General features: G+C 35.8%; 1 protein-coding gene across 2 annotated transcripts; it reads left to right on the top strand.

Annotated features, from left to right (window-relative positions):
• The first annotated feature begins 13882 nt into the window (after nucleotides 1-13882).
• Stx7 (syntaxin 7) lies at nucleotides 13883-56052 on the top strand. 2 transcript variants are annotated; one of them, XM_046449672.2, is made up of 10 exons: nucleotides 13883-14028; nucleotides 20589-20739; nucleotides 45023-45092; nucleotides 46978-47071; nucleotides 47871-48008; nucleotides 48821-48873; nucleotides 49399-49495; nucleotides 50395-50467; nucleotides 52126-52208; nucleotides 54078-54711. In XM_046449672.2, the coding sequence occupies exons 2-10, from the start codon at nucleotides 20655-20657 to the stop codon at nucleotides 54102-54104; spliced, it is 720 nt and encodes a 239-aa protein (XP_046305628.1). In that variant the 5' UTR covers nucleotides 13883-14028; nucleotides 20589-20654; the 3' UTR covers nucleotides 54105-54711. The 2 variants fall into 2 exon arrangements, with proteins under 2 accessions (XP_046305628.1, XP_046305620.1); XM_046449664.2 differs by lacking the exon at nucleotides 54078-54711 and adding an exon at nucleotides 54726-56052 and having other exon boundaries at nucleotides 13884-14028.
• Nucleotides 56053-72089: the final 16037 nt, after the last annotated feature.

The following is a 72089-nucleotide window of genomic DNA, read 5'->3' as shown; positions in this document are numbered from 1 at the left end:
GCCGCCACCGGTGTGCTTCAATAAAGGCTTGATTCGATTATACGTGAGTGGTCTGGAAGTCAGTTTATGAAACCCTGGGACAGAGCTTTAACTATAACACACCCAACTCCCTGACTCTCCACCTCTCTCTTATTTGCTTTCAATTAGGAGATTAACATCAAAAGGAAAATAACATGCCTTATATATTTTCCCCATGTATTTTTTTGAAAGAAAAAATTGAATGTTCTGGTCTCTGTCTCTCTCTGTCTCTGCCTCTCTCTCTCTCTCTCTCTCTCTCTCTCTATATATATATATATATATATATATACACACACACACACACACACATACACACACGTGTGTACTTGCGTATTTCAAAAATGGCATCATAATATGTACTTCACATTGTAATTGGATTTTCATGTTTAATATATGGTAGACACATTTGTATATCAATAATATGTTATTTGTTAATATGTAATATTGTATTATAAATTTTTATACAATGTGCCAAATAATACATGATTTCACAGATTCCCTCATTTAAACCTCTATTGAGCCTGTAAGTTTCAATTTCCCAAGTGAGGAAACTGAGGCACAGAGTATTTAAGTTAATTGCCCAAGATCACATTTATGATCACTGGAACTGGGTTTAAACCCAGGCAGTCTGACTTAGAGAACACATTCTTCATTACCATACTGTGTTCTATTAACTTTGTTAAATGACCACATGATATTCCATTGTTATATGTGTGTAAATGTCCTTAATAGGTCTCCTTGGCAGATGTTTATGTTGTTCCCAAATATTGGTTATTTCAAACCATAGTGTGATATGTCATCTCAACACCCTTGTCCAAGCATTTTGTCCCTACAATTTTCTAAAGGTGGAGTTAATGGGCTAAGAGTTAGTTTATAGCATTTATGAGTTTGCATAAAGGCTATATCAACTTACAGAGCTGCCACAATATAAGAGTATGTTCATTCCCCAACTACCCCTTGTCAACACTAAATATTATCATTCTTTCTCATATTGCCATCTTCTAAACTGACAATGCTAAATTTCACCTGAGCCTCCTTAGAAAATAGTGATGGTTAAAGAAATTCTTCCATGTTTTGTGTCCTCAGAAATGATAATAGCAAAAAACAACCCTTCCTCTAATGACTCAGATAAGACTCACAGACCCCCTTGTTTCCCTATGACAAGACCAAATACAGACCTTCCAAATTCCCTTTCTTTGCTGTATAAATGATTAACTGATTCTGATCTCTTAGTCAATATGAACAAAATGCTTACTAACAAAACTTCAGTAGAGATTGTCATTGAATTCTGGTTAACTTCAGCCCAAACCAGCAAACAGCCAGCCCCCTCTTAGCCCTTTTTGAGAATAGGGGCTTAGGGGTACAATGTTCTCTGATTTACTGGATGGTCTTGTCACGGGTGTGACATCCCACTTCTTGTTTACCCTTCTCAGTAAAAGGAAAATCTTTTGCCTAATCCATAGGACTCTTGCAGATTTTATGGTCAAAGTGTTCTCCATATTGCAATAGTCTCTTTCCCCACTGCAAGAACTTTTCAATTAAGAGCCTCTTTACTAAGTCCAGATTTTTTTTATTTGATAAATCAAATAACAGCAATGAAACAGCTTGTTTTATTTGTATTTAGCTTTTTCTTATTTTCTCCTGTTTGCTATTCAAATTAGATCATTGGTTATGTAAGTTCCTTCTTTGTAAAACTTCTCAGATGTGCTCAGTCCCAGGTGCCTCCAAGACTTCAGCCTTTTCTTCCCAGGAGATTCCAGTTACCAAGGATATTGCCTTATGAAACTTGTGGACCTTTGGCCTCCCTGATACTGAGTCTAGTTTCCACAAAACCTCCATCATGTGCTCTTAGTGAGTCAGAGCAGCGCCAGCACATAGTTCCAAACCAATCAGACCCATAAATGCCATGGTTTCTCTCCCACTATGCACAGTTCTCTCTTTTGGATCTGACTTTCCAGAAACCTGGGAAACACAATCCATCTAAGTCTAGAGCTTTAGATTTGAAAAGGTGTTGTTCTCTTATAGTAAACTCAATGCTTAAAATAGAGATTCACAAGATAAGAAAAATAAGGGAGTATTTAAATGTTTAAAATGCTTTATTTTTCAACATTTTCTAGAAGTGTAGGGAACTTAATGCCCATTGGAATGCACTTAGATTCCTGAGAATCAAGTAAAGAAAGGAGGCAATGGGTAAATACCTCTCCCTATTCCCCCTTCCCTCACACTCCTCTAAATTTTATCCCAAGGCAAAGAACTTCAGTAAGGCTTGTGTGGAAGATGCCCCAAGTCACTGGTACCAAGTGACTAAACCATAGTTTCTTAAACATATGCCACTGTGTATTTGCTCTTTCTACTGGTTTCACCTGCCTTTAACTTTGATCTTGCTGTCTTAGGATTCCTGCAAAATGTTAGTATGTAAAGTGTGTCTTAGGCTTTTATACAAATTGTTTAGTATATAAATTGTTAGTATGTAAAGTGTGCCCTGGCCTACAATTTATGCAAATTGTTTAGTCTGAGATTTTATTAAATTTTCTAGTGTGGTGTTAGTTTTTTCTAGAAATAGGGACTAAGGTAAGGAATAAGTGAATTTAGTTAGAGTGCGCTCAGGATAAGGGAAGTAAGGAAAGTTCTATCTTGTGGGTGGGGATGAGAAGAGCTAAGGATGTGACCTAGAGTGGAGACCAGCTTCAGTGAGACCCATGGGAATGTTCTGGAGCACATTTGTCACCTCAGAATTAGTTCCACTATAAGTCCAGGGGCTGATGTCAATTTATCCTAATTAAGGGATAGATTTACCAAGAAGTCGTTACCATCTTAAATGTGTGTACACTTTATAAATGAGCTTTAAAACATGTGAAGCAAACTCCTGATAGAACTAGAAAGAAAAAGAAAAATTCAGCGACATTTGGAGACTTCTTAGTACTAAAGACTCTCTTAGAACTAAAGAGATTCAGAAATGGAATATAAGGGTAAAATCAAGTTACTGTCTCTTATTTTAATTTTTTAATTACTCTAAAAAGTGAAGGCCTTCAACAAAATAACAAAAATAGAAAAATATAGTGTGTTCTTATAGCATATGAGAACACATAATATATACATAATATGAAGAAAGGTGCAGATCAATTTAAAAAAGTGGTATAAATTGTTTTTAAAAGAAGTACATATAACAGTGAAGATAAAACATGATCATTTAAAAATTCTTAAGTCCAGGAAATGAAGAAAAAGGAAAAACAAAGAAAAAAAATGGAACAAATAGATAATCAGCAGAATGGTATACCTTAATTTACACATATCAATAATTCAAATGTGAGTGATCTATACTAGTTAAAAGATAAAGATTTTAAGATGGAAAAAAAAAATCAAGACCTGTTCTACTCTGTGTATACAGTACCACTGTAAGTTCAAAGATGTAAGATAACCATAAAAAGATGAAGAAAAATATACCTTGAGAACCTTCATCATATGAAAGCTAAAGAGACCAAAATAATACCAGACAAAGTAGGCCTCAGAATGAAGATTACTGTTAGGGATAAAGAGGGACAGATAATGACAAAAGAGTCAATTCTCTGTGAAGATAACAATCCTAAAAATATAGACACATAACAAGAGAATTTCAGAACAAGTAAGGCAGAGAGTAGATAAATTCACAGTTACAGTTGAAGATATCAACACTCTTTTTTGGTAAGTGATGAAATAAGTAGACAGAAAATTAGTAAAATCCCCCAAACACTGTCAACCAACTTGAACTAACTGCTATTTAAAAAATATTCCATCTAACGCAAAACTCATTCTTTTCTAGTGCACATGAATTACAGTAGAAATCAATATAGAATACTTTGAAGGCAGGAAAATAACAGGAAAAAAACGAAACTGAAAGCTTTAAAAAATAACCAGTCATTCTGATAAACCTCTATATAGGCTGACCAAGAAAAGAAGGAAAAGAGAGAGAATATGTAAACTACGATATCTAGAATAAAAGGAGAGATACTGCTATTAATCCCTGAGACTTTAACGGACAAATGAGGGAATACTAGAGATAACATTACACATAAATTCAAAGAGTTAAATGAAAAGGACCAATCTTTAAAAGAAGCAAACTACCAAAACTCACTCAAGAAGAAATAGATGATCTGAATGTTTCCACATCCATTAAAGTGTTTGAATGTGTGGTTAAAAGTTTTCAAAATTTGGGGCTGGGGATGTGGCTCAAGTGGTAACATGCTCTCCTGGCATGCTAGGGCCGCGGGGTTCGATCCTCAGCACCACATAAAAATAAAATAAAAATGTTGTGTCCACTGAAAATTGAAAAATAAATATTAAAAATTCTCTCTCTCTCTCTTTCTCTCTCTCTCTCTCTTAAAAAAAAAAGTCTTCAAAATTGAACAAAACAAAAATCCAGGCCCATCTGGTTTTACTGATGAATCCTACCAAACATTTTAGGGAGAAATAATGTCAATTCTACAAAATCTTTTCTAGAAAAGTCCTCAAAAATACAAACATAAAAATTCTTAACAAAGCACTAAATCAAATCCAAAAACATGTAAGAACCAAGTAATATTCATCCTAGGAATGTAAGCCTGGGTCAATATTGGAAAGTTAATATAAATTCACCATATTAGTAGATTAAAAAACTATACAATCATCTTAATAGATAAAGAAAAAGAATTTTACAAAACTCAGCATTGATAAAAATTCTCAGCCAAGTTAGGAGAAGGAAACTCCCTTAATAGAGGGAATGTTTAAAATACTATAGTAGACATTCGCCTTAGTGGTGAGAAAGGGAATGCTTTCTTCCTAACACTAAAAACACAGCACAGATGTCCTCTCTCACTATTACTATTAAGCATCATACTGAAAGTTCTAACTAGATGAACAGTGCAAGAAAAAAAAAAACATGTAAGTAGGAAAAGAAAAAAACTGTCTTGATTTACAGATTAGTTTTAGATTTTGAGATAGAAGAAAAAAGTCAAGAAACAATTGTAAAAAAAAAACCTCAAGAGATTTGTGAGAAAGCTATTAGTGCTAATAGATTAGTTTACTAAGATCATGGGACAGGTGGTCAATATACAAAAGCCAATCATATTCCTGGATATCAGGAATGACCAAGGGGAAGTTTAAGCAAAAACAAGCTACATTTGGGTAACACCAAAACAAATGAGTAAATTACATATGCCTTTCAAAATATGTGTAGGATCTGTATATTGAGATTTACAAAACACTGAAGAATAATAAAAGGAAATCTAAATAGATGTAAAGATATACTGTTCATAAATTAAGATTAAATATTGTTATGGATCAATTCTACCCAGTGGGTTCTATAGAGTCAATGCTATCTCAATCAAAATTGCATCAAAATTTTGTAGATAGTGACTACCTTTTTCTAAAATTAATGTAGAAAAGACAAGAAACTGAAATAGCAATTCTGGGGTGTGTATGGCAGAATGGTCTGAAAACATATTACCTAATTTCAAAATTTACACTAAGGCTTCAGAAATCAAAACAGCATATGTTATAGAAAATACAGACACATGGATGAATGGAACAGAATATAAGGAGTAGAAATAGACACACTATAGAGAAATATAGTCAACAGAATTTGACAAGAAGTACAAATTTAATGAAGAAAAAATAGTATTTTCAGGAAAGTTGTTGGAATAATTAGATATCCACATGCAGAAAATGATCTTGACACATAGTTAACATATTATACAAAAATTAACTCAAAATGATTGTAGACCTAAGTTTAAAATGCAATACTATAAAACTTTCAGAATAAAATTTAAGAGAAAATCTGAGTTAACTTTGGGTTTGATGATATACAAAATATCATCAAAGGCATAATCCATAGAAGAATAATTTGTTAAACTGAAGTTTATTAAACTAAAAAAAATATAAGAATGTAAAACAGATCTTGGTTTAAATATCATTTCCTAACAAAAGGAAAAGGGGATCTGAGAAAAATGACTTGACTATAAAAATGAAAAGACAAACAACTGGGGAAAATATTTTCAGGTGATACTATTTGATAACAACCCAGAATTATTAAAATTCAACAAAAGGAAGACAATCTAATATTTAAAACAATAGTGAAAAGATCATAATAAACACTTCAGTAAAGGAGACATACAGATTTCAAATACGCATACAGCATACATAGAGATGTACAGGATATACAGTGTCACTATAGAAATAAAATTAAAATCACAATGAGATATCACTACACTATATAACAATGAGAATTAATATTTTAAAAATGACTATTTCAAACTGACAAAGATGTAGAATAACAGAGATCCTCATTCATTGCTGGTAGAAGTACAAAATGATACAGCCACTTTGGAAAACAATTCAGTGGCTTCTTGTAAAATTAAATGCACATTTATGCAAACTAACAACCTCATTTCTAGATATTTATGGAGATGCATTAACAACATATTTTTACCAAAACCTACATGAAGTAATTTGTAGAAGTTTTATTCATAATTGCAAAAATTATAAACAACCAATAAGTGAACAGAAAAATATTATATTTAAACAATGGAATACTAGTCAGACATAAAAATAACAAACTATTGATTCATACAAAAATGTAGATATATTTTAAATGCATTCTGCTAAGTAAAAGAAGACAGACTCAAAAGGCTATATATTTTAAGGACAGGGGAAAGGTTAGAATGTACCCTGTGGTACTGGATCAGAGTTGGAAACATCTATATGAAATCATGTTTATTCTCTGTACACAGAATCAAATAAAATTATGGATGTGTGTACACATGAATTTATAAATATACATTTATTTCCTAGCTTTGTCCACTAAGAGATCATAGAAGCAATGATATCCCAGTAATAATAGGAAGGCTAACAACCAGATCTTGGTATAAATATCATTTCTTAACCAAAGCAACAAGGAATCAGTAGTAAAATGACTTGATTCTAGAGCAGAAGCAGGAAAAATAAGGGTCGAAGATAAGCATAGATCATCTTGCTACAATAAGTAAGGAATGAAAAAATGGGGTCTGTCTAAGGACACAGGAATGAACCTGAAAAGAAATCCCAATAACAGAATAATTGGGAGAGAAATTAATTGTAATCTAAAGAATAAAATATCTGTAAATCTATTCTGATATAAATAAATTATAGAAAAATAAATTTGGGAGAAGTGACAAATTCTTATAGAATAAAATAGAAAAGCAGCCTTAGAACACAAATGTTAAAATGTGCTGAAGAATGTGAAAATTGATAGGCAGAACTTTAATGAAAAAAAGAATATGTTTATAGTCTCAAAATCTCTCTTCCCAAAGTATTCATTTTACTACACTGGTTTCAACATGTGCCCATAAATTTTTAATATTCTTTTCCACCTTTGTAGGGCTTTCTTCTCCTCCTTTTGATTGTAGATGGAACTTGGTGATCTTGTTTGTTTGTTTGTTATGTACTGAGGCTTGAACCCATGGGTTCTTTACCACTAGGCATATCCCCAGTACTTCTTCTTAACTTTTATTTTGAGATAGGGTCTCACTGTTACTAAGGGTCTTGCTAAGTTGCTGAGCCTGGCCTGGAATTTCTGATCCTCCTGTCTTAGCTTCACAAGTTGCTGGTATCATTTTTTTTGAATACAGTATGGAAATGGGGGAAAAAAAACTGTTAGGCTCTATAAACAAGTCAGGATGGCGCCTGGCATTTTGCCAGAGGGAGTGGTTTGTGAAGTAACGCCAGCGAGCCATTAAGTGTGGAGATTCCTTATTGGTTGACAGCTGTATCTAGTTTATGTTAATTAGGATAAGCTGTTTGTAATGTATATATACCCCTCTTGTCCTACAATAAATGGCTCCCACTCCTGCTGTATCAATGTACACAAGTTGTTCGCTACCCCCCGGTTATTTTGCTGCAGCCGGACTGAGGCAAAAAACCCAGTAAATTTGTTTTGAAGAAAACTCCATAGACACCATCTTGACTCTATTGATGATAGAACCTAACATTACCAATAATAGATCATGCTGATACCACGTCCAGGATATAGTGATAAGGGTGCGAACACTTCATCTCTGTGATAGTTTTTTTCCAAAAATCTACAACCCAGTCTAAACATGTGAACACAGACAAATAATTTTTCAGGGACACCCTGACAAATAAGGAAAGATTAGAAAACCAATATGGTTTGGGAGAAGACAAAGGAAACTACTCTATAAAATGCAGTATGTTATGCTGGATTGAAACCCAGAACAGAAAATGGATATTAGTGGAAAATGAAGGAAGTTCAAGTAAAGTCAGTAGTTTAGTTGATATTACTGTACCAATGTTAATTGCTTTGTTTCGTCAAATGTACCGTGGTTATGTAAGATGTTTACCTTCAGGGTATATGAATGAGATGCAGGAGAAAGAACATGCTCATATACAGGATGCTGGAACAACAAACATAAACTGGGACTGTCTTAGGCAAACTGGACACTCAAAATGGTCATTCTATTTCACCAGTATAAAGAACTTGGAAACTTGGACTTGATTTTGAGAGCATGTTTCCCATAATGCACATTCCAAAGTCTTCACAGATATGAAATGTAGAAAAGTTCCACTGTCAAATAAATTCAGAAGTACTGGGTAAAAGAAAGATACAATTGTTTCTTTACTGAACCACTTCTGAAAGCCTTTAATTTATAAACATGATTCCATGAATCGTCACAAATGTCATATGTTTCTCAAACATTTCTTTGTTTAAAAAAAAAAAAACCTTGATTCCTTATCCCAGCCCACACAATTTTCCTCTCACCAAGATTTTTTTATTTTTAATTTTTTCTGGGTATTTATTTTTTTTTTAATTTTTTAATTTGTTTTGATTAGTTATACATGACAGTAGAATACATTTATGCACTTTGATATATCATACATAGGTGGGATATAATTTCTCATTTTTCTAAGCAAACATATTGTAGAATCATAATGATCATGCAGTCACATATATACATAAAGTAATAATGTCTGTTCCATTCAACTATCCTTCTTATCCCCATGTCACCTCCCCTTCCCTCCCTTCCCTTTCCTCGACATGATCTAAGGTAACCCTATTCTTCTGTAGTGCCCTCTGCCTTATAGTAAGTTAGCACCCGCATATTAGAGAAAACGTTTGGCCTTTGGTTTTCTGGGATTGGCTTATTTCACTTAGCATGATATTCTCCAACTCCATCCATTTACTGGCAAATGCCGTAATTTTCATTCTTATGAGTAATATCCCATTGAATATATACACCATATTTTATTTATCCATTTGTCTAAGCTCTTTTATTTTTAAGCAATATATTTTAGGTCATGGTGTAATTGTGGGGATGGTATAAAGCCTGGAGTGCTGGCTTCACATTCATGCTTCAAGCAGTTCAGTAACAACTTTGAGGATGATGAAGTAGAGTATAATTAGATGTACCAGTCACAATGGCTATGGCAGTGGGTCAGGACACAGACAATGTGGGACAAAGACAGCTCATATAAACAGCATTTAGGAGGCAAAATTTGAAACAAACTGCTGTGGTTTGAATGTGTCCCCCTAATTTATGAGTTAGAAACCTAATCCTCCAATTTATATGCTAATATATTTGGAGGTGAGGCCTTCAGGATGAATAGATGAGGCCATGAGGGTGGTGCCCCATGATGGCATTAGTGGCTTTATAGGAAGAGCAGGCGTGTTTGCCATGTGTGGTAGAATGAGGCCCTGACCAGAAGCCAAGAAGAGGCTGGTGCCACACTCTTGGTCTTCCCAACCTCCAGAATCATAAGCCATAATAAACTTCTCTTCTTTATAAATTACTCAGTCTCATACATCATTATGGCTACAGAAAATGGACTAAGACACAAAAATACTGCTCTGCTATCAACATAGGATTTCTACGGAATGTCTATGTCTTACCCTATGGTTAAAGGTTAGAACAAAATCTATCCTAAGGCTTAGTGGTTTTTTTGTTTGTTTGTTTGTTTGTTTGTTTTGGCATTGTGTGGTCTCGGAAAACAAGAGACTGCAGAGACATGCAAGGTGCTTAAAATTAAGTTGTAATAAAATTAGTTCTTGTCTAGAATTTATGAGCAAATTCCCTGCTTCATTTACTTCTTTTGTGTCACTTATTTCTCTAGTTTCCCACAAAATCACACAGTCATCACTGAAAAAAAGCTGCTTCTGCTGTTTGCTCCTCCTCCTCCCCTTCCCCCCTTCTCCTTTGACTTCTTCTAATTCAATGACTATTAAATGAATAGGGAATTATTCCCTTCTGCTCGCTAGAATTGGTATTCCAGACACAGGTGATACTGCAGCAGGCAGTTCGCCATCATACAGGGCAGAAGTTATATACGAAAATTTTATCTTAGCAGGGTGTGGTGATGCATGCCTGTAATCCCAGCAGCTGGGGAGGCTGAGACAGGAGGATCCAGAGTTCAAAGCCAGTCTCAGCAACAGCGAGGCACTAAGCAACTCAGTGAGACTCTGTCTCTAAATAAAATATAAAATAGGGCTGGGGATGTGGCTCAGTGGTTGAGTCTCCTTGAGTTCAAGCCCCAGTACCTCCTCCCCTACCCCCCAAAACAAAAGTTTTTTTTTTTTAATAAGAAAACAAATATTCTAGTAACAATTCACACTCAATGATTTACTTTTGATTGCTCCTCAAAATCTTCCCAAGAAGGCCTATAACCCCAAAATGACTAAATCTGAAGTGCTTTAACCATAGATAATTCACTTTTGCAATTGTAAAAGGATTTGCTTTGCAATAGGTGAATTTATCACTTGTTGATTTAACAACTAATAGACTTAATCACTTGCTGGTAATTATTGAACTCCACTTGGCTCAAGAAATCTTTCTTTATTCCACTGACAGGAATATACTAAAATGGAATACTATAAATGTTTGACATGCTTTTGAAATTCACTGATCCTCTGTGTTTCTAAATTTTGCAGGGTTATCTATACTTATTTTATTCCATGTGGATACAAAAGGGAGAAATCGTATTCCTAAGTTTTAAAAAGACCAGGAAAGAATTCATTCATGACATATTGTAAAATATAATAAATTGGGACAAGCCCAGGAGTGGGATTAGGACTGCTAGCTTTGGTCCTAGTATAGTCAGTAACTAGCTGGACAACCTGAATTAGACACCTAGTCTCAGGGTCTTCCATAAGGCATTGTACCTTCCCCTCCTGTAGTCCAGCATTCCAGCAAAGGTAACATGAATGGATGTTTAGAAGTGGGCTAGAGCTCACATAGATGTAAGTTCCTTTTGTGATAGTTAGTTGAATGCCTGAGACAGTCTTCCTGAGTTCACCAATATATTCTAATTCTCACATCCAATGCACAACTTTGTTCTTAAATTATTTTATTTTTTGGTTAACTGACATTATAGACCATTAATTCTCTTCAAAAGTTTTTCTTCATTCTCTAATTCACCTTTTCCTGGTTTGTTTTGTATTTGTCTGATTCTTCCTATTCATGGTTTTCCTTTCACTGCCCATTTCTTAAACACAGATAGTCTACGACATTCCATACTGAGTTAGTGAGCTCATTTCTTCCCAGAGCTCTAGGCAGGACTCTATCCTGAACTCCAGCTCACATTTTCAAGTGCCAGGAAGACAATTACATGGATATTTAACATGGATATTTAACATATCTGGTTTCTTAACAATATGTCAAAAGCTAAGTTTATTTTCACTGTTCTCTCACCTTATCACTACTATACTCATACACAATTGCTGTATTAGCAACTTTACATCTCAGAGAGCCAGCTACATCATGTTCAGCTCAGTTCCACAAGTCATAAGATTAGGAAATATCTCTTTCATTCTCATATCTAGTAGATTTCCAAGTCTTCTTAACGATTTCTCAAGTCAATCTCCACCTTTTCTTCTACAGTGTTTACCTTAGTTCAGTCCATCAAAATCTCTGATGTCTTTTTTTTTTTTAATTGAGAAATGCTATCATTTCAGTGACTTCCTAGGTGGTCTTTCTGCCTTTATCCTCAAGTGTTTTTTCCCTTTAATTTTCCCAACCTCCCACAGTTTTCTTCATGGCATAGAATTATGAGTACCTCGTACCTTTGCTTAAAATTCTTTAATAGTTCGACTTCTGTAAGGTAGTCATTGAACATGAATACAGGTTTTTCATTTTAAGAACCCATTTGCCTTTTCAGTCTCCATGTCTCTAATCCATACACTATGCTTTATTTAAATAATTTACATAGGAATCCCTAAAAGTTTACATTTGCCTATTGCATTACAACATTTTACATATTGTTTTTTGCCTGAAATATCCTTTTCCATCTTGTATTCAAGTGAAATCTTATACATGTTTAAAAATCCTATCATTCTTCCTCTTTGAAATTGGCCCTGCCCCCAAAGTAAGGCATACTCATCTCTAGGTTTCTACTGTGCTTTATCCAAATCTCTATTAGCACATATTACAGTGCCCTGGGAAAGCATCCTTGAGATCCTTGATGGAAAATACTATAGCCTATTTGTCTTGAAATCTCTGTGCAATGGCAAAGAACCTAGAACATGGAAGGATCCTATTGAGAATTTCCTGAATGAATAATATGGAAGGAAATACTCTAGATTCTGAATTAGCATATTTGTACCTGTGCTGTGTGACCTTGATGTGCTTTGAGGTTTCAGTTTCTTTAATATGTGAAATGAAGAAGTAAACCTAGATTTTCTATTAGGGACTCTCCACCTTTAATTCCTATTATAGAGGTTCAAATATATATAGTGTCTAATTACAGAATTTTTTTAAAATACAAGAATGTAAAAAAAGAAACTTCACACAAAAATCTGACTTCCTGTATGTCTTGAAAAAGCAGTAAATTTAACTGTATTGGGCCAATATTTCTATAAGTCCCCAACAGGGACTGGGATATAGCTCAACTATACAGCACTTACCGAACAGGCCCTAGGTTTGGTCCCCAGCACTGGAAACAAAGAAAACCAAACAAACTAAAACAAAAACAAAAATCCTCAATGTTTTTAGTTGAATCACACTGCCTTTAAGGGTGTATGAGATCTGAATAACCAACATGCCTACTTCTCTCTAGAAGAGGAGCATTTACTAGAGCCAGAGAGTAATTTAGAAGAGCCAGAGAGTAACCCTGACCTTATTAATTTAATTATATGTGTATGCATAAAAGCAAACAATCTATAATTTGCTCATGTAATACTAAAACATTCTGGTTTTGTTTTTTGTTTAAGTGCATCCGGACTTTTGATATCACATATCATGGTGTTCTTTCAGAAAATATTACCTTAATATAGGCAAAGGCTAAGCCAATACATCTTCTAAATGATTTGTTGGAGTATTTTGTTTCCTTGAAGCAACTGATGCTTTTCAATTAACAATTACATTATGTTTGAATAATTATCAGTGGAACATTTCTGATCGTTTTCAAACTCCGTGAAAACTATACCCTGCGTTTCAAAGATGACTTGAAATGTACTAGGATGACTTGCATGCACTATGAAAATCTGTCTACCAAGTGAGCACTCGGAGGGGACTCCTCATTTATTCCTTCGTAGTTCTTGCTAGGATTCCATATTTGTGTTCGCATTTTTAAATGGAGCTGTGAATACAGCCTACTGAGAGTTAAAGGTTAGCAAACAGGATAGGAATGAACTGATGGGGCGGGGTGAAGACACGAATCCAGGGGTTAGCTTCACCGAAAAAAGAACGCCACCGCCCTCCATTTCCTCCGCTTCGGTTCTGCACGCAGGCCTTCATCATCTGCACTTCAGACTTCAAAGAACAGCTCTCTCGGAATTTTGCTGGTACCTCCATTCCTTAGCTTGAAAAGAAGGGGGTGGGAAGGGCCGCTGTCACTCAGCCCCACAGGCCAATGGGAGAGAAGTGAGCCCCGCCTCCTTTCCTGGGCTGGACTCTGAGCCTGCGCGCCGGGCGCCGTCTCGCCACCGCCCATCAGCTGAGAATTGCTGCTGGAGGCTCTGGGGCCGGCGGATGACAGTCGCCGCAGGTGGAGGAGGAAGCGGAGGAGGTCGGGGTAAGCCTGGAGAGCGGGCCGAGGTTATTCAGGGCTAGGTGTCCCGGGCTCGCAGTGTTCCTGCAGCTGTCGCGCGTTTGTGAGCGTTGCCTGGTGGCCACCGCCCTGCGGCAGGCTCCCGAGAGGCGAAGGGCCGCGCTGCGGGGGCCCTGGGAGCGCCCGCAGCTGTCCACGCCCCCCACTCGGCGCGGCTGCGCGGAGCGTTGCGTTTTCCCCACACGCTCCGTGGGGCTCAGCAGGGCCGGGCTGGGCGGGTCAGCACGACTGACCGGGTCAGCTCCTCCAGCCCCACAGGCTTCCCCAGTCTGGTCCGCCCCGCCTTCCTCGTTGGTCCAGCCGTCACTTTCCCGCCGACACCCTGGTCGCACTGCCGAGGCCTTCTAGATCCAACCAGTTGCCTTGTTCCTCATTTTTAACTCACAAATTGAAAAAAAAAAAAAAGCCACTTATGTTATAGAGGAACTGAAACGCTTATGTAGCAAACGAGCTATTTGCATTTTTTCCGAGGCTCATCGTGTTTGGTTTTGTTTGGCTTGATGATTGACAAGCTAACTTTTTTTTTTTAATTATTATTATTACCTTCTCAGTACATGTCTTTAATAGGTATATAGGTAAAGATCTTTAAAACAAATTCTTTCAAGGATTCCCACCTTCCCACCTTGTTTTCAAGATTACTTAAATTCAGACAAAAAGGAAACAAAAAGAATACCCTTCTGGTCAAATGCTGTCATTTTTTATTTCCTCTCAAATTTCTTATATTTGTTTGGAGACATTTTATGTATGTGTGTGTAAATATGTATATATGTAAATATATTCATATATGAAAATATATACATGTATGTAAATATATGTATCATTTTGATCACTTCAGATCCTTGTATTCTGATTATAACTATGATTTACAACTTGGCCAGAATTTGAAGGAAAGGAAGTAATCATGAAATGCTGTGCTGTTTGGTAATGTTGAAGGTGGATGTTTCTTTTGCTCATGTGTGCTCAGTGCCAAATCTGGCAAAGATAGATATGAATGTTAAATTGTGTCTTGTGATGTGAATGAGCCTTTGGTCTGCAGGCACCTTTGAGAAGTTGGCCTCAGACTTGTGACCAGTTAAGAATTAGGCTGTAGTTCAAAATTTCTGTAGAAATTAATGTGACACTATATTAGCTCATTAAAGTCTGCCTCATTTTTCTTTAGATATTTTATTGTGCTGCTCCTGATTAACACAGGCAATCCTAATTTTGTTATGATCCCTTAATCTGAGTGCTGGTGATTGAGAAATGAATTATATAAGGATCTGCAGTAAATGTGGATAAAATTGGCTGTAGTCCCATATGACTTGAAACTTTAATATGTAAAAGAGTGAAAAAAAATTCTTGGTGCAGTGAACTAAAATCAAATACTGTAGTATGATAATTAAAGAACTGAGCTAAAGAATGCACTTCCTATAGTTTGTGTAGAGAATACTCAGTTTGGAGACTGAGCACCCTCATATTCACTGAGCATCTACTATTTACTGGGCTATGGGCCATCTCTCCCCTGTTTGTATTCCAGAGGTAAGAATAGATAATGAACAACGTATTAATTGGATCATTTCAAATAGCAATGAGTGTTTTGAGGCAGTAAGTTAGATTGGTGGAGAGTGTGAGGAGTGGTGACTTCTTATTTCATATCAGGCCTCTCTAGCATGTGATTCCACCTTGCTGGGAAAAGGAGCCAGTCACATGGAGATCATGGGATTCGAGTCTTCTAGAGAGAGAATGGCAGTCAGAAAGGTTCAGGGCTGCAAGAAAGCAGTTGATTTCATTGTTTTAGAAATGATATTATTTACCATCAGACTGGGTGTGTGCTTTGAGGAAGTAAGTACATTTGTTTATTCATTCTACAAACATTTATTCAGCATGTACTATGTAGCTAAATGCTGAGAATAGAGCAAGTCCATAAACAGACAAAAAAAAAAAAAACAACAACAACAAAAATACATCTACTTACAAACACACACACACACACACACAATTGGGGGCACAGGTGGAGGAAAGTACAGTATTTTATGTCAGTGCAGTTATTGACAAAGTGAAACTGACCACTTCTTTGCCTAGGCCAGATTTTAAAAAAAACATGAAGCTTGTGCTTAATAGAAATCTTAAGGATGTTGCAATATGTCCAGTACTAACTGAGGATAGTGTTTGACATTCAAGATTCTGTATTAAAATTCCCTTTGTTCATTATTGTTCCTTAGAAGCAGTCTTGAGAAACCTCTCTTTATGAGTGTTGTACTTTGATCTTCCCTTCCCCTTTTTCTCTTTATAGTGCTTTTATATCTTCATAGAAAGATAATTATTGAGATGATGAGTTGACCACTGTCCAGCAGAATTTTCTGCAGAAATGGAAATGAAGAATAAATGAGCTATCCAAGCTGCTGGTTACTAGCCACATGAAATTTTTGAACATTTGGAAGGTGGCTGATATGACTTGCATTTGTCTCTTAATTTTCATTTTAACAGTCCACTGACACTAGGAATTCTTAATTGGCTTTCAAAGAATGCTGTAGTGCATAGCATCTTGGACTGGGACTAGAGATAGTGATAACATTTGAAAAATAGCATTGATTTAGCCTACATGCAAAGATCGTAAACTTTTATAGTTATTTCTATATCCATTTGTGTGTATTTTTTCACAGTAAAGTTAGTTATTTGGTCTCTTTATTTCTCTTGTCTCATATCTCACATCTCAACAGAGGAGCCTTTTAGGTATCACTTATTAGTAGAAAAGGAATGTGTTTTTCAATTGTTACCTCTATCAACTTATGTTGTCCTAATTTTAGGAGTGAAGATAGCAAAAGTTCATATGGGGCCTACAGAAAGGTGGTAAATTGGCTAATTCGAATTTAATGGGTGCAACTTCCTTAATTTTGTTATACAGAAAGGTTTATTGTTTTAAGAAAATGAGCTCTAAGATTTAGTTCAAATTTTAGCTTTCTTGTTTATCCTCAACAAGTTACTTGCTCTCATTATGCTTCAGTTTCTTCATGTGAAAAACCACAATAATTATATATCCTTCAGAGACTTGCTATAGGAATTAATGGAAAATGTTAAAAGCACAATGGGTAAGAAATAGGCCTCTTGCAAATTGCTTTTTATTCTTCACTCAAGACTTACCTGGGGTGGTCACATCTGTGTTCTTTGTCTAACAAGTTCTGGACAATGGAAGAGTAGCAGCTCTTTGGATAAATGAGCCCAGATTGCTCACTAACAGGAACTTTTAAAAATTTAGTTGCAAATTTATTTAGCATTTCAATTGGGATGATGACAACTGGTTGTCTTGTGTCTAATTGATTCTTTGGAAAGAAGACAGCTATTCTTGAAACACTGAGAAGACTTAGGCTAGATGTGCATGAGTTTTGAGGGTTGAGGAAAATACTACAAATCGGTACATGAATTAACAGGACTCTGATAATACTCTGTCTGTGGAGAGAGGTAGGTCACAGTTGACTGTGTGGTTGAAGAGTTAAGAGGCAGGCCCTGCACATACATAAGCACATCACACCTTTCCTCTGTGTAGGCTTTAAGGGCATTTCATTCCTGGACATGCATTATCTCGTTTTGGTCCTGGCAGAAGACCCAGATGATAAGTATCTTGCTCAAGGTCAAGATTTCCCATTGCCAATTGCATTGGCAGCTGTACAGGCAATAGGTGAGTTCACTTAGTTTCAAAGACATGTAAGCTTTAAACTAAGACAAAGTTAAGAGTATGACTTGGAGACGTGGATGTGATACTCATTCTGTCCATGGTTAAAGTGGGTGGAGGACTCCCCCAAAAGAACACATTAATAACAAATAGAACATTTTCTTATTCACAATGTATTTGTGTTAGCTATAAGCCAGTTTTTCTAGAGATTTAGTTGATAAAAGGCAAGGAATAAAGATGTAATTGAGCCAAGAGAAAATTTTCTTTATCCATATAATAGAATATTATTTGTCAAAAAAAGGAATGAAGTATTGATACATTTCTGCAGCATAAGTAGCCCTTGAAAACATTGAGAGAAACAATCCAGTCACAAGGAACACATATTGTACTATTCTATTTATATGAAATCTCCAGTATAAGCAAAAGACAGGAAATAAATTAGCAATTGCCACTGGTGGGGGAGGTTGGGTAAAATGAGAATAACTACTAGTAGGTGTGAACTTTCTTTTTAGATTAATGGAAATATTTGAAAAGTAATATAGTGATGGTTATACAACTTTATATTTTTAAAAAATTAGGTTGTATACTTTAAATGAGTGAATTGTGTGTGAATTATATCTTAATAAAGCTCTTATTTTTTAAAAATGCAGAATCAAGAGATCCATTTGGTAGGATGCTCAGAGTAATGTTGGTCTGACTGAATTTTCACATCTGGTCTGTTCTGTATTGGCTCCAGCTCCTCAGGAGGCTACAGGCACAAGTCCTGGAAGGAAGTTTAATTCTCACCCTGCTGCAGTGGCTCAGGTGTCTGAGTTGAGATTTGAATTTGCCCTTTAATGAAATTGGTTTCAGTTCTACATGTAGGACTTGGTTCAGAAGAGACAAATTGAACCTGTGAAACAAGGAGAATAAAAAGCATCTAGAAGCCCCCAGAACCTCAGGTGGCCCCGCACATTCCACAGTGCAACAGAAATGCAGGCATGTTCTGCCATGCCATGGACTGGGCAGATCCCTGCTGTTCTACCAGCTCATTCAGTGTTCAGCGCTGTCCCTGAAGACAAAGGGACATGCAGTCGGTCCTCTGTACCCTTGAGCTCCACATTTGTAGATTGAACCAACTGTGTGTAAAAGTTATATTGTTTGAATCACATCTGTATAGAACATTTACAGACCTTTTCCCCACCCCATTATTCCTTACACAGTGCAGTATAGCAACTATCTACAGCACATTTACATTGCATTGGGCATTATAAGTAATCTAGAGATGATTTAAAGTCCAAGAGAAGGTATATGTGAGTAATTGCAAATAAACTTTTTTCATAGGAGGGATTTCAGCATCCTCAAAATTTGGCTATCTTTGTAACCTCTTCTCCCCTATTCAAAATATCCAGTGGTCTTTTTATTGCAATGTATTTTGACCAAGCCTGGCATCCAGGGCCCTTCCTATTCTGTGGCATTTGTTCTGTTTGGTAACTTTTAATATGAATCCTGGATTGAATCCCCCCTTCCACGAGTGGAAGGGTTTTGTTACCTTGAACCAACTGGTGAATCTTCATAAGCCACAGGTTGCTTACCAATCATTAGACAATCTCTGTGAAAGTCTTCTCATTTCAGATATGTGGTAGATGTTAGGTTGTTCTTCTCTTTTCCTGTCATTTCTGCCTCCCTTTTGTCCAGCCATGATTCATCAGATCCAGGACTGGACAAGATCCTCCCCTTCTTTGGCAAATACTTGAGTCCTTTTCACGTGTTGTGGGTCTATCAGGCCTGGTCTTCATGTTCTCACCTTTGTTACCCATACTAGTAATACCCAAGTCTCAGGATCTCATGTTTCTCTTTCATAGATGCTTTCGGAATAAGGGCAATAGTAAGTTTTCCTTTCTGTGGCCTTTGTCACTTTTGCCGAGCACATGACTTTTTATTGAATTGCATTGTTTTTTGTTGGTTTACCTTATTAATTTTATCCTTTCTCCTAATTGACAAGCTGGATTTGAGTTTTGTATCTGCTAAGTGCTTCATTTAGTGGTAGACTTGGAGCGGGCTCTTACTAGTATCTGATGACTTTGCAGTGTTCTGATGCAAACATAGTGGGGAGATAGATGTAGTAGTTGAAATTCTTTGTTTTCACAGTGCTGTGCTATGTGAATACCGCTTTGCAACTTCCTTTCTAAATCCAGAATGGTATGGTGTGGATTGAAGACAAGAAAGAAGTTCATCTTCCTTTCCTTTTGTAGCAACCCCTTGCTTTGCCTCATATTTTGAGATGCTGGCTGCTGGAAGAGAAGAGGAATTTATTCTCCTTGATGTCAAGAACATGATGAGAAAATTATAGGATATCTTTTCTCTTCTCAGTTGTGTCTCTGCCCTTTCAAAATTTAATCTTTCCCATGAAAATTAGAAACCCATTAATTATGTGTCCCTGAGCTTCCCCTGTGTATATTACATTAGATACAATGAAGTTTCTGGGAATAGCCCAAAGTCTTGTTTTCTGTTAATAATTACATGTCTAATCCATGCTGAGAGTTGTTTTGAATGTTGGAGAAAGATTAACAGCATGTGGGTCCTGCTTTAGAGTTGCTTGCAGTTTCTTTAAGGAGGAATTATACACAAAAAATACACCTGATCTTCCTTAGATCAAAGAAATTTTCAAAGAGAATGTGCAGTTAGAACCTATTTTAATTGTTAAGCATGTTGAATACAACTCTGCCCCTAAAAGTCCAGCCTTGTTTTTTGTTTGTTTGTTCGATAGGCTTGAGAGTTTTGCTAATGATGTGTCCTGTTGCCAGATTTCAACCCTGTAATCTCCCAGATTGATGACTTGGAAAATGTAAACAAATCACTTTTAAAATACAATTATGTGACTATGTCTTTCTAGATGACCGCTTAGAAAACTGAACAGCCAACCAACATCTGATGAATTTAGTGAGTCAACAAATCAGCCATGTCTTACACTCCAGGAATTGGTGGAGACCCTGCCCAGCTGGCTCAGCGAATCTCTTCCAACATCCAGAAGATCACACAGTGTTGTGAGTTGAGTTTCAAATTGACTTCACTATTTGTTTTCAATTCTTAACTGAACTTAGTGGAGGTTCTTAAAAGGATAATTTCAGCAGTTGTTGGAAGGTGGAGCATTCTTCTAAGTTTAAAGTAATAGAACTCTTTAGAATGAATATAAGAGTTAAGTATAATAGAAGAGATGATACTGCATTTTTCTGAAGAATGCCAGAGCCAGTCACATAATACATTATTTCATTAATGAAATAAAGACTTAAAAGGATGAGAGATACTTGTATTTGTTCTAAAACCATTGGTTCTGTATTAGATTTGAGATTTGCTGACTCAGTTCCATAGGAAGAACTAAGCAGAGTAATCCTTTTTGTGTTGCTATAACAAAATACTGGGAGTGGTAGGTTATTAAGCAAAAATTATTTTTTTTTTGGTACTGGGTATTGGATCTAGGAATGCTTGACCACTAAACCACATCCCTAGCCCTTTTTTTAAAAATCTTTTTTGTATCTTGAACAGTGTCTCACTATCTCACTATGTTACTTAGGGCGTCACTAAATGGCTGAGGCTGGCCTTGAACTTGCAGTCCTCTTGTTCTCAACCCCTTGGAGCTGCTGTGCCTACCACACATTAATTATTTAACTCACAGTTTTGTGCTTCTAAGAGCATAACATCTTCATCTGCTCAGCTTCTGGTGAGATCCATATGGCAGTAGGGATCACATGGCAAGAGAGCAAGTCGAGGAAGCCAGTCTTGCTTTAGTTCCAAGAGTGAAAATAATTAATTCCTCCTAGCAACATAATCATTTCTCAGAGGCACCTCCCAACAATTTGGGGACCAAGCCTCAGCATGCATTTTGGTAGGGACAGACCCTGTTCAATCCATAGTACAATGGAAGTTTTAATCTGTTGAGACAGATATTATAGAAGATTCCCCCCAAATTGTCCCTTGCTATACTTCTCAGAGACTGATTGTGATGTTTTATTAGAAATTATTACTCCTCAGAGTATATGTACAAATTAAAGGAAATATTCAAGTTTGAGCCTTCAATATTTTATTTATTAATTTTTTTTCCTAAATCACAGTTAAATTATACATTGTGAATTATTCTAGTCATCTTGCTATCATTGATGTTCCATCAGGGCATTGCCAGAATTCTTTGAGAGTATGTTATTCTTCAGCCTACATTATTAAGACTACTTCTTATTATCAGAATTTTAACACACTGCTGAAATATAAATGTTTGTAAATGACTGCATTGTACTTTATCTAATCATTAACCTCCTAACAGTTAACACTTTACCTGAATGATTTAAATGAGATGCCAGTGGTTTGGAGGCAAAAGGTGTAATTAGATTATGGATGGTTCTACAAAAGTGCCACTGTGTACAGCCATGTAAAATAACCCTTATTCTGATTGGGATTTTTCTTTGCTATTCTTAGAGGAACAAGGAAGTGAATATCCCTGAGTATAATGCTGTCCAGAACAGGCAGTGTAGAAAGGGTCCATTGTGGACTGTTCCAGTTTTTCTCAGGACACCATCACTGATTCTGCCTTCCTCTTCCAGCCTCAGATCTGTTCTGATGGTGGCTACGGAGCCACTCCTTTTTGTGACTCCTCCTGCTGGTTAGAAATGTTGCTGATCTGCATCAAGTGAATCTAGGTACCTGTGTGAAAATTAAGAAAGTTCATAATTTTAATTTATACATGTGGAAAATCAAGACATTTGTGAAGAAAGGAGACCAGAGGCCCCCTTCCAAAAAAACAGGGTATGTCTCCTCTGCTAGCAACACTAAATGTTGTCAGGAATTTGAGGAAGATACTGAGGAGTGACTACAAGTGTTCTCAGATTGTAGAAGTAATAAGCACTAGGTGGTGTGAAAGTACAGGGATTGGAGACTGTGTGTGAACTGGAACTGGAAGGAGATAAGGGAATCATGCCACAGTTACTAAGAGCTCAGTTAATCTAGCCAGAAGTGATAACTTCAGCCAGAGTTGAACATTCATGGCCGGGTTGCTAGCTCTGTGTATGGTTTTACTGTGACCCTCTACCCCCCTTCCAACTATCCCACGTTTAGAACTATTAAGAAGACTGGGACCATTAAGTCAAGAGAAAGTACAGTCAGCATCCTTGATAAGCAAAGCAATGTCCTGTGTGTGTTCTGCATGAACATGGGCCTCCACACCTGTTCAGAAGCCGCAGGTAGCTAGGACTCAACTGAGAATGGCTTTCATATAATACACGTTGTTAAGGGATGGGATCACCTCCCTCAGGAAGAGTAAAATCTCTGTTACTAAGTGAACAGAAGAGGTGGCCAGATGCTTCTCAGGTCTGTTAATCAGAGTTTTAAATGCTGGAATAATGGTTCAGACTAAGTGATTTTGAATTTTGATATTGTCCCCATTTGTTCAGCAAATAATTCTTTTAACACCTCATACTTGCTAGAAAACTATTTCATACCATTGCAATTTAGCAATAAGTAAAATCTATAAGGTCCTATTCTCATGTCGTTTAGAGTGGATTAAGTAGGAACAGGTGATATAAAAAAAATAATGAACAGTCCAATTTCCTATGAAGAAAATATAAGAAGGTAAAAATGATGTGAGAGCAAGTACCTGGCAGAAGCTGCCTTCACTTAGGTAGTCCCTAAATAAGGACAAGGACGGGCTTGCAGAGAAAAGATATAGGGAAAGAACATCGCAGATGGAGGGAATGCCTAGTATTAAAAACAATAGTGTATTACTCAACTGTTAAAGAGTGACTTTATGACGCTTTCCAGTAAATGGATGGATCATGCTAAATTAAATAAGCCAGCCCCTTAAAACCAAAGGTTGAATGTTTTCACTGATGTATGGAAATTAACTTTCAATAAGTGGGTAGAGGAGAGGAATAGGTAACAACTTGGGTTGTAGCTCCATGGTAGGATCAAGGGAAGGAAGGGGGAATAGGAAAAGGAAAGATAGTGGAATGAATCTAAATAATTTCCCTATATATTATATGAATACACCATAGTGAATCCCACCATTGTGTACATCCACAAGAATGGAGACCTAATCAGAATAATATACATTCCATGCTTATATAATTATATCAAAATGAATCCTACTGTCATATATAACTAAAAATAACCAATTTTAAAAAAGAGAAAATGACCTTTTAATGCTTTTTAAAAAATTCTAAAGCAGTCCAGAGCCTGAGATAGTCAGAACAATGGAGCAAGGGGCAAGGGTGAGAGGAAGAACCAAGCCAGTATGTCCAAAGTACAGCACCTGAGGCCAGAGTGGCTGGAGAGGGCTGGCTTAGTGGCATACAGCTGAAATTTCTAGTGACTTAGGAGACCAAGGCAGGAGGATCACAAGTTGGACAAGTCAGCAAGATCCTGTCTCAAAATAAAAAGGATAAGGCTGGGGATGTAGCTCCATGGTAAAGTGTCCTTGGGTTCAATCCCCAGTACCACAGAAACAGAGTAGCTGGAGAGGAATCAGAGAGGAGGCTATGTGACTCATGTAGGGCTTTGTAGGCTGTGTGGGGAGTTTAGATTTCATTCTAAGAGGGAGTAGAAATCAATTGAAAACTTTTAAGCAGCAAGAAATACAATCAATCTGTGCTTTGAAACTATTACTTTGACTGCTACTTAGGGAGCATAGCCAGGGGATATAGTGGTCATTGTAGAGAGAGAGATGCTGGCTTGTACCAGGGTGATAAAAAGGATGGAAAGAAGCAATGGGTGTATTTTGGAAGCAGAGCCAGTAGGACTTGCTTATGAAAGTGAGTGGTGCTGAGAGAGAGGAGTCAGAGGTGACTCTGTAAGTTCTGCATTGAGCAACTGAGTGAATGGTAGTAAGTATATGTGAGATGGAGTGGACTAGTCAGGGGGAGTTCTGTTTTGGCCTAGCAAATTTTGAGATGTCTTATGGACATCTAAGTGACTTATGAGATGTAGCTGAGTGGTAAACTGCTTGCCTAACATGTGAAAAAAAGTCAGTAAGGGAGGGAGATAACAAATGGTTTAGGTATATGCCTTTGGAAATCAAAGTGTCATCAGGCATAAGTGGTTATTAAAACCATAAATCTGAAATAATCCTGAAAGTATGAGTTAAGAGTAAAGGGCTAGAGAATTAACAACTGTTAAAGCAGGAGGACAGGGAAAAGCAACATGGGGAATCTGAGAAGACATAACCAGGGAAGTAAGAACAAAAAGAGCATACGGTAGATTACTAGACATTAAGGAATGTTCAAGAGTGAGGCATCATCTGTGGCTAATGCTACTGAGAAACTAAGATAAAAGCAAAGAATTGGATTCAGCAAACTGCAAACTTTGAAAAGAGTGGTCTCATGTCTATTTTCAAAGTGTAGATTTGCAGAGTTCTGCACACCTCAGCTTTATTGATCTCAAGGTTACACATAGCCACTAGGGAGGCTACAAACCTCTTTGAACTGTTGTTCACCAAAATTGGGGATTGCTTTCATTAGAGAGAAAAGGGATGGCTCAGTATTTAGTAGCTAGCAGACTCTGCCGTGGGAGTAGAATGAGGGTCAGGGAAGGTGTTACATTTTTCCACCAGAAAAGGAAGATTCTAATGAAAATATAAGTATAAAACAGATGTATTTGAAGGCCAGAGGGGATTGGGAATGTACTGCTAGTGAGAGATTTATCTTTTATCCACTGTACAAGGCATGGCTGATCTGGATGGAAACGGTTGAACAAAGATGGGAGAACTCTCCAACTGGCCTGTTTTTAAGTGAAATATGAGGGAAAGTCATCAGAAAATTAGAGGGAAAATAGAATTTTATGCAATGGAATGAAAGTTTATAAAATGGAATGTTTTGGAAAGAAAAAAAGAGTGCACTGCTTATGGTTGGGAAAGTTAAGACACTGAACATACCAGAGGGAGTGGAAAAGGAGGATTTGACAGATTGAGTACACGTTTGAGATTGTTGGGTCATGAATTTAGTGAAACCAGTCACCACTGTGTAATTGTTATAATTTCTGAGATTCAAAAATATCTAAATGAAGAGAGGTTTAGATTCAGACAGAGCAAACCACTGTTAAAAATCTAGCCCATCATCCAGTACACCTTCCTGGTGAGGACTATGCAAAAACCATGTGGAAGTGAGAAGCAGAAGTGAGAAACTTTAGTTCATTCCCCCCACCCCCCAATCTGGTGATGCTAATAATACTGGATGGATGTGATGAATAAAAAGTACTCAGCACCCTCTTTAGGCTCTTTTCTTCACGCTAGCATTTGCATCTTCTGAATTCATGTCAGTGCAAATTATTTATTTTGTAGGAGAATCTAAAGATAGGGCATTGTAAGTACAGTAGTTAGCATGTCAGCATCTGCTCAGCCAAAGCTAAAGGTTTCCTGAGGGCTGTAATGAGGAAGTTCACTTTCATCTTGGACTCAGTCAGATATATGACAGCTTGTAAAACATCTGAGTTGTATCGTTTAGTTTATACCAGAAAACAAAACAGCAGTCAAAAAGATTTTTGGTTCTTAGAGAAACTCCCCAAAAACAGTAAGATTGGAATTTTGTTTTCTTTTACAAGTATTGTAATCTGGCAATTCTGTTTGTTCAAGAACAGGATAGAAGAAACAAAGTGTTTTTAAACCTAAAAGTTGTTGTTTTTTTTTTTTTTGCTATACCAGTCTTTGTTAAAGATATTCTAAAGTGCTATGTTTGCTTAATTAGTACAGTAATTAAACCATATTACAGTGATATAACTTGAATATATTTAAGTTTTATAGTTGTTTAAATACATATGTAATAGGTATATTTTATGTATTGTAGATATATGATTATATTAAAATTATGTAATTACAGAAATTAAAATAATAATTATTATAGACATACACTTATTAAGATAATGCAGGTTTTAAATAATAAGTTAAAGAACTGTAATGAGCTAGAAGTTTATTGTAGAATTTCTCTGTGGAACATTAAAATGGTTAAGCAAATACTTTTATCCTTTGGAAGCAGAGTCAGTCAGTTGTTTTTGTCACTGTCCTCTCACTGCATAGACATTTTTCTTTATTGCAGGCCTCTCATGGCATCTAGTCATTTAAAAAAAATATTTGTTTTTAGTTGTAGATGTACACAATACCTTTGCTTTATTTATTTATTTTTATGTGGTGCTGAGTTTTGGACCCAGTGCCTTAAGTGTGATAGGCAGGCACTCTACCCCAGCCTGCATCTCATCATCCTTCACCCAGTGTTCTGGGAAGTCATTCCCAGTAGACTGAAACTGACATGTAAATAAGACTGTTATTCTAGATCTAGAAGATCATCATGCACATAAGGAATACTTACATTTCATTCCCAAACTCCAAATTGAGATTTTCAAAAGTAACATTTTTGTTAGCAACCTGGAAATAAAATATCTACCAATTAGCTTTCTCTGTCATCCCTCTGAATTTTCTTTGAGACAAACTCCTACCTGTGATATGTAGCATAAAAGTAAGCAAGCCTTTCTGGGTTGAAATGTCTGAGCCTATCATGTGAGTAAACCTCAGAAGAATGTTTTCCCCTGGACCATTCATCCTTGCTCAAACACCAGCAATGTAGAAAAATGTCTCTAGAACACACAGAGAGAACTCACATTTTTAAAAGAAGCAGAAGAGATGTATTGAAATATGTAACATGTATAAAGTTGGAATTTAAAATTAAACTTTTAAAAGTAGAAGCATGCTCATATTATGTAGTACACAGATTATTAATGTGTAGTTCAATGAATTATCCATCACAACACCACATGTCAAGAAACAGAATATTATGTACCCCAGAAGTCCATTTCATGCTTATATGCCATCCGTGCCTTCCAGAGTATCCCGACTTTTAACATCACTGATGAATTTCCCTAGTTTTTGAACATTAATCGAATCAAGTGGTATGTTTTACTTTGTATTGGGCTTCATTCTCTCATCATGTTTGTGGGAATTATCCATTTAGCTGTAGGCCATTAGTTCTCATTTATAGTATTCCACATTCAAATGTACCACAAGCTGTTCTTTCCAATATTTGTGGACATTTGTTGTATTTCTACTCTTTGATTTATTTTGGTTTTGTTTTTTGCTATTATAAACAGTGCTTCTCTGAACATTCTGTATTTTTCTGTTGCATGTGTGCACTTCAAATTTGAATTGTTGGGGCATAGGATATGTGTTTGATCAGCTTCAGTAGATACAGCAAAAATAGTTTACTAAAATAGTTGTACTAGGTTGTACTCCCACCAGTCAGTGCATTAGAGTTAAATTGCTCAAAATCCTTGCCAGCTTTTACAGACTAAAATTTTACCCATTTTAGCTATATTTTTATCGCATTGTGGCTTATATTGTAATTCCCTGATTAATCAGAGTTTTGAGAAAGTAAACAAGTTGGGAAATTCAGTGGATAATAGGAAAATTTCTATGTGTGTGTGCACGTTCATTTCCTGAATTGGATCCAAGTAGAATGAGCTTGAATAAGTTGTTCAACTTTCCAGGATATGGTTTTCTTACATATTTTTTCTGTGGGCTCAATTTTGGTCTCTCCAACTCTAAAGTTTTGTTTAGATTTTTATTCTGTTAGAGTCCTGAAAGCTCTTGTAACATATGCAGGATTATTACTAAAAGGCCAGTTGTCATATCTGGGTCCATGATACATACCTGTTTATAAAATTCCACAGTGAAAACAGCCATTTACTAGACCAACTAGAGTCCCACCAAGATTTGTGAACTTTTTCTAAGCATTAGGAAATGGGATTGTTGTGAGTACGGAAGTTTCTACTGCAGATACTATCAGAATTAATAAAACTATGAATTGTAGAAATTGATGAATAAAAATGAGAATAGCTGACTCTAAAATGCAGTCCTTGAGATAAAATTTTCCCATACTTACGTGTTATAGTAAGTCTTACTGCTAATGCTCATGAGAATTCCTGCATTTGAGAATTTTTAAAACAAATAATTTGAAAAAGAAAAATGGGGAGTGACTAAAAGTTAACCGCTAAAAAAAAAATTAAGCAGATCCATTGGTGACATAAAATCAATGCTTCAGAATTCACGATACAGAAGTTTCTGCTTAAATATGTATAATGTATCACATGTTCATCTCTGTATGTTTTCCCTAAAATTTGGGATGTAAGAACTTTCTAGGGAGACATGAAGTGTAAACTTCAGCCCATGTTATGAATGTTAAGAGAGGTGATGGAAAAACATTTTTGTTAAATGATTTATTTCACTTTTTATAATTTGCCTCCTTCAGAATACAGTTATTACTTCAACACAGTCTTGTTTAGAACTGAAAAAAAACACTGTGTTGTTAAGTAGCTTTTCACACTGTGCAAATGCTTTCCCTGTTTTAAGAAAGATCACTTCATGACTTTTGTCGGCTCAAGGTTCTTAGGACTTTGAGATGAAATTAAAAGTCTGTATAAATGTATACCGAGTGAGCACAGTTCTTCACTTCAGGGTCTGGTGAAGCAGACACTTGTTTTTGCGTGTTAACACATGACTTCTCTTTTTGGTGAGCTTTTCATTAGTAAGAGTTCCAGTCCTGAGAAGTTAGTGGGTTTACTCATATTTTTTTAAAAATATGAGTGAACATAAGTGCTGTGTCTGACTGAACTGTGTATTTATTCTGGAATAGGGGATGGGGATGTATATCAATGTTTCTTTTTCTTTTTCTTTTCTGGGTTAGTAAAATAGGTAAAATAAGAATGCAGCTTATTCAGGAAAAGTATGCTGTCTACTTCTAATGTCATATATCTGAAAATATTTGGTTGAGTTTATTTTCCCTTGAGGAGAAAAACTCAATAGCTTTGATTTCATTATTGAAATTTTCCCAAGCTTAAGGTGTAAAAATTAATAAATGATCCAAGGCAGTTTATTTTTTTGGTACTGGGGATAGAACTCGGGCACTCAAACACTGAGCCACATCCCCAGCTCTAATGTGTACTATTATATATTTTATTTAGAGACAGGGTCTCACTGAGATGCTTAGTGCCTTGCTGTTGCCGAGGCTGGCTTTGAACTCAGGATCTTCCTGCCTCAGCCTCCCATGCCACTGGGATTATAGGCATGTTACATGCCCAGTTCCCAAGGGAGCTGAAGAGTGAAAGTCTTCTTCTTTCCAGTGACTTTTTAAAAAAAAAATATGAGTGAACATAAGTGTTGTGTCTGACTGAACTTGAGCAAAACTCTTTGTTTTTTGAATTAAATCTTTTACAATGTGACTCAGTGGTGCTGCAGGGAACCTTATCTGACTAATCCTGTCCGTGAACCATCTTTGTGCCTCCGCCCGGAGCATGAACTTTCATATCCTTGGTCCTAACCCTGAACTCTGACAGTGAGAGTCTTCCCTCCCTACATTTAATGTAAATGCAGATCTCATTTGTCTATGACCCGTTTGCCCATCTCTCCATCTCTGCTGTCACCACCCAGAAGGAAGCTGCTGTTATTTCTCTGGAAGCCTACAGCCTCCAAATTGTTCTCCCTCCTTCCATTCTTGCCTGTCTGTAGTCTTTTCTACTTAGTATCCAAGGCATACTTTTAAACCTGTCAATCAGATTATGTCATTCCACAACTTAAAACTCAGCAACAGTGCTTGAAACTTACTATTACATGTGAATCCCAATGTTCCCCCCCAGAGCATCCTCCATATCTAATCCCTGCCCCACTCATCATCTCCTACCTCTCTCTTCCTTGCCATTGCCACAGTCTAGCACATAGGCTTTCTTCTTGCTTCTTGAACAAGCAGACTCATTGCACCCCAGGTCCTTTGCACTTACTGTTCCTCTGCTTCACACTTCTCAGATTGTTATGTAACTGGCTCCTTCTTGGCATTCAGGCCTCTGAGCAAAAGTCACTTCTTTAGAGATGTCTTCCCTGACCATTATTTTGTTTCCTCCAGTCATTCCTTTTCTCACTAACTTGTTTTGTTTTTATCAGTAAATTAAAGTACTATTATTGTTTGTATTTTTCTGTGGTCTTTACTAAAATGTCAGTGCTTAAAAGAAAGGTTTTAGTATGTCTTGCCTACAGAAGTATTTACATATTTTTTAATGAAAAGGAGGTCATACTGTACTTATTTTTGGCTGTTTTTTCCCCCTCCATGTCGACTGCATGTTTTTCATTATATAGATACACCAGACATCATGCAACCAGTCCTTCGTTAATGGACATTTTATGCTAAGACTGTGTGTTTAAAAGTTGAGCCTTCCCCACAAATGAACCTCTTAGTTCTACATAGATAAAGTGTAATGCTCATTGTATGACAGAAATCTTTGTATGTATATTTTTCGTTACATTTATTTTTAAGTTATTACAATAATTATTAGTTTTTATCACCATAAATATAATCTATGCTCAGCAGTTGTATTATGGGACTGCTTTTTGTTTATTAAAATACATTTTGTGGTCAGTTGTGTAATGGCCATTCAGCTGCCCTGTAAGCCTACCCCCTTGTATTTGTGGTTGGCTTGGCACTGTGCAAGAGTCAGACTGCAGAAGTTAGGCACAGCTAGTTAGTTTTGATTTCCTGAAATGACAATTTTTGTCCTCATTTCCTTAATTCTCTTATGTTTTTACTAATCCCTAAGCAATATTTTTATTAAGGAATAATTAATTGCCTTTTGTACTATTGCAAACAGGGTTTTTCTTAAGGCAGTTGGTTAATTGTTCTGCTTATTAGCTGATTTGGAAGAACCCAGATGTGCTACAAAATACTGTCCTGTGAGTCCAGATGCATTTATTTTCCCAGTCTTCCTTCTTGTTCTGGTGACATACCATTATCATTATTTGAAGGAATCATCAATGGAATAACATAGGAATAATACTGAGTCTTGTTCATCAGCACATATGAAGTCAAAGATAATGTGCACAGTCATTGCTGAGATCCACTTCTAGTTCACAGTCTAGAAGCCTTCAGCAAAGTCAAGCTTATACCTATTTAATGTAAGCGCTCAGAGCACTGCCCTCCTTCAGGTGTGGGTAGAAAGACAGACAGGGGGTCCAGATACATTGGTGAACTTGTTGTATTGTAATACCTATACTCCCTGCTTTATTTAAGTCTCTTTCTAGAAGGCATCTAAACTAGTATTTTTTAATGCTTATTTATTTGTGTCCCAGGGATTGAACCCAGGGGCACTTAACCACTGAGCCACATCCCCAGACCTTTTTATATTTTATGTACAGACACCGTCTCACTAGGTTGCCTAGGGCCTCGATAAGTTACTGAGGCTGGCTTTGAACTACCAATCCTCCTGCCTCAGCCTCCTGAGCCTCTGGGATTATAGGTGTGTGCCACTACACCCAATCTGCTCTTTTATTAACTATTCACTCTATGCCTTATATCAGGTATTATGTGTCTTTTTTTTTTTTTTTTTTGGTACATTGTTATCTTCCAGTATCTGGTGAGATTTAAAAAAACAATATATTAGGTTTGGAGCAGTTAAGTCATTGGCTCAAGTTCATACAACTGTGGGAACGCTAATACTTGAACTCAGGACAGTCTGATTGACATAGCATTAGGATTTTAAATTATATCTTATTATGCCCCAGGGATTATTTATGCATTTATGTTCATTCATTCATTTCATAAGTATTTATGAAGTACCTATGATGAGCCAAGCAGTCTGGATACTAGCAATATCAGTGAATAGGATAAGCAGAAATACCTGTCTTCATGGAGTGAGACTTTAGTGAAGGAAGACAGACATAAAATAAATAAGTCAATTATATAATATATTAGAGGATATTAAGTATTATGAAACACAGCAAAGACCAAACTGTATTGCTCTGGTAGAGGGGACTGTGTTTATTAAGAAGATATCTGGGGAGTCAGGCTTTACTGAGGAGTTGAAAGTGGAACAGATATTGGAAGGAAATAGGGAATGGGTCCTGCAGAATTTGAGGGAAGAACATTTTTACACGGGAAGAGCATGTACAAGGGCCCTTAGTGGAAGTTCACCAGCTGCACTAGAGGAATGGTGGGGTGGGAGAGTAGGAGCCTGGGTCCGGTTGGGTAGGGCCTTGCAGGACTTACACTTTTAACTTGGATGGAATAAGAATTGGAGCTGAGGATGATGGTGTATGAGAAGAGAGGCGCAGTTTTAGATTTGTCAGTAGCCAGGAAAGAGGGAGAGGGGCCAGAACAGATATGGTGGCAGACTGCAGAATTTTAGTTTAGTCAGAAAGCCCGTGGAGACATGGGAAGTGAGGACAAGAGGCAGGACCAATGTATGGTAGCTTGGTGGACCGTGTGTCCTTGTTAATGATCTGGGCATACATGGGATGATAATTTGTAAGTGACCCACATGAAATCAGGATTGTGGAAGAGGTATAGCTGTTGGTGATGAGACAGTATCCTGGGAGCCTGTGACTGAGGGAGACAGAGAGTTCTGGGGAGAAGTGAGCAAAGAACTAGACCAGGACAGTTGAAGCATTCAGCCCCAAGAACTTAAGAGAGGCAGTGGAACGAATGACAGTGGGCCAGAGCTGTGGTCTCCAGGGTGAGGGCCAAGGCCAGGAAACCAAAATGACCACAGCTGCCCTAGAAGGTGTAGAGGGTCTGGTGCTTTCAGTGTGTCCGTCTGTCTTGTGCTCCTCGTCATTTGGTCTTCATGTCCGAATTCACTTTTCTTTTTCTTTCCTGAGCTCTTCTAATTTCTGCTTCACCCGTGCCTATTATCTGTCCATGTCCTCTAGGAGCTCTTTTGTGATCATCCTTTAAAACTTCAATTGTGTCAATTTTTTTGTTTTTTTTTTTTAAAGGAAAAAATTTTGTGGGTGTTTTGGATTGTGTGTTTTAGTTTATCCACTTTGTGGCAGCCTTGCTTCTGCTGTGTATCCTGTAGGAGTTTTACCACTTCTTCCACACTTTAAAGTGATCTTTTGTGAGGTTGTTATTCCTCTTTTTTATTCAAATGGAATGAGTTTGATTTTCCTGGCAGGAGGTTCCTGTGACTCTGGCAGGAGAGTGTCTCCTTTCCCTGCTCAGGCCTCTTTCTGTACTGTCCTCAGGGACTTGATTCTCTCCTCCTCTGCTTCTCAGAACCTCACCTGGTGTAGGAGGCTTCCCCCTCCAGTCCTAATGTCACTCCATCACGTCATGAGTCTCAGAACGCACAGCCACCTCTTTGCAAGGCCTTGCCCTCCTTTTAGAGAAAGGTCACGTCAGCAGTTTGTTGACCTCTTTTCACCTGCCCTGGCAGACTGCCCACTCCTCCTCAGTTCCCCCTCAGGGTGAGATCTTCTCTCTGCTAAAAGTTGAGTGCTCCTTATCCAAAATGCTTGGCACCAGCAAGTGTTTCAGATGTCAGACTTTGCATTTTAGTATATCTGTTTACTCTTAAAGAAATACCTTGGGGATGAGGCCCAAGTCAAACATAAACATCATTTATGTTTCATAGATCCCCTTGAACACGTAGCCTTCATGTAACTTTATATAATATTTTTAATAATTTTGTGCATGGGCTGGGGGTGTAACTCAGTGGTAGACTGCTGGCCTAGCACCCACAAGGCCCTGAGTTTGATCCCCAGCACTTGTAGCATCTTGTTGCCACTCAAAAAGTTTTAGAATTTGGAACATTTCAGATTTTGGATTTTCAGATGAGGGATGCTCAATCTATAGTGAATGCTGGTGACCGTATGTAGTTCTGTCTCTCACCTCCTTCCCTCTGCAACTCCCATTACTCTCTGCCTAACCACCAGGCTTCTTGCTCAGGATCTGCTCTTTTCTGTTCCTTTTGGCCATATTTATATCCCCACATTGGGGATATTTTTCTAATTTCTATAAAAATGTAGTTTTCATGACTGTTCTCCAGCCAGCCCCCTCTGTTCTGTATTGTTTGCAGAGGGAAGATGGGGATAGCGTCAGAAACAAGCTTCTGCCCTGTTCCTATGGAAGCAGATATATTCAGTGTTTTAGATACATCTAGATAGTAATATCTTGGCAGTGAGAACTGATCAGAAATTGGGAATGAGGTAAGGGTTTGAGAATCATTGCCATATATACCGAGGCACTTGTGACATGGCTAATCCTCAGCTGCTTTGATAGCAGAATTTTGGGGCCATAATTTTGGGTGATGAAAAGGAAGCTCTTAGATGTCCTGAGCCATAGGAGGCACCAGGAGGAGTGCAGAACTGCAAGGTACTTCACCATCGCCATGTCCCTGCCTGTTTGCTCCTAACACAGTTACACTCTGCAGAGGCTGTTCCAGTCTACCTCAGAACAGGTGGACTGAGCAGGTCTGTGTGATAAAATGTGAGCAAAGAATATCTTTGCTAAGAGAGACAGGTTGTAATGTTCAGGCCACCAGAAATCCCAGATTATTATTTACACACAGTTTTCAGGTAACCCCACTTTATTGTTAAGAATCATATCTTCAGATTTAACTATTTAATCTACAATAGTGTTGAGCTGCCCAAGTTTACATTTTGTTGACGTGTACTTTTCTGCCTTAGAAGTATCTGGGAAGAAAACCAATGAAAAACTTAAAATAAAGCACATTCTAAATTCAATATTGCTTTGCAGAAGTTGAATTTACCTGTAGGGATTCTGAGCTGGGAGTGAAAGCACAATAAACTGGGACTTGGGTCCCTGGAGGCAGAGGCTCCCCAGTGAGCTTCTCCACCCTAGACTCACACTTTAGAGGATCTGTCTTCACAATTTGCATCATTGCTTTTACCCACTAGCAAGATAAGCTTCTTCCTGTACTGGTCACAAGACAGAGCAGGAGATAGCTCATTAAAAAAAGCCACAATTATTTTAGTAGCTGCCTTTCAGATCTTCTAGAAAGTGTTTTCACTTGTGAACTGCTTTTGAGAACTTTACTTTTCTTAGTTTTTCTTGATACATGAAATAAGTGAATGAAGTTCATTTGTTTTGTTGTTGTTAATAATTGACTTTTTTGTGTTGATAATTGATTTATTTTCAACTCATTGATATTTTCAAATAATGTATTTTCCTCTACACCTTTTGCTTTTTAATGAACCTGAATTCTAACTCTAAATTTACCAGTAATAGCTTGTTTCATTCTTATAGAGATCTATACTGTTTCCAGAATGTATATATTCACATATATCACTTTGTTTAATACTCAAACTCTGATGCGGAGAATTTTTGGTAAATCAAGGAAGATTTGAACCTAAACAAAGATATGAGTTTGTTTCTTATGACATTCACTATATGTAACTGCATTATAGTAATCATGTATGTGTAAATATATGTGTGTGTTTGTAAAACCTGCACACACACACACACACACACACACATATACACATACATTCTTTGCTAGAAAGCTTTATTTTTTTAACCAGTGATTGAGCTCAGGGTGCTTAACCACTCAGCCACAGTCCTTTTTATTTTTATTTCATTTTTTAAAATTTTGAGTCAGGGTCTCACTAAATTGCTTAGGGCCTTGCTAAATTGCTAAAAGGCTGGCTTTGAATTTGTGATCCTTTTGCCTCAGCCTCCCACACCACTGGGATTACAGGAGTGTTGTTATACCTGACAGCTAGAAATCACTACTCCACTAGATGGCGGCAGACCCACGTGGAACTGAATGGATTTTCCCTGCTGCTGCTGAAGAGCCAGAAATGGAACTGTTTCATTTTGGAGGAAGCAGTAATACCTTTTTAGCATGCCTCAAAAGTAGTTTTTTTTTTTTTTTAATCTTTCTGTTTTGAAAAATGTAATATATTCTTTAAGTTTCCTCTCTGAAAGTGAGTAATGGTGAGAATGGGTTCAAAACTGTAGAAAGTGCAAAAATGATTTGTTCATTGTAGTCTCATAAAGATATATCTTGATTTAATCTTATCTCTGTGAATTAGATAATTTTTTCTTCAAGAATCTGATTACTTCATAGAGATAAAATTAATAGTTCCTTTTATAATTTTAGATTTATTCCTTTATTTTCCTATTTAGTGAATTTTTCTCTTTAACTGAATTTAAGTCTGCACATTAGTAGAATATAACTATCCTAAAACTCATATGTAACACCCCAGGTAAGATAATACAACAGAACCATAAAGACCAGACTTTGGGAGAAACTAGGAGGATTATTAGTTTTCTAGATCACCATCCTGCTTGTCATCTGCCTAGAAACCTCTTGTCTTCCTTTTTCTCAGCTCTTTTTTCTCAGACATTTTACCATTGTCAACTGGGATATGAGAAAATAGCCTTTGAAACATTTATCCTACTATTCTTACTCTTCCAGAACCTGGAGAATAATGAAATAATGGAGTGGTAATACAGCAAGTACTCTACAAAAATACTCGACTTAATGAAAAAGTAACTGATTCTGTATCTAAGTTGAAAATTACGGAGATTCAACTCAGTATATGTGCATGTTAAGTGGAAATTTTGCAGCTTGATAAATATTTTAGCAGACAGTGCTAATAATACAATGAGTACTTAGTACATTTAACATATTGAGTCTAGTTCATAAATATAAAGTTTAGTGATTTTTAATAATTCAGGACAGGGAGCAGCCAGTTTTTTCTGTGAAGGGTTAATTACTAAATATTTTATATTTTTAGACATATGGTCTCTTGCATAGTCTTCATTTTGTTAGTGGTATTGATTTGGGTTTTTGTTAACTCCCTAAATAAAATACCCATTCTTAGCTTGGAGGACTGTACAAAACTAGGTTGCTGGCTCATCAGGGTCCGTAATTTGCTGACCCTCGTATAGGAGGGTAATGTTAGTCCTATGTAGAATGATGTCTCTGGAATCTTTAAGTTTTATAAAACCTGAAGAAAGGGAAGACATTTATCTATTGATTTGTTTCAGCTGGATAGAAGGATGCTGTGCGCCACTGCTTGGCATGAAACTTACTTGTAGCACTGTTAATACTCTGAAAATCTAAGCCCAGTTCCTTTAGATGACTTTTTAAAGTGAGACACACTTAGTTTTTTCTTTGCTTTGGCAACTATCACATACCTGGATTATTAAATAATCTCTTAAAAGTCTTTTATTCTCTGTTCTTTCAGCACATTGAAAAATATTGTTTTGAAAATCAAAAGGTCTACATTCTAATCCCAGTTCTCCTACAAAGCTACAGTTTCTTGAATATATCAAGAAATTGGAGTATGCTTCCAATTTCTTTGTAAAATAGGATTAAACTAATGCCATATGATATTTTTTCTCAAATTTGATTTGGTGATTTCACCTTTATATTTCCATAGGGCCTTTATCAGCTGATCAAACAAAGCCTTTAGTTGTTCCTTAAGTGTAGACCTATTCAAGCAAAGAACACTGCCAAATTAATGTTCTTGTCAAAAAACCTCCCATTGTTCCTGCCACATAGCAGACACCCAGTAAACCTTGAGTGAATAACAAGTGCACATAGTTATTTTTTGGAATTCATCTCTTATTTATGCTTTGTGTTTTAGAAATACATGTCATTTCCCTTTTTAAAATGTATTCTTATTGTTATACATGATAGTAGAATGCATTTTGACACCTCATACACAAATGGAGTATAACTTCTCCTTTTTTTGGTTGTACATGATGTAGATTCACACCAGTCATGTCGTCATATATGTACATAGGGTAATAGTGTTCAGTTCATTCTACTATCCTTTCTACCCACATACCCTCTCCCCTCCTTTCACTCCCTTCTGCCTAATCCTAAGCACCTTTATTCTTCCCTAATGCCCCACCCCTTATTGTAAGTTAGCATCAGCACATCAGAGAAAACATTTGACCTTTGGCTTCTGAGGATTGGCTTACTTCACTTAGCAAGATATTCTCTTGCTCCATCCATTACTGGCAGATGCCATGATTTCATTCTTCTTTAAGGGTGAGTCATATTCTGTTTTGGGTTTTTTTTTTTGTGTGTGTGTGTGTGTATGTAAAATGATGTCTCTGGAATCTTTCTGTTTTATAATACCTAAAGAAAGGGAAGACATTTATTTATTGATTTGTTTCAACTGCACAGAGGATGCTGTAATACACTGCTTGGCCACACACATACACACATGCACACACACACACACACACACACCACATTTTTTCTATCTGTTTATCTGTTCATAGTATAGGTATTATGATTTGAGCTGCTAAAAACATTGATGTGGCTGTGTCACTGTAGTATGCTGATTTTAAGTCCTTTGGGTATAGACCAATACATGCCATTTCTTACATTAAGTTTAATCTTTCCAGTGTTCTACTATGGTAATGTTATAAAAATAATCTTTGAGAATCAACAGTATGGTAAATTCTGAAGACATAAAAATAAATAAAATATAGTACTTGCCTTTAAGGAGTTTAACTGTTAGTTGTGGAGACTAATAGGTAATCTCTTTATATCTCAGTATGGTAAAAACGTTTGAATTTCCAAACTGAAGTGTTCTGTTTCTAAACTCAATGCAAGTACAACCTCCATTTAAGATATATTTGGATATCTTAAGATATATTTAGATATCTTCAAAACTCAATGCAAGTACAACCTCCATTTAAGCTTTGCAAGTTATACTCTGTTTGGAAACCCATATTAGAGGTTCTTTTGTGTTTGGGGCATTTTTATAACATTCATTTTATTTATTGTTACTACCTTCTCTTTGGATATGATTTTGTGACTTTTTTTCTTTCCTTTTATAGATGAGATACTACCTGAGTGTAGGGTCTTGTCTTCTGTTTGCATTCATGAGAAGTACCTAGCACTCATTCAGTAGATGCATCGTCTTAGGCAATAATGTAATGGTTGCATTCCTAAGAGTCTTTATTTTATGAGGCATCATATTATTTAAACAGTTGTTTGAGTGAAAAATGAGGTTGTTAGCCAAAGCGTTTTATTTGTAAGGAATATCAATATCCATAGAACCTAAATAATACTGAGTAAATCCAACTTTTGCTCACTAACTAGTTTGTATATGAGTCTAGTATTTTGTTTTTGTGATAGTTACTACTACTGTCTTTATTAATCACCTGAATTACTTGCACTGAAGGCATACAAAGCTCAGAGACTCTCTTAAAACAGGTTTGTTACTTTAACAACCAGTTTTTTCCCTTCCAAAGACTGGTCTGTGATATTACATTTTATTGGTCATAATAACCAACAAGATCCCAATTTTATAGAAATTTGGGGTATTAATGTGACCAAAAATAGATTGCTTTTATAGTTTATCTCTTTTTGTGTCCTACAATGAACATGTTTCTTCTTTTTCATTCTTAAGCTTAAAAAAAAAAAAAAACCTTGCTAACATGCTAATACTCTGTCATACAACCAGAATTCCTCTCCTCTTTCAAAAAAAAAGGGGGGGGGGTCAAACTAAAGAATATTCAGTTTGTCTAGTACAAAGCCTAATGGGCATTTTTTTAATCCATCTATTATCTTCTTTCAGATTGAATTGCAGTATTCCTTAGCGTGTGGGCTAAACCCCAAGTCATTGCAGCCACTAACAACACAACCCATATGAAACAGTAGAGGAAATGGATAGGGAAGTCGACACAGTTAAGATATCTAAATATATACATTGTGAGGCAAGAAAGAAAACAGTCACAGGCTGCAGTGCAGTATTTATTACTAGTTTCTCCTATAGTAATTATTCCGTGCTCCTTTTGTCTTTATTCAGCACTTCAGCTGTTTGGGATAAATCACACATTCAGTCTTGGGTTCCTATTGCTCCCGTTCACATGCTCTGTGGTTCTGATGGTTATGATTGAAAATGGCAGTATTATCAGGTTCCCCCCTTTCCATCTCCTGAGGTTTACATCCCCCGCTCTTATTTTTGTACGGACATACCCTTATTTCCTCTTCATAATGACTTCAGTTGACATTATACTACCTTGACCTTAAATGGCCAGATGGAGTCTTAGCTTCTGCTTCACTGGGGCCATAACTACATTCCCATGAGTGTTGTCTCCAAGTCACCTTGAGGTATGGAAGAAAATTACAAATGGGTAATTAGGTGGAATTGTGAAGCATTTTGCTCTACTGTCACCCTTTAGTTCTCAAGTCTAAGCTTTTTTATGGTTATTTGTGAAGTCGCACCTTAGAATGGTTCTTTGAGAATATAAAGATCCTGTAGTGTAGCACATTAGCTTCACAAGATTTTTGTCCCCTGGGAGGCATTATAATTGAGTCTTCATGGACTATCAAACACTTCTAGAAGTCCAGCAACTTCTAGATAATGGAGATCAGTGAATCCCTTTGTCCTTAAAACATCCATTATTTTTTTTCTCTGTAATTTCTTGATCTGAAGCACTCATGTATGGGACGTCATTATTGGGATTAATTCGTGGAATTAGGAATGGTAGAAGTGTGGGGGAAGGGTAGAATAAGCATTACAAAAACCCAGAGAAGGTCTGGGTTGTGGCTCAGTGGTAGAGTACTTGCCCGCATGTGTGAGAATTCGATCCTTAACACGTCATAAAAATAATAATAATAACTGCCGCAGTCTGGCTGGGCACAATCAGGAGCCACTTGTCAAAAGAAACTAACTTTATTTTTAGAACCACACACGCCAAACAAAACAGCCTCTCAGGAAAAACCCTCAGAGCCTCAACTGCCACCACCGGCTTTCCACAAGCCTCTCTCTCCCACACCAGCTTCTCTCCACCTCCCACAATCCTCCTGCTCTTGAGGCCGATTGGCTGGGTCACGTGGGCGGAGCCAAAAAAGTCCCCCAATGAGCAGCTCCGTGGTCTGAAAGGGCAGGGAAACAGCCCAATGAGCATCACCGCAGAGGAGCCAATCAGCTAGATGTTGCTGGGGCCGCTGTGAGCCAATCATCAGCCGGCAGCTGGAAGTTTGCTGGGGCCCCTTCAGCTGTGGCTCTCAACAAATAACTAAATAAAATAAAATTATTTTTTTTAAAAAAAGAGTAGCACTATTTCAGTGAGTAAAAAATTCTGCCTCCTCTAAAGTGGAAGGGACATAATCATCTTGCCCCTCAAGAATGGCAGGCACCCTAATCACCAGTAAACAGATCACATCTTGCACTCGGAGTCACCTTCTGAATTAGCTTTGGCTGTTAGCCATCTGCATCCTCCAGACAGTCCACTTAGATGGGAACTGCAGACATCACCACTCCTTGCTCCTTCACTCCTTTGCAGTGGCATTTCTGAGCAATTGCCTAGGATTAGGTATTGCTCTTAATTTACTGTTTTGTCCAAGTGAGTGTATTAGCTTTGCATCACTGTGACAAAATACCTGAAATAAAGGACTTCAAAGGAGAAAACACTTAGTTGGGTTCACAGTTTTAGAGCTTTCAGTCCATGGTTGCCTAGCCCAGTTGGTTTTAAGCCTATGGTGAGGTGGGGTGGTACAACATGGCAGAAGAACATGGAAGAGAAGAGCTGCTCACCTCATGGTGGTCAGCAAGTAGAGGGGTTGGAGGAAGAGAGCAGGGAACAGAATGTATCCTTTGAAGGCATGTTCTCCTTCCTTCAATGAGGCCCCACCTTCTGAGGTTTCTGCCATCTCGCAATAGCCCCTAAGGTTATTTATAAATCCGTAGTGGATTAATCCATTGAGGAGGTCAGAGCCCTCCTGATCTAATGACCTCCCAAAGGCCCACATGAACTTTTGAAGACATTTCAAATCCAAATCATAACAGTGAGGAATCCCTAAGGACCCCAGTGGTCTCTTGCTTCCTATAAGAACTGTTTCTCAGGGAGTATGGGGGAGAACTGGGGACAGGTGAGTATCTGTTGAGAAACTGGGGAAGTTACCTTGTAATGGATTTAGGTTCCCACTGCGCCTACCAGAAGCAGTTCTTTCTCCTTACTTCTTAAAGCCTGAATAATTGTATACCATACATTATAGTTATTTTTGTCTTTCCAGTTATCTTTTTCTTTCCAAGATTGATATTTTTTTAATCTTTTTTTGCTATTGAATTTATTCATAAATATGGAAGTTCCTTTGGTTGGTCGGTTTCTACTAGATTGTTAGTCTCTAACTTTTGTTTTTAAGGCTTTTGATTTTGTAGTAACAGCCATACTCATTTCTTTTCCTAATTTTTTACCAATCTGGTAGGTGAAAAGTTGATTATCAGTGGAATTTATATTTATTTGCCTTTTATGAACTATAAGATTATAACTTTTGTCCATTTTATAATGGAGTTGTTTTTCTATTACCAGTTGTAGGAGTTTTTTCTATATTAGATTTTCATCACAGTCTACAGTTATTTTTCTCCCATGTATACACACACAGGTTATACAATATATATATTTGTAATATATGTGCATATTTTTCACATAACATTTTAAAATTTTATGTGGTCAAATTTTTCAGAACCTTGATAGTTTTTATTTTATATCTTGTTCAGTTAATATTGTATTCCCAACTCCAAGATCATACATCAGATCACATGAGAAGTACATATTTATATTTACATGTAGTAATTTATTTTCAGTTTTTAATATTTAAATTCATAATTCATTATAAATTTATTTTGCTAGATGATGTGAAATAGGGTTACATAATGTGACTTTCTTATAGAAGAAAAACCCTCTAGAATGGAGATAAATATGCCTCTGTTGTATAGAGAGCCATATCACACTTTGTATTATCAACATCTTTTTGCTTTTTAAATAAAAGCTGTAAGTCCCAGGAAAATCTGTTAAGGTTGAGAGGGAAATATGTAACTGATTATAAGCAGCCACACATTAAACACAACAAACAAAATTTCTCATCCCACAAAAACAAATTTGATCCCCCCAAAAGCAAGAAGAAATTCCTCTGAATCTAGCAGAATGTTGAATAACTGTAGCTATATACAGTTCCTGTTAATTATTTATATTTTCCACTTTAACTTGAAAGCAGTGTTTATTGTCTCATACTCATTGAACAAAAGTTATCCTGCATTTTGGAATAGTTTATCATTGCCTTGATGCTATAAATAAATAATGACTGTTTAAAGCATTAGGCTTTATAAATAAACTCATTTTAAATAAAAACAGTGGGTGGTTTGGATTGTTCTTCTCTAGTTCTTGGAAATGAGAAAGTTATTTAAGATGAATTTTCAACTTATTTCTTCTTGGCATTTTTTATGTATAATATTCATAAAAATATGAATTTGTAAAGAACCTTTTTTTAATTGCAGTGATCATAAGCTTATGAAGTATGGGCCTAACAAAAATATGAATCTCCTAATTTTTCGTCTTAAATTATGTACATAATCTAAACCTAGAGAAAGGGAAAATTATAGTACAATGAACCGTTCACCTGGGTTCAACAAAAATTGTTGACATTTTTCAACTTTTGTTTAATATATCTCTCTCTATATATATATCCAGATTTTTCCAGTTTCTACACTGTTTTTTAATGCTTTTTTAAAAAAATTTAGAATCCAGTAAAAAAAAATATAGTTCCTTTTAGGTGTTTCACTCTTTTAGTTCTTTAATTTTAAAAAGCTCCTCTGGAAGTGGGGATGTAGCTCAATGACAGAGCACCTGCTTAGCCTGTGTGAGACCCTGGGTTCAATTGCCAGCAACACAGTAAAAATAAAACACTTCACTGCCTTCTTTGTCTTTTTCTTCTTCTTTTGCGATATTGACATTTTTGAAAGTCCAGCCAGTTTTCTTGTACATTATTCCACAGTCTAGATTGATCTGATCTCTTCTTCATTATTAGATTCAGGATAAAACTTTTGGCAAGCAAAATACTGAAGTCATATTGTGACTTCTCTCCTGCGTCAGGCCAGGAGGTTGACCATGTCTGTGCATCCTGTTCTTGGTGCTAAATTTGATCATGTTTTAAACAACAGATTTATCTATGATGAGGTTATCTTCTAAATGTCATCTGTGTCTTTGATAATTTGAAGTTGAATGAATATCTTCTGATCTTCGTGTCCTTTAATGATCCTTGCCTGAATCAGTTAATATGTAATAATTGAAAAGTGATTTTTTTTTCTAATTTTGTCATTCCTTCCTCATTTACAAACTATAATCCATTCACTTTATATTATAATGAAATATGCAGTTGTCATAGTTACTTGCTTCATGAGTTTCAAGCCTCACAAGTCTATGCCAGTAAAGTTAAGTTAAAGTCTATGTAGTATTTTATTTATTTGCTGTCCTGATAGAGTAGGGAAATATTAATTTTTGATAATAAATGCAGTTGCACATTTTTACATTCCCACTCAATTTTCTTTCAAAATTAATCCATTTTTGTTACTAATTAGATTTGAATAAACCACTGATTTTTTCCTTCTCTTCTCAGTGTTGTATATCATTATCTCTTTCCTTTTCTTTTTAAACTGCCAGATTACCTAATTGCTTCTAACCTGATTATTTCTGTAGCCCTAACATTTGTAAGTAATAATAAATAAATAATTTGTAAAAATTACACTTTTATTTTTCATTATAATAGCTGTGGAAATACAGAGGAGCCTAAATCAACTTGGAACACCTCAAGATTCACCTGAATTGAGACAACAGCTGTAAGTATTTAATTAAACAAGAAAAGAAATGAAAAGAAAACCTATTTCTGTTGTTATATGGCTCTTGTAGAATGTGTTTACTGGGAAAAAAATATAAAACTAAAAAGGTGTCTTTGCAGCCTTACCCAGACCAAGCTATCATGTATTCTTTTTCCCTGTCCAGAAAGGCATATGTTTTTATTTTAGAGATCTGGCTTATTCTGTCAAATCAAAATTTCTTTAGTTAGTTTTTCTTACATTTTAAAAATAGGTTGGTTTCATAACTTTTGAAAAATTACCCTCTAAGCTCCTCAATTGATGTGATTATTTCCCACAGTCAACAGTCCATGCAGTGACGAGATTTTTACTTGGTTCTGGTACATATCCAGTTATTTGAACTGTCTCCCCAAAAGTTTATACCTATATCCCTGAATTTCAGAGTGTTAGCATCTATTAAATGAAAGTTATAATTAAGTTGCGTAATACATGTTCCAGTAAATTAATATGCTCTATGGACAATAATAATATTTGTCTGTGACATATTATAGAGTTTACAGTGTTTATACATATCATCTCATCTGAACTGTACAAAATTAGAATGAGATAGATTAAAAGAACTACTTCTAGTTTGCTTTTGGGAATTTGATGATTTGCCCAACATTATTCAGAACCTGACTCTAAGTCCTCAATGTTGTTATAGCTACAGATTTCATGTAGCATATATGTAATAAATGATAGCTCCAACTAACAGTACCCACGGAAGGAAAATTACAAAGAAGGAGAAATTCAAAGGTAGGTAATAGCAATTAATATTTTTAAGAAGTGCAACTTGAAAAATTTACTCTTGTCTATAATTTATATTTTATTTTTCTGTAATGGATAGCTGTCAGCATGGTAAAAATGCTCCAAATCTAATAGTTGCATATTAAAGTAGAATGGAATTGCACAATGCTTAACAGTTATAGTATTAAGATAAGAGTTAATTGTTGAAATTCTGAGTATATAGATATGATTATTATTGTGTCCTTTTGGAACTTTGACAATAATACCATTCCCAAGATTCAAAATTTGGTAGAGATATAAATAGGTTATAATTCTTGTTGATCCCATACAGATATCTATACTTAGACATATTCTCAGTCTCTCTTTAGTGTGGCCAGTCCATGTTTAAAATACATGGCATTATATATGAGAGCACTAATGTTTATAAAGCATCAACTTAATACAGCTTATTTTTTTAAGTGTCAAAGTTCTTAAGTTAAAAATTGTACCTTATAAGCTAGCTAGGAAGATACAAACACAAGTATAATTTACTTCTTTTCTTGTGTTCCGTTCCCTTTACAAGAAAATGCTATTACTTTTTCCATATCAAGTTTAAATAATAGTAAATTTATACTATTATTACGTATTTTTCCTTTTTTAAGGTATTTAGAGGATATAAATGTCCATATAAAGAATTAGAAAGACCACCGTGTATGTAAGATGTGGGAAATAAGTCAAAGGCAACAGCTAACTTCCCAGGTGTAGGACTCAGAGTAAAGTCTCCTACACTTTCAGTACCTCAAACATAGAGGACCAGACAACCAGCAATCTCTCTGTCAAATTCCCTCCCCACTGGAGTCATTTGTGTTCCTAAAAGGCTACTGATATTATTTTGCAAGCTTGATTGTCACGTGTAAATGAAGAACTTTTGCTAAATGTTTACCAAAATATAGGATCAGAAAATTCTGTTTTGATAGAGGAAATTTAAAACCAGTTTATAAAACTACTTCAAGTAGTTTAAATGCTTGGTAAAAAGAGATCTTTTCTAAATCTGTTCATCTGCATTGATTCAAGTGGCAGAATTGTAGCTTAAAAAAATATATGGGTTCTTTGGCTGTAATGCATGTTTTCTTTCTCACTTTAGGCAACAGAAGCAGCAGTATACTAATCAACTTGCCAAGGAAACAGACAAGTACATTAAAGAGTTTGGATCTCTACCCACCACTCCCAGTGAACAGGTATCAGGCTTTAAGACACATCATTGATGTGTTGAACGTGAAAGAAGTCAAAATGATTGTAGGGTCTTTGAACTGTGATGCTAGAAAGGAAATGAGGGGACAAAAAATAACTTATTAGAGATTAGTTCATGGAACAGAAAACTGTATTTAATTTCTCAGGTAGTATCTTGTGGTTTAATGAAGCAAAAATTATTGCAATGTAGGAGCCCTGACCCATAATTAAGTAAGTGCCCAGAAAGTGCTTCCTGAGTAATTGCTTCCAGGCCTTCAGACTGACTCTGTGCATCTCCTACACTTGTTCAAGATGTGAGGTCGCCTAGGGGCACATTTTTATGTCCTTTAATGGAAGTTAAGCTATTACTTAGGTAAGAATAAAAGATTTTATTTCCAAAAACAAACTACTTGAAAATAACCTCAAAGACCCAGGTTTTAGCAGCTGTGAAAATCTGAGGTGAGAAATCCAACAGAATGGGCATTTTGCCTTACAGTAAATGCCATTAAGGAGTTTGAATCTCTGCCCACCATCCTCAGTAAATAGGTATCAAGATACATTTGTGTATTAATGTGAAAGTAGTCAAATGCATTGTAGGATCTTTGAACTGTGATTTGAATATTCTGTCAAAATGTTATTTGAACATACTGTCAAAGTGTTATTGAGAGTTAATCAGTAAGTCCCTGTAATTGCAGAGTGCAAATTTCATGATGAAGTAAAGAGCCAGCCATTGGTAAAACAACTATTGCAAAATCTGTTGAACTTCACAGCTTGATTCTAGTACACATTTTCCTCCCTTTCTTCCAGCGTCAAAGGAAAATACAAAAGGATCGATTAGTGGCTGAATTTACAACATCACTAACAAACTTTCAGAAAGTCCAGAGACAAGCTGCTGAAAGAGAGAAAGAGTTTGTGGCTCGAGTAAGAGCCAGCTCCAGAGTATCCGTAAGTATTTTTCCTTACTGGTAGAAATACTCTGAAAGGGTCCCATAAAAGTCTGCATTAGCATGATTTTATATATCATAAAGACCTGTGAATATCTTGGAAATCTACATTTGAATATTTATTTTCAGACTTTTCTGCTCTATTTTTAAGAAGATTTTGGGTTATGTATTGTTGTGGTTGTTTTGTCATGCCATGGAACAACAGATTACAGATCATATAAAATTATAGAAACATATTTTGTCAAAAAAGATTAGGAGTTGAATCCTGGTAGTGTTTTCATAGTGACTTGATCTGAAGCTTCCCACTGTGTACATGCTAATGTAGGTAGCACTTTACTCCTGCATTATTTAAAAATAATATTGAGGTGAACAGAACGAATGTACTGTAGAAATACTGAAAACCAGTATGATCCTGGAGAAAATAAATGAAAATATGATTTAAGGTGGAATATTGAGTTAGTCTAATTTTAAAATCTAATTTTAATTGAAACCATCACAAGTTGTTTTGTTATTCTTTAATATAGGTTCCACAATTATATTAAATTTTAACCAAGTAATATTTATTATTTTGCCTTTGAGAATATTTAATGAATTCCTTCCTTACCAACTTTCATTACTACTTGAAGCAGTTGGCCTAGAAAATTAGAACAAGAACTTTTCTTTCTCTCCTTCCTTACACACACACACACATACACACACACCCAGAAAATCCAAATACATAAATAAATTTAGATTATTTTAAGGGAAAACGTTTTTTCCTTGTCTGTGATTTCTTTGATCTTTCTTAATCCAACCTATTACTAAATTATGCAGGGCACATTTCCTGAGGACGGCTCAAAAGAAAGGAATCTTGTATCCTGGGAAAGGTAAAAAAAAAAAATACAAAACAGTTTATAGATCAAAATATAATTTTTAAAATTTTATACATTATAGTTCCTAGTAGAATGCTTTCAATATATGATAACACAAATACCCTACATTATTTATAAATTGAAAACAGTAAATTGAAAAAAATTTCCAAATAAGTATTTATAAAGCATTTATTATAAAATATGTAAAATAATTATCCAAATAAATATTTATTGATGTAATATTTAGTTATAGATTTTTCTTTTATATGAGGTTTAAGTCGACTAAAAAGAAACCCAGTTGCCAAATACAGCTTTCAAAAATAAAATAATAAATCTAAAACCATATAAGATAAAATAATGAGTAGAATGAAAAATGAGTATAATTTGAGTTAATATGGCTATTGTTTTTTTAACACTTTTAAAAATGAGCAATGCTGTGACTTTGAGGAATGAGGTATCCTATTTAGTGTTTCTTAAATAGAAAATAAGCCCCATTATTTTGAATGTCAGTTCATATATATATTATTTTCTTTTTATTAGCCAAACACAGCCTCCAGTGCAAGTGCAAGATGAAGAAATCACAGAGGATGACCTCCGCCTTATTCATGAGAGAGAGTCTTCTATCAGGCAGCTTGAAGTAAGCTTCATATCACAGAGTTGGGCTGCTGCATTATTGTCTTAGTTGATGCTCAGAGTGCTTAGATAATGCTGGGGAAAGGTCAAGATTGAAACATTTACTTAAGTTTTCTTTCATCAAGACAACTACAGTCTGTTGAGGGCCTCCTCTGTGCTAGTCCCTGTATTATAATTTCTTCATGTTCATTATCTTATTTAGTAGTCCTCATTAAGCTCTCTGAACTAGTTAGTTAACTATATCATTATCATTGCCATTTTACAGATGGAAAAATTAAGACCCATAATGAATATGTAAATTGCCCCACCTGCTTAAATAAAATATTTAAACTTTACTCCTAAATTGAGCAAACTGATAGTTATATATTGAAGATAAGTAAATTTATAACTTTATTTTCTAATAAATTTACTTCTTTATCCTGTAAGTGAAATTTATAACTTGACTAATCCATTGCATATTTAAATTTATTAATGTGAGGCTTTAAATTTATATTAAATTTAAAGTTTTATTCTTTTAAATTGTCTAATTGGTATATATTTTTGCTAAAAATATATCATAAGAATATTTACTCTTCAAAGCAGGTACTGCTTTGATAATAAAAATATCAGATTGCATAAAATGTATTTTGAAATCCACAGCCTTTCTTTTATTATAGATCCTTCATTTCCATCCTGCCTCACTTCATATTTTTTAATGTTGTAACCTTATTTTAGAGACATAGTAGCTGTTGTTCAGTCTTTTTAGTTGAGATTGCTTGCAGTACAATGTTTCCTGATGTTAAATCTAAGTGCATTATTGCCTATGTTTGAATATTGGTTTGGATATTTTTAAAAAATCCTCCCTTTATAGATTGGTAGCTAAATTTCATATATTACATAATTATATATGTCTTTTTATCTTAGGCTGATATTATGGATATTAATGAAATATTTAAAGATTTGGGAATGATGATTCATGAACAGGGAGACGTGATAGGTAAGCCCTACTCTTGCAGACATAATGGGGTGGGTGTAAGTAAGTTACATGTAATTTACCTGTAGTAACTTTCTCCACAAAAGAAAACTGCTTACATTTTTTTTTCTCCGTGGGTTCCCTGGAATCAAAAGCATAACCTCTACAACAAAGTGTCACCCTTGACCTCATCCAAAACAGACCTCTTGTTGTGACCGTAGTTGAAATGATCAGCTTCATTTATTTCAGAAGCCCCAAATTAATCAGGGCTTACTGCTTCTGAGACCATAGAAGGCACCATGTAACATCATTCCAGTTTATTTCCAAGGCCTCTCTTTTCAGACTTATCTCAAGTTAATTCTTATCATGCCTTGGAACTTTAGGGCTACTTAGGGCATTTGTAATTGTGCATGCTGTCTTGTCTTCTGGCCTATAGAGAATAGGCAGCCATTTGCCTGATCATTCATGCTAATAGCTTTTGGTATATTCATTTCAGTAGATTATTTAGATACCAGGATTTTTTTTTAAAGAATCATTTTTAAGTTACCAAAATTCCTTGTAAGTTTAGATATAATACTTCTTCACTGAAGTTGTAATTATCAGCATTGATCCAGGATCCTGATAATTTTTACATTTTGAAATATGGTGCCTATGTATAAAGATATATTTAATGTTTTCCTGGATTTGGTTCAATTGAAATACTGCACCATTAGTTTAATATAAATATTATTTGTTCATTCTTACTCTCCTCTGTAATCACAGGATAACATTAAAAAAAAAAAACACAATTTAGTCATTCATCCAATGAATGTTTATTGAGCCGTATGTCCAGGCACAAATTTAGGCATTTAGTATTCAACTGAAATTAAACAGCAGATAAAAAGCCCTGCCATTATGGTTCTTATGTTTGGGGGAAAGAGACAGTTTAAAAAAACATAAAAGCAAAGTAAGTAAATGGTGATAAGTAGTATGGGGAAAGTAAGGGTAGGATAGGGAGATGGGACCGCTGGGATCAGCACAGAGGTGGGCTGATTATGGCTACAGAGCAAATGACAGTTTTCAATCTCTGAAAGTAGATTTCAAATTTTAAAGTAGATTGGGTTTACAAAGATAAGGGAATAAGAAACTGAAAAACATTAAGGACTAACATGATAATTTGATAACTAAATATATGTATATTAGGGACCAGACTTTAGCATTTGGGTCGTTTTTGTTGTTGTTGCTCTATAAGGAAATGATATTCTTTGGAAAGTCAAGGTACTATCTTTTTCCCCAAGTGATGAAAATCTTTAGTAGTAAGAAGAAGAGGTTTGATCTCCCGCTTTGCATACTGGTCTTGAGATAGAACAAGCATTGGAGCTTGAGACTGAGACAAGCCCTTTTTACTGACACTGATTTGATAAGGTCAGGGTGATAGTTCTTTTGGGGGCCTTCCAGTTAGAACTGGAGTTGTATTAAAATGAGGGCAATCAGGGTTCTTTTGTTCAAATTTTTTTGTATTGCTTGGACTAACTGAGAAATAATATAGGAAAGAATTATAGCCAACTTAAAAAGTTCAACTTTGTGATAAACTGCTATTCACCTTTGAAGAATAAGCATATGTATTCATATTTTGAATGAAAATGGAGCATCAGTATGTTTTTAACAGTTTTATGTGTGTGTGTGTGTGTTTTATTTTAAAGATAGCATAGAAGCCAACGTAGAAAGTGCAGAGGTACACGTTCAGCAGGCGAGCCAGCAGCTGTCAAGGGCAGCAAATTATCAGGTAATGTTAACTGTGATAGATTTTCTAATAACTTGAAATGGAGAGAGAGAGAGAGAGAGAGAGAGAGAGAGAGAGAGAGAGGGAGGGAGGGAGAGAGGGAGAGAGAGAGAGAGAGAATGAGAATATGAGAATCACACACACAGAGATCAGTCATGTTTAACGTGACTATAGATGTTAATTTTTAAATCTCATGGATTTAAAATTTTAAATCTCATGAAGCTAGAAATATGCCAGGCAGTTTAAAATTGGTTTTCACCTGGATATGCTCAGGGTTGAACCAGAGGTACTGTGATCCCCAAGGGTAGTGTTAAAAGTTTAGTGTTAAGAGTTCTGATTGTGGCAGTAGACAGCTCCAAGCTTTCTAGTGGTCGTCTCTGAGATCATTGTGACATTTCAACCCAGAACCCTCCATTTCTCACTCTTCCCTTTTATCTTTTCTTTCTTGTTGTCAGTGGCAATTTGGGTTAATGGTGGAGATGCTTGTCCTAGAAAGATTGCTTCTGATCCTAATAATAATTTTATTAGCTTGGAGTGTTATTAATCATTAGATATTATCCACATTCTGCCCTTCTCCAGGAATGAATGTATTTCTTTATTGAATCAGAATCCATATTTATGTGTCAAATATAAGTTGTGTCATCTATACAAATATTAGGACCATGAACTAATAATGTATCATATTATACTTAAACTTTTGATATTTAACAAGTATAATGCCAGGCTTGGGGCAACCCCTAAATAGCACAATAGCATTTAATTTCTCTTTTAGAGCCCAGTTTTTTTTTTCTTGTCATGATAATTATCATTTTTCTCAGATCTTGTTACTTTCTTATAAAATACCTAAGATATTTTCAAGTTCTTAGACATTTTCCGTTGTTTTAAACCTTTCTCACTTAGCAGTTGCCTTTCATGTCACTGCCATTTTTACACAGGACAAATCACTGCGTAAGTGACATGGAAAGAACAGTGAAGCTGTATGTAGATTGCTGAGGAAAATAGTGATAGCCAATCATATTTGTTGTCAGTGTCTCTGATTTACCATTGTGTGTATAATTCAGATCTGTAGCTTAGCAGCATCTCCTGATGTGGACTTTAGATGTCCCTCATGAATAGTTGAATCACGTAAACACAGGGTAATCTGTAAATACCAGGGGTCTTTTGGAGCTGTTAGTGCATAACTGCTGAAACAGTGTATAACAGGATTCATCAGTGACTAGATTTATGTTGTTTTGTTTTGCTTTTGGATTTTTCCTCCTTACTTTCCCTCTTCCTTGTGGAAGGTCAAGCCTACATGCACCCTGGGGGAAAGGCACATGTCTTCCCAGGCTGCACTCCAACTCTGAGAGCTGCCTCCAGGCTTCATTCCCACAGGCCTCAAAGGGGTAACACTTGGCTAGACCGCTCAGGTGTTGAGAAAGGAGCTAGCTTTCCTATCATTCCACTTGGAAGCCTGGTATTAAACTTATGCCCTGCAAACCTTGGTGCTTCTAAATGGTTGGCTAGAAGCATAAACATAGAACTGTGAGCATAAAGAAAGTTGATAAATGCTCTTTATCACCTAAGGACTTCATTCCCCAACATTAGGGGAAGTACCTCTGGGCACCAAATGAACCATGACTGAGACGAGGAGATACATGGGTCTGTAACCAAGTAGAGTCTGGGAGAAATATTTATGCCTGATTGATATCAAAACTTCAGAAAATTGTGTTTAATATATGAAGAAGGCACAATTGAATATTTAATATGTGAAATACTTAAAGAATTTATATTTGTCAGGGTAATTTCAGAGTCTGACATGTATTGTTTTGTAAATGTTATAGTACTGCTAATTGACACAAAGTACATTTACAAATTTTCCTACTTTGTAAGAAAAAGGATTCCTGCATGTTGGTGTGAGATGCGCAGCCATTAAAGAAATACAGAAATCTACAGCAGAGCCAGGAACGAAGAATGGAACAAAATTCTTAACTTCTGTATTTTGAATGACAACTTATAATTTTGTTAGATCTTCAGTGTTTTATTTGTGTGTTGAGATTTGGAATATAATTTCCATTAATATTAAAGAATGGGAACAATTTTGCAAACTAATAAATTTACTATAGGAAAAATTGCCAAACATTTATGCTTGCTGATTGATTCAGAGAACTCATATTTTAGAGCAGCTATTTGATATAATTTTTTTAAAAATGTATAAGCTTTTAAGCTGTTCTTTGTTTTAATTTATAGGTAACCTGTTATCTCTTAACTCTGTATCTTTTTTAAGCCCAACCACGTGCCCAGAAAAAATAACTGACATTTAAAAATTTCTCCCTGACTTATAGCATTAATTCAAGAATATTTTTTGAAATAATAGTACCATATGTGTTGTAGAGATTTTTGAGAAACAAAACACAGCCAGAAATTTGAGGTCAATAAACTGTTATTGATTTTACTCTTGAAATGAACCAAATTATCTTCAGTTGCCATAGAGACACCCCACTGAATCTGTAAACATGTTTTTTGTTTTTGCACCTGCAGCGCAAATCCAGAAAAACCCTGTGCATCATCATTTTTATCCTTGTCATTGGAGCTTTGATTATCGGTGTCATCATATGGAGATTGACAAGCTAAAATTAAAAAGGAACACACCATTGCACTACATTGTCTAAATTATGTAGGAAGATCCTGTAATCATGTTTTTATTATTATTTTAAAGTTCTTGCATTAAGGATGGTTCTCATACTTATTTTTATTGGCAGGGGGCTCCTTTGGATTAAATCTGATATTTTCTAATACTGAAACTTTTTCTAAATATTGCTGGTGAAACTTCCATACTTTTTGATTTAGTAATTGTTAGTTTTCTGCCCACATTGTATATGCCTTGCATTTATAATTTATTTACTCTATTTGACTCAGTTTTAGAATTAGTACATTTAAAGGTATATGTGCTCTGTTCATATCTGTCACTGTATAAAATGCACTTGATTTATGATATTTTGATTAAAAAAATCTCAAATTTAATTTTGATTTGGGCCAGCAGAGGAAATAATTCTGGAGAATTTACATAATTAACCTATCATTTTATGGGATTGTTTTTCTAGTTCACAACAGCACAATTTCTCAATTTCATTGTTACTGTTGGATTTCTTTTAAGACCCTTGGTTTCTGTGAATAAAATCAATGAATAATGTCCTTGAATCTCTCATGTACCTGATGTGTATATATTAAGCATTTGCTGTAGATTGCCTAGTGAAAATACTGAGGATAGATTGTTTTCGCATCCTGCCTATTTAAGTCTGATGTCTACTAGGGAAAGTGTAATTACTCTAAATGTCTGACATAATTTGGAGGAAAGGTATGGAAAATCCTTACTAATATCTATTCTGATTTGTTTTAAAGATTCCTACTTGTTATTCCACTCAGTTTTCTTAATGCTCTCTGGTTTTGTGGGTAATTATCTCCTTTCCTTGTATCCTATAGAATAAGGGTTATATATGTATTTTAGGGTCAAAATTACTTTTAGGAAGTAACTTCCCACCGTTGTTGTTTTTGATCACCTAAAACTTAAAATTTATTGTTTATGTTGAATTCCATTTTATACCATTATTCATCGGAAAAGGAATTGGATGTTTGCCAGTTAACTCACTTGCCTTTTCTAATCAATGTTGTTTTAATGCACTAATCTGAATACTGTAAAGACAATTCTCTTAGTTTATAGTATTTTATAATGTTCTTATTATAGCAGTTTGGTAGTGAAGATAGTGTTTACTATGACAGCTCTGAGACTTCAAATGAGAACAAACAAAATATTATGTAACTAAGTAGATTGTATCCTTGCAAACAAATAAAGCTGATTTCAAAGGTCTTTAGGGTAGGTTTATTTTATGGGGATTATGTTTCCAAGAGATTCATACTTCCCTTACACTTTTGGTGCTGTCCTCACTGAACCGTCAACACTGGAGATGTAAACCACATAGCCTGTGGCAATTCCATTCTGCGTCTTTTGGGATTACCAGTTGACTTGAAGTTTTTTTGGGGGGAATCTTGGACAGTTTCATCACTAATAAATAGAAGCAACTTTGCCCATCAGTAAAACTCAGTTCTATCCATGAAAAGACTCTACAGAAAACTTGTTGGTGAGTGATTGGAACTTTTAGACTTTGTGTTGCTTTAGTCAACAGGGTGGGTGATATCAGGAAAATTTTATACAAATACCATCTATTCCGGTGGTCAGCACAGTCCCACGAGGACTGCTGAACATGGTCTTTCTTTACTAATGAATAGAAGCACACATGCTGTTGCATGCATTACCCTACAGTCTTATAACTATATGAAAGTCTCAGTGGCATCCACATATCAGTTTTTACCAGTTATACTTGAAAAATGCTTATTCTCATACAGGCCAACCACCTTTATTTCCATTTACTTCATGGTAAGTTCTCAATAACACCAAAAGCACTTATAATATTTTAGCCGGGCATGGTGGTATTTGCTTATAATCCCAACATCTTGGGAAACTGAGGCAGGAAGATTACAAATTCAAAGCCAGCCTCAGCTACTTAGCAAGGTCCTAAGCAAAATTCAAAAAATGGGGCAATGGCTCAGTGGTTAAGTGCCCCTAGTACCAAAATAAATTAATTAAAAATTTAAAAAGAATATTTTAGCATAATTTTGGTATATTTAAGATATAATCATTTATAAATAATTTTAATTTTAACTGAACACTTATTAGTGATTTAAAACAGGAACTTTAGTATCTTTTTTATAAATTTATTCTGATTATGTGTATATAACAGCAGAATGCATTTTGATTCATTGTACACAATTGCAGTACAACTTTTCATTTCTCTAATTGTACACCATGTAGCATCATACCATATGTGCAGGCATACATGTTCATAGGATAATAATGTCCATCACATTCTACCATCTTTCCTGCCCTCACACCCGCTCTCTTTCTCTCCCTCCACTTTGGCCAATCAAAGTTCCTCCTTTTGTCCCATCCCCCCCCCATACCCACCATTATGAATCAGCATCCACTTATCAGAGAGAACGTTCAGCTTTTGGTTTGGGGGGATTGGCTTATTCCCTCAGCATGATATTCCCCAACTCCGTCTATTTACCTGCAAATACCATAATTTTATTCTCTTTTAATGCTGTGTAATATTCCATTGTATATATTATACACCACAGTTTCTTTATCCATTCATCTGTTGAAGGACATCTAGGTTTCTTCCACAATTTAGCTACTGTGAATTGAGCTGCTATAAAATTGATGTGACTATGTTACTATAGAATGCTGATTTTGAGTCCTTTGGGTGTGAACTAAGGGGTGGGAGAGCTAGGTCAAATAGTGATTCCATTCCAAGTTTTCTAAGGAATTTCCATACTCCTTTCCAGATTGGTTGCACCAATTTGCAGTCCCACCAGCAATGTATGAGTGTGCCTTCTCCCCCACATCCTCACTAACATTTATTTTTGCTTATATTCTTGATAACTCCCATTCTGACTAGCATGAGATGAAATATTAGAGTAATTTGAACATTTTTTCATTTATTTGTTGGTCAATTGTATATCTTCCGAAAAGTTTCTGTTCAACTCCTTAGCCTATTTGTTGATTGGAATGTTTGTTTTTGTGGTGTTAAGTTTTTTGAGTTCTTTATACTGGAGTGCTCTATCTGATGTGCCTGTGGCAAAAATTTGCACCTAAAATATAGACTCTCTGTTTACCTCATTGATTGTTTCTTTTGCTGAGAAGAAGCTTTTTAATTTGAATCCATACCATTTATTGATTCGTATTTTTATTTCTTACACGTAAGAGTCTTGTTAAGGAAGTCAGAGTCTAATCTGACATGATGAAGATTTAGACCTACTTTTTCCTCTATTAGGCACAGGGTTTCTGATCTAATTCTTAAGTCCTTGATCCACTTTGAGTTGAGTTTTGTGCATGGTGAGAGAGATAGGGGTTTAGTTTTATTTTGCTGCAAATGGATTTCCAGTTCTCCCAGCACCATTTGTTGAAGAAGCTTTCTTTTCTCCACTGTGTGTTTTCAGCTCCTTTGTCTAGTGTGAGATAACTTTGTTTATGTGGTTTTGTCTCTGTGTCTTCTATTCTGTACCATTGGTCTACTTGTCTATTTTGGTGCCACTACCATGCTATTTTTATTAATGTAGCTTTGTAGTATGGTGTTGTGATGCCTCCTGCTTCCCTCTTCTTGTTAAGGATTTCTTTGGCTATTTCTTTGGCTATTCTGGGTCTCTTATTTTTCCAAGTGAATTTCATGATTACTTTTTCTATTTCTATAAGGAATGATGTTGGGATTTTAATTGGAATCACATTGAATCTGTATAGCGCTTTGGGTACTATGGCCATTTTGACAATATTAATTTTGCCTATCCAAGAGCATAGGAGATCTTTCCATCTTCTAAGGTCTTCTTCAGTTTCTTTCTATAATGTTCTGTAGTTTTCATTGTAGAGATCTTTCACCTCTTCTGTTGATTCCCACGTTTTTTTTGTTGTTGTTTTTTAAGGCTATTGTGAATGGAGTAGTTTTCCTAATTTCTCTTTCAGAGGATTCATCACTGGTATATAGAAATGCATTTGATTTATGGGTATTGATTTTATACCCTGCTACTTTGCTGAATTCATTTATTAATTCAGGAAGTTTTCTGGTGGAATTTTTTGGATACTCTAAGTATAGAATCATGTCATCTTTAAATAATGATAGTTTGAGTTCTTCTTTTCCTGTTTGTATCCCTTTAATTTCTTTTTCTCTAATTGCTCTAGACAGGCTAGAGTTTCAAGTACTGTGTTGAATAGAAGTGGTGAAAGAAGGCATCCTTGTCTTGTTCCAGTTTTTAGAGGAAATGCTTCCAATTGTTGTCCACTTAGAATGATGTTGGCCTTGGGTTTAGCATAGATAGTTTTACAATGTTGAGATATGTTACTACTATCCCTAGTTATTCTAGTGTTTTGAACATGCTGTATTTTGTCAAATGATTTCTCTCATATTTTGTCATATGATTATATCAATTGATATAATGACATGATCCTTTAAGTTTATTGATGTGATAAATTATGTTTATTGATTTCCATATGTTGAACCAATCTTAAATCCCTGGAATGAACCCCATTTAATCATGGTGCACTATTTTTTTTGTTGGTTGTTCAAAACATTACAAAGCTCATGACATATCATCTTTCATACATTTGATTCAAGTGGGTTATGAACTCCCATTTTTACCCCAAATACAAGTTGCAGAATCACATCGGTTACACATCCACATTTTTACATAATGCCATATTAGTGACTGTTGTATTCTGCTACTTTTCCTATCCCCTACTATCCCCCCTCCCCTTCCCTCCCATCTTCCCTCTCTACCCCATCTGCTGTTATTCAATTCTCTCCCTTGTTTTTTTTCCCCTTTCCCCTCACAAACTCTTATATGTAATTTTGTGTAACAATGAGGGTCTCCTTCCATTTCCATACAGTTTCCCTTCTCTCTCCCTTTCTCTCCCCCCACTCGTCTCTGTTTAATGTTAATCTTTTCCTCATGCTCTTCCTCCCTGTTCTGTTCTTAGTTGCTCTCTTTATATCAAAGAAGACATTTGGCATTTGTTTTTTAAGGATTGGCTAGCTTCACTTAGCATAATCTGCTCTAATGCCATCCATTTCCCTGCAAATTCCATGATTTTGTCGTTTTTTAGTGCTGCGTAATACTCCATTGTGTATAAATGCCACATTTTTTTAATCCATTCATCTATTGAAGGACATCTAGGTTGATTCCAGAGTCTAGCTATTGTGAATTGCGCTGCTATGATCATTGATATGGCAGTATCCCTATAGTATGCTCTTTTAAGGTCCTCAGGGAATAGACCGAGAAGGGTGATAGCTGGGTCAAATGGTGGTTCCATTCCCAGCTTTCCCAGGAATCTCCATACTGCTTTCCATATTGGCCGCACCAATTTGCAGTCCCACCAGCAATGTACAAGTGTACCCTTTTCCCCACATCCTCGCCAGCACTTATTGTTGTTTGACTTCATAATGGCTGCCAATCTTACTGGAGTGAGATGATATCTTAGGGTGGTTTTGATTTGCATTTCTCTGACTGCTAGAGATGGTGAGCATTTTTTCATGTACTTATTGATTGATTGTATGTCCTCCTCTGAAAAGTGTCTGTTCAGGTCCTTGGCCCATTTGTTGATTGGGTTATTTGTTATCTTATTGTTTAATTTTTTGAGTTCTTTGTATATTCTGGATATTAGGGCTCTATCTGAAGTGTGAGGAGTAAAAATTTGTTCCCAGGATGTAGGTTCCCTATTTACCTCTCTTATTGTTTCTCTTGCTGAGAAAAAAACTTTTTAGTTTAAGTAAGTCCCATTTGTTTATTCTTGTATTTAACTCTTGGGCTATGGGCGTCCTATTAAGGAATTTGGAGCCCGACCCCACAATATGTAGATCGGAGCCAACTTTGTCTTCTATCAGGCGCAGAGTCTCTGATTTGATATCAAGCTCTTTGATCCATTTTGAATTAACTTTTGTGCATGGCGAGAGAAAGGGGTTCAGCTTCATTTTGTTGCATATGGATTTCCAGTTTTCCCAGCACCATTTGTTGAAGATGCTATCCTTTCTCCATTGCATGCTTTTAGCCCCTTTATCAAATATAAGAAAGTTGTAATTTTGTGGATTGGTCTCTGTGTCCTCTATTCTGTACCATTGGTCCACCTGCCTGTTTTGGTACCAGTACCATGCTGTTTTTGTTACTATTGCTCTGTAGTACAGTTTGAAATCTGGTATCGCTATACCTCCAGATTCACACTTCCTGCTTAGAATTGCTTTTGCTATTGTGGGTCTTTTGTTTTTCCATATGAATTTCATGATAGCATTATCTATTTCTACAAGAAATGCCGTTGGGATTTTGATTGGCATTGCGTGGAACCTGTAGAGAACTTTGGGTAATATCGCCATTTTGATGATGTTGGTTCTGCCTATCCATGAACAGGGTACATTTTTCCATCTTCTAAGATCTTCTTCTATCTCTCTCTTTAGGGTTCTGTAGTTTTCATTGTATAAATCTTTCACCTCTTTTGTTAGGTTGCAGATTTTTAATGAGAATTTTTGCATTGATATTCACCAGGGATATTGGTCCAAAATTTTCATTCCTTGATATGTCTCTGCCTGGTTTTGGTATCAGGATGATATTAGCTTCATAGAATGGGTTTGGAAGCTTTCCCTCCTTTTCTATTTCATAGAATAATTCGAGAAGTACTGGTATTAGTTCTTCTTTGTAGGTCTTATAGAGCTCAACTGTAAAATGTCTGGTCCTGGGCTTTTCTTGGTTGGTAGACTTGTGATTGCATCTCATATTTCCTTTCTTGAGATTGATGTGTTTAAATTGTGTATGTCCTCTTGATTCAGTTTGGGTTGATCATATGCCTCTAGAAATTTGTCAGTGTCTTCAAGGTTTTTTATTTTGCTGGATTATATGTTTTCAAAATAGTTTCTAATTGTCTTTTATATTTCAGTAGTGTCTGTTTTTCCTTTTTCATCCTGAATTTTAGTGATTTGAGTTTTCTTTCCCCTTCTTTTCACTGGGGTAGCTAAATATTTGTCAATTTTATTTATTTTTTTCAAAGAACCAGCTTTTTGTTTTGTCAATTTTTTTGAATTGCTTCTTCAATTTCAGTTTCAATTCCATTGATTTCTTCCTGATTTTAATTATTTCCTGTAGCTTCTATTTATTTTATTTTATTTTATTTTAGCATTGATTTCTAATTTCATTCCATTATGGTCAAATACAGTATAGGGTAGTATCTCTATTTATTTATTTATTTTAAATCTTTTTTTTTTTTTTTTTTTTTTGCTAAGACTTGCCTTGTGGCATAACATATGGTCTGTTTGGAGAAGGATCCATGTGCTGTTGAGAAGAAAGTGTATTTGCTCATTGCTGGAGGGAACATTCTATATATATCTGTTAAGTCTAGCTTATTAATTATCTTACTGTATTCTATAGTTTCTCTGTTTAGTTTTTGTTTGGAAGATCTATCCAGTGGTGAGAGAGGTATATTAAAGTCACACAGTATTATTGTGTTGTGGTCTATTTAGTTCTTGTAGTTGAGAAGGGTTTGTTTGATATACATAGATGACCCGTTGTTTGGGGCATAGGTATTTATGATTGTTATGTCTTGTTGATGCATGAATCCCTTAAGCAGTATGAAATGGACTTCTTTATCCCTTTTCACTAGCTTTGGTTTGAAGGTCTACTTTATTGGATTTGAAGATGAAAACCCCTGCTTATTTACATGGTCCATGTGAGTGGTATGTTTTTCCCACCCTTTCACCTTCAGTCTGTGGTTGTCTTTTTCTGTGAGATGAGTCTCTTGAAGGCTGCATATTGTTGGTTCTTTTTCTAAATTCAGCCTATCAGTCAATCTATGTCTTTTAATTGATGAGTTTAGGCCGTTCACGTTCAGGATTATAATTGAAATATGATTTGTATTCCAAGTCACTTTGGTTTATTTTTGGTTTTTAACTTGACTTGGTTTCTCCTTTGATTGGCCTTTCCTTTAGTATAGTTCCTTCCTTTGCTGATTTTCATTGTTGTTTTTCATTTCCTCCTGGAATATTTTGCTCAGAGTTCTCTGTAGTGCAGGCTTTCTCACTGGAAATTCTTTTAACTTTTGTTTATCATGAAAAGTTTTTATTTCGTCATCAAATCTAAAGCTTAATTTACTCCACTCACATGGACCATCTAAATAAGCAGGGGTTTCCATCCTCAGATAAAGTGGAGTTCAAACCAAAGCTAGTGAAAAAGGATAAAGAAGGACATTTTCACATCCATTTTCTTTCAGAGCTTGGTATATGTTGTTCCAGGGTCTCCTAGCTTTGAGGGTCTGGGTTGAAAAAATCTCCTAAGATACAAATTGGTTTCCCCCTATATGTGATCTGATTCCTCTCTCATGGCCTTTAAGATTCTATCCTTATTCTGTATGCTAGGCATTTTCATTGTAATGTGCCTTGGTATAGATCTGTTGTAATTTTGTATATTTGGTCTCCTGTAAGCCTATTACATTTGATTTTTCAATTTATTCTTCATGTTTGGGAAATTTTCTGATAGTATTTCATTGAAGAGATTGTACTTTCCTTTGGTTTGCATCTCTATGCCTTCCTCTATTGCAATAAATCTTAGATTTGGTCTTTTGATACTGTCCCATAATTTTTGGATGTTCTGTTCATAGTTTCTTGCCATCTTCACTGTGTGATCAACGTTGTTTTCAAGATCATATATTTTGTCTTCATTATCTGATGTTCTGTCTTCCAAGTGATCTAATCTATTGGTGATGCTTTCTGTTGAGTTTTTTATTTGGTTTATTATTTCCTTCATTTCAAAGATTTCTGATTTTTTTTCAGAATCTCTCTCTCTTTCTTGAAGTAATCTTTTGCTACCTGTATTTGCTCCCTGTATTTGCTCTCTTTGTTGGAGAATTTTTGCCTTAATTCACTTAACTCATTCTTTAATTCATAGATCATTTTAATTATATATGTTCTGAACTCCTTCTCTGACATTTCATCAACTGCACTGTCCATGGATTCTATTATTGTAGTATCTTGGTTTGTTGGGGCACTTTTCTCCCTTGTTTTTTCATGATTTCTATGTGTCTCCCTTTCTTGCAGTGTGGATTTGAGGTATTACAGTTTCTACCCTATAATCTTGTAGTGTCCCAGCAGATTACCCATACCTCACCTTGGTGTTGGGCTTCTGGTCCCCGGCCATTGTTCCATGATAAATGCTACTGCATCTAAAGGTGGTGGTAGCAATAGTGGAGGTAACTCAGGATAGCAGTGAGAGTGTCCCAAGATAGCTGCAACCACTTTCAGAGTTGAGGCTGAAAGGGTGGGCTGGCCTAGTCAGAGATGCAGCTGCCTCCAGACCCTATCTGTTGTCCCAAGGTGGAGGCTGCTGCACGGAGAGGGCTATGACAATGGCTGCAGTGTCCCAGGATAGAGATGAGCTAGACTGGGCTCCAGTGTCCCAAGATGGAGGTGAACTAGGCCTGGGCTCCCGCATGGGTCTTGTCTTGCTTTCTATGGAAAACAATTTTGAGGGAAAATTTGACACAAAATATTTGGAACACAAAAAGAGTACTCTTGATTAGCAAAAAAAAAAAAAAAAAGTGAAAACAAAATAGCAAAATAAAAGGATTCTTGAAGTTTTTAAGTCAATTTTAGAATTTGTATGAAAGGTGTAGGTTGTAGTATGGAAAACAGAGATGTTTTTGTGACTGGACAACATGGCTGAGTCTGATTCAAACTGAAGAAGTTTCCTCATCAAGTGATGTGTTCATTTCAGTATGCTTGCAAGGCATCCTTGAAAAACACAGATCAAGATTATCCTGCCTCTGAAATCAAATGGAAGTGTAGCATTCTTTGACTGTTGTATTGGTTATTAAATACTATCATAATGTTTCAATTTTGCAAAGTGATTTATGGTAAAAGAATAACTAGTGCCATTTTGACAGAGTACAGTATTTTTTCAGTAGGAATGGGCTTATCTTAAAAAAAACAAAAAAGTATAGATACAGATGCGGATGGAGTCCAGCCTAGAAGAGCAAACCATGGATGCAGTGTCTGGAGTGGGGTCCACTCAGCACTCTAGGTGCTCCAGGAGTACCTACATCAGAGACCAATAACACTGCTCCTTGAAGAGGGTGTCATGGGCTGTTCATTGTCTTCCCTGCTTTTGTTCAAGATGGCAAAATCATATGTAAAAAGTTGTGTTTTGGATATTAATCTTTTTAGACAAATCTATTATGAAAATAAAAATGACTTTGGAGACTTCCTAGTGCATGAAACAGGTCTTTGTAGTTAGTGTAATTTTTATTTGTTAATGTAGAAAAATTAATGTCATAGTAAAAATGTAAAACCTATATAAAGAAAATAGTTACTGTCCCCTTTAATACTTAAGAGTGATTCACAAGACTATCTTATTTCACATTTATTATTTGAAAGTCAAAATTGAATGTATTTTTTAGATGCAATCAGATTGCTGCAATATAAAGTTTCAGAATAGGATACAGGAAGTTCATTGGGTAAGTTGAATGACATTTCAGTTCACTTAAATGTGATGAAAATTCCTCTTTAGTTGTAAGTGAAGAACATCCTTCTTTCTTTCTTTCCTATAAAAATATTTCACAATTCATTTAATAAAAACAAATTAACTTATAAATCCAAGACTTCTGCAATCTACCATAAGATTTAAAACAGCTTAACCTTTTAGCAAGGAAATGCATTTAATCAAAATTTACACCTATAGATGCCTGAAAATGTTACAGCTTGCCACCTTGGCAAAATTCATGACGTCTCTACTTAGGTGCCCTCACATAGTTCAGAGATCAATGAAGAGAAAATCATTTCCCCACATACTTAGGAATCTGTATCCTCAGAATACTGTGACACTGGAAATAGGAAAGAAATTGTCTGGATGCTAAACATGGAGTTGTTTTCCTTCAGCTGGATTTTCCAGTTAGTAGATTCCATGAAGCACACAACTCATGCACCACGTTAACAAGATAGGACATTTTTCGCCTCGGTGCTGATTTAAATGTTTTTAATATTTCAGTCAGGAAAACAGAATTTACTTTATTTGCAAGCATAAAGCATTTTAAAGTAGGAAATTAGAAGTTTCCAGTTATCAAATGAGGCAGAAGATGTCTGCTGCACTGAGAGAGTGAATCTTAGGAGCCCCTGCTCTGAATCTTCAGAACATACGGAAGTTCTTGCAGTCTCGGCATGCGACCCAGATGTGTCCAGGAGCCCAGACCAGCCAGCCTGCTGTTAACAGCACCAATGCAGGTGAAACGCAAGAGATTTGGAAGCTGCTGTGAAGACCCTGTCCCCTACCTACCCACACATCTGCCTGTTGTGGCATCTGAGGATGGAGGCCCAGTCCTTTTCTCTGCCTTCAAATCTCATGGAAATTCCTCCTCTCACTTCCAACCCTAACTTAGAATCAGACAGAAAAGAGGATTCTGGGAAATGTAGTTTTTGTTTTCCCTGCAATGCAGAGGACACTACAGCCTGCCATGGTAATGAAGCAAACACTGTGATGTACAGAGAGGACAAAGCAAGAAAAGAACTATCTTCCATTAGGGATTCTATAATGAAAATTAGGACTGCATCTAGATGGTAAGTGGGTCAATTTTTCTGACCACGCTAAGATGAATATAGTTAAGACTGGAGCCCTAGTACCCACCAGTTTCCTTTCTATCTCCCTTCCTTTGTACCTACTCTCCCTCCTATAGTAATTGCTCAATAAATACTGAACTTAATTTAGCACTTATTTGGGGCCAGCTTTTTTCCAGGCTGCTACATGCTTGGGTACAGAGAGTTTAAGAGTGAACTGGAAGAATATGGTCCTTGCCCTCAGGGAGCTTACATTTGGCAGTTGTCATATGAAAAGCTCTAATTAGAAGAAAAATGACCATTGGGAAAGCAAGAAAAGGGATGTGTGAGGATGGAGTCCTCCTGTTTATCTTGTTATACACTCACCAAGTAACTGAATCTAATTTTCTTTTCTCAATTAACAGACTAATAGAAAATCAATAGTTTTCTAAAAAGAAGCTAATCATTTGAGTGATGATTTCTGTGTAATGTGTCCAAAAGAAACTGTTCTCCTTGGGGCTGCAGTTGGATAAGAGCTGTGGTGCCTTGAGAGTCTGACATTTATGAGACATTCACAGTTATTGCTGCCAACAGAGAGGAGAGAATTAGAAATAAGGGAGAGAAAGGAATTTGAAATCTAAGCTAGGCATGGTGGTGAAAGTCTATTATCCCAATGACTTAGGAGCCTGAGGCAGGAGAATCAAGTTCAGTACCAGCCTGTGCAATTTAGCAAGGCTCTATCTCACAAATAAAATAATTTGTGGATATAGTTTAGTTGGTAGAGTGCTTGCCTAGCATGCATGAGGCCCTGGATTCAATCTCTAGTACTAGGGATGGGGGTGGGGAGCATTTCATCAGCATGCATTTGAATAAATGCATTAATTATGCACCTTATAAAATGTACCTTAAAATGTTTGTGATTTAATCTTATCTTGTCCCTTAGCAATTTTTAATGAAAATGGAATATAGAGAAAATCCTCTTAATGGTTCATACTAACATTTTTTTCCCCATAATTTAAATACTGTATCAACCTGCCCATTCTTCATTTGGTTAACATGAAAATGAAGCAATATCATACTTTTCTCTAAATTATCCTAACTTTAAATGCATAAATTGAACTAAATAACTAACACACTAAATAAGATTTTATATACACTATTGCTCCTGGCAAATTTTTAAGAGGTTAGTCACCTAATTACTCAGAGTGGGATTCTGCAGGTTTTGTGTAGATGGCGTTTCTGCTTAAAATGGAATTGGTGGGAGGCAAAACCAGATTTCCTGCATGGTCATTACATGAATAACACCCCTCCTTGTTTCAGAGGGAGTCTTCTAGAACTGAACTGAGTTTTTAAATAAATGTGAAAAGGCATCAATTCCCACATTGGCCAACCCCAAGTACAAATTTTTAAGCGTTTACTGTAAGTACTGTTGGACAGTTAGTTGCTAACTCTAATACCTATTAGCCTTGGCAGATAATTTAGAAATGTAATTACTTAGCCTCAACTAGGATTGATTTGTACCTAGTTTCACTTTCTAATGCCCAGTGAAAGTTTTTATCAGCGGTTTAGTGGTATGCCTGAAATACTGCACTAAGACCAGGAAAGAAAGAATTATTTTTCTAGAAACCAGGGAGTTAAGGTACCCAAGAGTTAAGGTACAGTCTTTTTCCTTTTTAATAATTTTTCTACATAAAGATTTGACAGTGAAAAGCTTTCAGATCAAAGCTGATCTTTCTGTCAGTAATGAGTCCAGAAACATGCCAAATTTTAGTGGGGAATAAGTCATATTTTATTGCATTCTTTTTCCAAACCTAGATGCTATATTCATTTTTACTTCATTTCAAGGTGTTTCCAAGTGAGCCTGACCAGTCTGACCTTTTTCCTGCCAAATTGAATGTTTCAAGCTCCCTAAAGATTACCATGATTTTAATATTTATTACTAGTTTGCAGTGGGGAGTATACCAAGATTTAACAAGATAACCTTTGTCATATTCATTTTAGTTCTACCCTGGATGATTAGGGCATTTCTTACTCAAAATTAGGGCCTTTCCTGTTTTTTTCATTTCTTTTCCTGATCTGTGGTCAAACATTTTTCTTAGTACTTCAGAAAGTTTTTAATGTTGTATTAAGCTTTCTTAGGTCTGGAACTGAGGCAAGTGACCATTACTTTCCTTTGGAGTGGCATGGATGTTTGTAATAAAGAGCCCATTCTCTATAATGTGTAAAATATATTTAATGCTAACTTTGATTTCAGATAACTAGATTCTTGTAAGTTGTAAGAAACAATACAGGTGTCTTATATACCCTCCATGCTTTTTCTCCCAAAGTATCTTAGAATAGTATAGTCCAATATCACAATAAAGATATTGACATAGATCCAGTCAAGAGAAATTTTACACATAGAGCCTATTCCAGCACAAGGATCCCTCATGTTGCTTTTGTACCTATACCCACTTTGCTCCCATCCCTATCCACGCCTTGATCTTTGGCAACCATAATCTGTTCACCTTTTTTTTCCATTTCAACAATGTCATATACCTGGAATCATGGTAGTACGTAGCCTTTTGGGATTGATTTCTCGTTCAGCATAATTCTCTGGAGATTTCTCCCAATTGCTGTGTATACGAGTCCATCTGTGTTCCCTGGTGAATACTGATCATACAACACTTCATTGAACTATTCACCTGCTGAGAGGTATCTGGCCAGTTCTTTTTTTTTTTTTTCTATTATGAAAAAAATTGCTATAAACATTTGTGCACAGGTTTTTGTGGAGCATGGTCTCCATTTCTTTAAGATAAATGTCTAGCAGTGCAGTTGTTGGATCATATGGTTGTTGAATGTTTAGTTTTTAAGAAATTGCCAAAATTACTGGTTTCCAAAGTAACTGTACTGTTTTACATTCCTTTATGAGTGATTTAGTTTCTTCATGTCCTGTACAACAGCCTTTGGTGGTGTCATTATTGTTTATTTTAGTCATTCTGATAGGTATATAGTGATAACTGTGATTTTGATTTCACTAATGGTTAATAATGTTGAACATATTGTCTATTGCCTATTTGCCAACCATATTTCTTCTCTAATTACATATTTCTTCATGTCTTTTCCCCTTTTGCTAATTGAACTTTGTTTAGTTGTTTTGAGATGTCAGTTAAAAAAAAAAAAAAACACGGATTCTACATGCCAGTCCTTTATTGCATACGTGATTTGCAAAATTTTCTCCCAGCCAGTAGCACGCCTTTTCATCCTCTCAACTGAGTGTTCTGCAGAGCAAAAATATTTACTTTTGATGAAGTCCAATTTATCCATTTTTCTTTTTGAGTCATGCTTCTGGTATCAAAAACTCATTGCCTGACTCTGATTCCCCAAGATTTTCTCTTTTATGTTCTTTTTAAAAAGTATTATAGTTTTCCATTACTTTTAAGTGCAGGTGCATTTTGAGTTGAATATGTATGAAATGTGATATTTAGGTTGAAGATCTTTTTTTTTTTTTTTTTTTTTTTTTTTTGCTTACGGATGTCCTGTTGCTCCAGCACCACTTTTTTCCCTGGTACTAGAGATGAACCAGGGGCACGGTACCAGAGAACTACATTTCCAGTTCTTTTTATATTTTACTTTGAGACAGATCTCACAAAGTTGCCCAGACTGGCCATAAACTTGCAATCTTCCTGCCTCAGCATCCCCAGTCATTGGGATTTCAGGTATGTGCCCATGGTACTGGCTGCCCCGGCACCATATTTCCTTCAATGAATAGTTTTTGTTCCTCTGTCAAAATCATTTGAGCAAAAATTAGATAATGATAAAAGGTCAGTTGGACATTTTTGTGGGTGTGTAGCTATGCTCTCCCTTGTGCTCCATTGATTATACATCTACCTCCACCAATACCAGTCTTGATTACTATAACTAAAGAGTTTTGAAATCAATCTGTTTGCTTCTACTTTGTTATGATTTGGGTCTTTAATGTCCCCTGAAAAGCTTACATTTTGAAAGCATGGTCCCCAGTAGGGAAAAGTTTGAGAAGTGGGGCTTTTAGGATGATTAGGTCACACAGACAGTTACTTTATCAAGAGATTAGCTCATTTGATAGTAATAATGTGAACGGGTGGTAACTGTGGGCATTGTGAGCTGGGAATAGAGGAAGAAAGTCACTGGGGGCATGTCCTTGGACTTGTCAATGTTTTGTTGATTTTCTCTCTTGTTTTAATGTTTCCAATTTTATTGATTTCTGCTTATTATGTCTGCATTTGCTTTCCCATGGGTTACCTGAACATTTTTTTAGAATTCCATTTTAATGGATCTTGATGTCTTCTATGAAGCCATTTCAGTGGTTGCTGTAGGTGTCTGTAGGTATTAACATCATACATATGCATTGATCATATACATCTTAAGACACCTGTTTCATCATCACTTCATCTGTTCTAGCCAAGTAGAAACATCTTTCCTTCTTTTATGTCTCTTAACACTCCCCTATTTATAACTATTTCAGGTATTTCCTCTAAGTAATTTTAGAACCTCATTAATGTCATAATTTTTGCTTCAACCATTTAACAACTTAGATGTCTTGAAAGGAGAAGGTAAGTCTATATTGTATTTGCCCAGAGTTTTTCCCACTGGATTTATTTCTTCCTCCAATTGCAAGCTCATCCATTTATCATTTTTTTCATGCTTAAAGAACATCCTTTAGACTATTATTATTATTATCACTATTATTGTTGTCACTCTTTTGACAACAAATTCTCTTTAGTTTTCCTTAATCTGAAAATGTCTGGATAGTTCTACATTTCCACAGGATGTTTTCAAAGGACATAAAATTCTAGATTGATAGTTCTTTTATTTCATCACTTGAAAAGTATTATGTTACTTTTTTCTGGCTTCCATGATTCCTCATGAGAAATCCAGTTTTTCAGATGCTTCCCCCACCATAGGTAAGGTATCATTTGTCTTCTTTTTTTCTTTCTCTCTTTGTTTTTATTTTCATGGTGTGTTGCAGGGCAGATTATTTTTAACTTATCATATTTTAAGATTGATCATCTTCTTGAATCTGTGTGTTTATGACTTTTGCCAAATTTAGAGATTTTTCAGCCATTATTTTTCCAAGTATTTTTTCAGCCTAACCACCTTCTTTCCTTTGCAACTCTGATGATACAAACATTAGTTATTTTTTTATAGTCCCAAAAGTTCTTGAAAAGTCTTTTGCAATTATTTTGCCTATTGTTTAGACTGGATAATTTCTAATGTTTTATCTTCAAGTCTATTGATTTTTTCCCCCGGTATCTTCTATTCTCTTATTAAATCCTTCAATCCAGTGTTTTACTTTGGTTTCTGTAGTTTGCAGCTCTAAAATTTCCGACCCTTTACAGAAAATGCTGAATTTTGCTATGGTGGAGAGGACTAACTTAGACAAAAGCTGATTTCCTTTAAACCAGATGGATAGATAGATAGACAGACAGACAGATAGATAGATAATACAATATCAGCAAAATGTCATATAAGCCAGGAAATACCTAAGTGGGGAATAACCAAGCTGATTCAGTTAAGATCATTTATTTCAAATTTAGAGAACATACATGTTCCTCAGGCAGGCCTGTGATTTAGAAGGAAAATGGTGGAAGAATGTTTTATCATCTCTAATTAAAGAAAGAGTTCTTAGAAAATACACAAAATATTAACCATCTACATAAAATCAGCCACTTTTTATTTAAAAGTCTTCTAGAAATAGTGTTTGTTGATGAAGAAGCACAGA

This window comes from Marmota monax, unplaced genomic scaffold (assembly GCF_021218885.2).
Source record: "Marmota monax isolate L192 unplaced genomic scaffold, Marmota_monax_Labrador192_F-V1.1 WCK01_AAM20220418_F8-fsc00030, whole genome shotgun sequence".
Taxonomy (NCBI): Eukaryota; Metazoa; Chordata; class Mammalia; order Rodentia; family Sciuridae; genus Marmota; species Marmota monax.
This window is presented reverse-complemented; position numbering and strand designations above follow the sequence as displayed.

Excerpts from the sequence above, each read along its gene's own strand:
- Stx7 (XM_046449664.2), top strand. The coding sequence starts at position 20,655 with ATGTCTTACACTCCAGGAATTGGTGGAGACCCTGCCCAGCTGGCTCAG. Across the intron at positions 20,740-45,022 it reads CCAGAAGATCACACAGTGTT|CTGTGGAAATACAGAGGAGC; the intron begins GTGAGTTGAGTT and ends TCATTATAATAG. Across the intron at positions 47,072-47,870 it reads CCACCACTCCCAGTGAACAG|CGTCAAAGGAAAATACAAAA; the intron begins GTATCAGGCTTT and ends CCTTTCTTCCAG.